At 37.9% G+C, this 72089-nt stretch overlaps 2 protein-coding genes across 2 annotated transcripts; one reads left to right on the top strand and one right to left on the bottom strand.

Annotated features, from left to right (window-relative positions):
• The first annotated feature begins 19693 nt into the window (after window positions 1-19693).
• On the top strand, window positions 19694-22182 carry LOC133822458 (uncharacterized). Its single transcript, XM_062254799.1, has 2 exons — window positions 19694-20519; window positions 21370-22182. The coding sequence occupies exons 1-2, from the start codon at window positions 20141-20143 to the stop codon at window positions 21384-21386; spliced, it is 396 nt and encodes a 131-aa protein (XP_062110783.1). The 5' UTR covers window positions 19694-20140; the 3' UTR covers window positions 21387-22182.
• Window positions 22183-32697: 10515 nt separating this feature from the next.
• LOC133822460 (uncharacterized) lies at window positions 32698-33228 on the bottom strand. Its single transcript, XM_062254801.1, has one exon. It carries the CDS (start codon window positions 32997-32999, stop codon window positions 32790-32792), a length of 210 nt encoding a protein of 69 aa, XP_062110785.1. The 5' UTR covers window positions 33000-33228; the 3' UTR covers window positions 32698-32789.
• Between the last annotated feature and the right edge of the window lie 38861 nt (window positions 33229-72089).

Raw genomic sequence — 72089 nt, forward strand, 5'->3', positions numbered from 1 at the left:
TAGTAACTTCATCCACAGTGGTAATACGAACATCATGGGCTATTTTAGGTTGTAGCCCTTGGAGAAACCTCTCCCTCCTGGTCCCATCAGTGGACACCAATTCCATTGTAAACTTGGCTAGTCTTTAAAACTTTAAGGCATACTCAATCACTGACAGACTTCCCTGAAGTAATCTGCTGAACTCTTCAGCTTTTGCAGCCCTGATGGCATCATTGTAGGACTTTTCATTGAACAGAGTTTGAAACTCTTTCCAACTCAGGGCATTTAAATTTCTGGTCTGGGATATCACTTCCCACCAAATTCGGGCATCCTCCTGAAACATGTATGTGGCACAAGCCACCCTCTCATTACCAGACACCCTCATCAAGTCAAGGATGGTGGTAACCATGCTCATCCACTGCTTAGCTTTAGCTAGATCTGCACTACCCTCAAAGATTGAAGGGTGTTGTTTCCTGAACCTTTCATAATGAGGTTCCCATTTACTTTCAGCCTCTGGCAACTGCTCAACTGTTGGCACCGCTAAAGATTGTGCCTCTGGTAGAATGTTCCTTGCAACAACCTGTTGTTGTCTTAGGAGGAAAATTTCTTCTTCCTACCTCATAACTCTAGCTTGTAAATCAACAAACAACTGCTGCCAATTATCAAGAGCTGGCTGAGGGATCTGACTCTGGTCATTTTCCTAACCCTGTCTATCATTCTAGCCCTGATCTTCCTGGCCAGCTGAGGAGCCTTCCTGGCTTGGAAGCATACTATCAACTTATACCTTGCTGCAAAAGTCAATATGGCCAGTTAGGTAGTGATAACTAAACCTCTTGCCACCTCACGGTCCAAGATCAAGCAGATATTCATCCATGTGCCACAATCATATCAATAAACATGTTGATTCATGATTATAACATCTCGCATTTAGCACTTAAAAATTAACAATTTACTATTAATGATGCTAATAAGCATGTTCTTGCATTATTAGTGTTAATAAGCACGTTCTTGCTTATCATGCAACAGTCAAGGCCCAGCCTTATTAATGTTTCATATGCATGCAGGTAAAACATTTATATTGTATTTAAGCAGTTAAGCACATAACCACATATGTAGTTACCAAACCATGAGTCGAGCTTGTCTTCAGTGACGAGTGTACATGCCCAGCCAATCTACAGGATCCTTGAACCTTGGCACGCTCAAATACCAAGTTGTAACCAAATGGCTACTCCAAGGCCATTACTTAGGACTTTAAATAGTGCTTAACTCGCTAAACGAGTCATTAGGTTATAAACGTGCATCTAGGTGTTATTATTAGGCCAGGGTGAAAATCTTGATCAAAATGAATGGATATATTTTATTTAAAACGTTAAACTGTACATGGGCCCATAAAAGTGTTTGCAAAGTTATTTACAATCCAAAATGGTCATTACAGTATAAAAGTTACAACCCGTAGACCTAAGCGGCAAAAATAGGTCTAAACCCTAGTTCCCCTGAGAAACACCTTGGCCATGGTGGTCAAGTGATCGCATATGTACACATCGCCACCTAAGATATCCACTCAAGGTTGGGCGAGCTTTTCTTTCCCTTTACCTGCACCACATAGCACCCGTGAGCCAAGGCTCAGCAAGAAAACTCATTACAGCATGTATGCAATATAAATAAATCATTCTGGATAGGTGACTAATGAGTCACACTCTGGATAGGTGACTAATGAGTCATTCTCTGGATAGGTGACTAATGAGTCACACTCTGGATAGGTGACTAATGAGTCACTCTCTGAGGCTTTGAACCCTAAGTCATGTGACACTTCAGTCACTTGGCCTTTTTACCCTGGATCTAAGTAACTAGCCTTTAGACTAGACTAGCACTTTGTTTTTCTTTGACATATAGGTCAATCAAGCATTTAATGCTCATGTTCATTAGATCGAATCATTTCAGCCTGCATTAAACACATTAATTTTGCTCTTGACTCATAAGCCAATACCATACAACCAATGCTCAGTACTACTGTCAATCATGACTGATAAGTCAAGACTTCATGACCAGTACTAACACCAATGTCATACCTGACTAATAAGTCAGTGCCATTCACAAATAAGCAAAGCTGCTAGGCATTTACAATGCAATCAATGTCCATATATAGAGCACTCAACATGCCTCATCAATAACCATGCTTGTCTCATACTAGGTGCAGTTTTCTTACCTCTGGTTCGAGTGTGAAATAATAAAAGAACGACCCTTGAGAACGATCGGTCCTTAAGTCCCTTAGCAGTACCCTAATCATAACCAAGTATGAAATTCCATTAATAAAATAAATAATAAATGGTTCATGGTCTAAAACCCTCCTCTTGGGAACTCGAATCCTACTAAAACAATTAGTAGATTCGATTACAAGCTTAGAGAAATGAAAACCCAAGCCTAAAACTCTTGAAAACCCATACTAGCACAAAAGGGAGGGGCGGGCTATGACTTATCCCGTGTCTGGGGTGCCAGGGGCGGGCTGCGACTTGACCCAGAGGGTCGCGGCGTGCCTGCTAGACAGCAACTAGGGGAGGCTCTAGAATGGGTTCAAGTCGCGACTTGCAAGAACTCGGTTGCAACTTGACCCTACGAACCTAGATCCCCTACATATTTCTCAATTTAAACCTCAATCAAACCTTCATCAAACCATCCCAAAATCACAATAAAACATTTATACAACATCACCACTAGTTTAACAACAAAACCCAAGCCTTAAATCACCAAGAACATCCCCACATATCCAATTATCCAATCAAACTACCAAGCATTCAACCAAACTAAAAATAGAGTAAAAACTCAGAATTCAAGCTAAAGAACCTTACCTCAATCACGAATTAAACCCCTTCCAGTAGCAGCAATTCAACCCTAAAATCTCAAGCCTTAATTCCCAAATTGAATCCTCAAGTTTAGCTTCAAAATTCCAACCCGATAGAGAGAGATGATCGGGAGTGAGAGAGATAGAAAGAAACTATTTTTTGGCTGCCTAATTCCTTCTACAACCTACTTAGCTTAAGCATATCCCATGGTCAAAATACCAAAATGCCCCTAGGGCCATTTAAAACCTCTTAAGGCTAGCAAGGGTAAAACTATCATTTCCCATCTATCTCGTTAATCATAATTAATGACCTCCAATTCCCGTTACTCCCAATTTCCTCAAATAATTATTAAATCATATCCCATTACCTGCTCATTCCCAATAATGTACTAAGCATCAAATTACCCCTAGACTCACCACGAGCCTGGTAATTAATCTAGTTATGACGAACCACTAACTTGCATTCTAGGATCGTCTCATGCCGAATAGCTCAAACATATCCACATAATAATGTGGTCTCACCCATAAATCACAAACATGCACATAAATATACAATTATGCCCTCAACTGGCCAAAATTATGAAAATACCCTTCTGATAAGAAGTGGGCCCACATGCATGCAATTATCATCATATAATAATATAATTTACATAATCGTGCATTTAATCACATAATTGCATATTAAATCAATTATGGTCCTCCCAGCCCCCTAATCCAGGCATAATCCACATTAGGGAAATTGGGACATTACAGAAAGGCCGGTGGCGAGTGGGACCTAGGAGCTTCGTGATGTACTCATGGGGACCATATAGTCGAGGATTGATCAACGGGCCTATTTTTATTTAAACATGTTTTATTTTAAAAGTTTTATTTAATGTTACTCATTTTAGTATTGTAACGCCCTACTTCCTTATAGTCGTTACTAAGTTTGTTAAAAATGTGCCATTAGCTCGCTAATCGAGGTTTTAGGTTAAAAGTGTACCTAAACTGGTATAAAAGTCATTTTAAGGCATTTAATATAAAAAAAAACGTGGTCATTCATTGAAATCATAGATAATTATACATTTGGGATCCCAAAATACTGTTTAGAAAATACATTACGTCTCAAAATACATTTAAGGTCGACCTAAGCGACAAATCAACCAAATACATTACATCTTCCCAAATAACCCTGGCCGTGACAGCTAGGTAGGCCAAACATGTACCCGTCGCTCCACGCTCTTCGTTCTCATGGTTGGTCGACCTTTCCCTTGCCCTTACATGCACCATAGAGCACCCGTGAGTCGAAGCCCAGTAAGAAAACTCAACACAAAACAAATAGCATATGCATATCTATTAATAGCATATAACAAAGCAGCAAACAGGCTAAACGCATAGCAGCCATGTCGTCCCAGGCGCTTTACTAGGCCCTAGGTTCGCGGTCTTCACCGAGAGGATGTCTCTAGCATCCTAAGAGGGTCTTGCCCTAATGGCCTGCACTCCGCGTGCTCAACGCCGATCCCGGCCCCTTGCCGTACTTGGCTTCCTACTGTTCTCGGCCTTCGCTGTTCCCGGCCTTCGCTGTTCCTGGCCTTCGCCGTTCACTCACAAAAATATGCATCACATAACATAATAACAACATATATTCAACATATACTAAACTTAAACACTAGGGCTATGCCCTGCAATTCAATCAATAGAGACACGCCCCACAATACAAACAATAGGGCCACACCCTGTTCTATGGGTACAATAGTTTTCTTACCTGTGTCCCAAGCTATCTAAGCAACACAATCCTGAGCATAGCCTTCTAATCCGAGCCTCGTTGACAACCTAGTCACAACTCATTCATAATAACCATCCATCAAGTTTTAATCATTAAATAACTTCATAATATAAATCTAGCCTCCAGAACCTTGGATTCTACCAAACTGGGTAGTAGAAACCTTCCCGGGCCTTAACATTTGTGGTCCCGAGCTAAAAACCTTCAAACATCCTATATTCTGCTTTCGAGCTGCGGCCCAGCCCCCCTTAAGGGTCGTGGCGCACTCAAGTCAGAGGAAAATACCCCTCTTTGTTGGGGAACACGGGCCGCAGTGTTATACCTTGTGCCATGGCGATTGGACAACTTTCTGAGGTCCCCTGACCTAAATGTTCAAGCGGGCCGCGACGCCTGATGAAAAGGGTCGCGGCTCGAGTCTCAAAACCCAAAAATCTCATGCAATTTTACGAGCTAACTTCCCTAAAAATCATTCTAAACACACCCCAAAGTCAGAGTTGAGTCCCATAATCATTCTACTACACCTTAAGCAGTGCTAGTACCTAAGAAACTAACTAACTCACCCCGATTCAAACCAAATTAAATCTTAAGTTCAAAAGTCAACTAAGTTCATTCTCAACAAAATTGATCCTCAAAACATGTAAGTAACCTTACCTTAATGAAGATTTCGAGCTTAGTCCAGCTCTCCAGCACCCTAAGCTTATCTTCCCCAAGTTCCAAGCTTTAGTTTCTGAATTTCTCCTCCAAAATTCCAAAGATCAACTAAGTCCTCAAGAGGATGAGAGAGAGAGTCGAGAGAGATAATGAGAGAGAGTTTATGTCTTGTTTTTTTCAATTCTAGAAGTGTGTCCTTTCTTCCTGATCAGTTAAGCCTACCCTCAGCCACCTAAGTCCCTAAAATACCCAAAATACACTTAAGTCCCTTCTTAAACCCGTTAATGCCACCAAGGGCAATTTCATCATTAGCCATGTCCCGCTAATTCCTCGAGTGTTCCTATAAATTCTTGTTTAATCCTGACATATCCAAATCATAGCTAAATTATTACCCATTACTCGATAAATCTCGAACACATATAACATTCCCAAAATACCGCTAGGCTCCTCCCAAGCCAAGTATTTGACCTCGTTGTGACTATTTAGCTAAACTGCTCCTTAGGACCATCTTGGATTGTGCATCACCAATATATCACCACTCATGCGTCGTATCAATCATAATATACACAAATATTGCATTTCTGCCCTCAACGGGCTAAAATTACAAATATGCCCCTAATAACCAAATGGGGCCCACATGCATATTTAATTCACCTAAACATGTATTTCTAATCACATAATCATCAAATTCACACATTAACGTAATTAAATCAATTATTTCCCTCCCGGCACGCTAATGAAGGTCCTAAGCCTTATTAGTAGATTTGGGATGCTACAAGTATGTTAAAGACAATTATTTTATTTTTGTAAAACCATGGATCCATTTATTTATTTTAGTTTTCATTCAATAAAAGAGAAATGTTTATCTTTATGATCGAACGCTGTGTTCTCGATAATTTATGAGAAATTAGGGTTTTACAAGTGGTATCAGAGCCGCAGCTATATTGGAACTGAATGTTCCCATGAAATACACACGACAGCTACAAAGGACCAACTCGTTACCAAGTAAGTATACACATTTTAAAAAAAATATGTTTGTAATGATTTTCTTGTGTTATTTTTAGAATTTAGCTCAATGGACTCAAGTGTGGTTAGAAAAGTTAAAGCTATGAGAAGAATATCAAACCCTGATATGAGAATGAGTTCGAGAGAGTGTTACTAAGAATCAACCGAATTCACAAGGAAATAGAAAAGATTATCGATAGTCATACAACCCTTTTAAAATCACATGAGAAGTTCATAGTTCTCATGCACTCAGTCAAACTATCGTTAGTAGAATTAATCTTAAGGATAGCATGGAATGAAATTTTATTTGATAATGATGTACCTATTGAAGATAAATATGACATATTTATGGATAGGTTTGCACGAAATTTTAAAATATTAGAGGATATTGTATTACCAAATGGAAAAAAAAAGGAGAAATGGTTCATCAGTTATCAAAAAACCTTAGGGAATGATTTCTTAATCAAGTTCCTTTTACTTCAAGGTTTATCTACACTCAAGAGGATTATGAGGATGAAACGCCCTGCTAATTAGGGTCTTTTACCATGTATGTTTAAAATTAGTGCTGGACTCGCTAAACGAGTCATTTGAACTAAAACATTTGATTAAGCCACTAAGGGTTCAGGTATTAAAAATTTGGGTCAAGAATTAAATATTTTCATTAAAAGAAAACTCTAGCATTTACATGGGATCCCAACATACAAGTTTAAGAGTTCGTTACAATCAAGAGATTACAAAATAAGTCGGCCTAAGCGGCAAAACAGGGTCTGACCCTAGCTCCCCTGTGATATCTCGATCGTGGCGGTCTAGCGGACTGCATATGTACACATCACCGCTATCTCTCTCCAACTCATGGTTGGCCAAGCTTCTCCTTACCCTTACCTGCACCACAAAGCACCTGTGACCAAAAAGACGTGGCAAGAAAACATATTCAAACAATTCACAGAGTATAACAGCGTGCTTAGCAGTAATAATTGGAATCAAGCATAAAAATTGTACAGATAAGTGGCCATAGGGTCACACAAGTGCGTGTCGCACTCCCACTTATTCATATGGCATCTGAGCCAGTCAAGTGCATAGGGCACTTCCGGGGTGGCCTAGCCATAGCAACCTGCGCTTAACGCGCATAGTGCCGATTACGGCTTATATGCCAAACCTTATGGATCCTCAACTTATAATTCAAGCCTTGGGAACCCTCGACTTATAAGCCAAGCCCCTTTTTAACCAAACATTCCCTTGACTAATAGGTCAAGCTTTAATGAAATGCAACAGGCAGATTCTTGGCTCATAAACTGAGCTTCCAAGCCATAACAAACATCCATATAATACATTCATTATACATGCAAGGACAATGCATTACAATACACTAAAGAAGATACACATAGGAATAATTATAATCATGCTCACTAGCTAGGCCCGAGCCCTAATCAAATTTACATTTAGCAAATGAGCCCAATCCCAATCATATTACATTATTAACTGGGCCAAGCCCCAAACATGCATCTCACATATCGGGTGCAGCTTTCTTACCTTTGTCCCAAGTACAGGCTACCAATGATTGACCCCCGAGCACGATCCCGTTCCAAGCCCTTAGCGGTAACCTAGTCACAACAACAATATAGGATCATGTCAATAACGAGTGAATAAAGGCCTCTGGACCAAGTCCTAGCCTCTGGGATGTTGAATTCTACTAAACCAGGTAGTAAGATCGATCCCGAGCCCTTAGGGTTGAGTTCCCGCAATCCAAAACTATCTCAGGGCTCAAAATCACTTAAGCACTGCGACCCCAAGCACCTGTGTTGCAGCCCGCCCAAGTCAGATGCTTCAACCTCCTTTTCACTGAACATGCACTGCGGCACTGCTAACTGGCACCGCGGCACGCCATCACATCAGAGCCCTTCCCTAGCCCCTCGGTTCAAGAAGGTTGTGGCACCCTAAGAACAGGGTCGCGGCCCGAACCTTCGAACCCAGAATTCTTGGATTTTCCTTAAGCCAAACCCAATCAAACCTAGAACCTCAATTCAATTCCCCTAACAAGTTCAACATTTTCGCAGCAACAAAACCCAACTCAAAACTTGATGGAAAACTCACCAAAACCCGAAATCCAACAAAGCCTAAAATTATAGAAAAGCTTCAACCACATGAAATTAAACGAAAAACTAGAACGAGTTCTTACCTCCAATGGCTGGATTATGGTCCCAAGTTGCTCCTAGCTCAATCCTAGACACCAAACCTTCAATTCCCAAGCTTTGTTTCCTCAAAACCTCAAATTTCTCAAGTCACCAAGGAGAGAGAGAGAGAGAGAGAGAGAGAGTGAGAGCTTCCTTTGCTTTCTAAGTGTTTCTTTTATTTTCTCTACAACTTCCCAAGCTAGCTAAGTCAAGCCAAGGCCTACCAAAAGACCTAAATGCCCTTAAACCTAATTTTCCTCTCCAATGCTCACAAGGGCTGTAACACCTTGGTTACCCCAAAACAATTACGGTGAACCGGAAATTTGACCCGCTACCCGAGTCCTTTGGTTAAAAACGTGCTTCTAAGTGTTATTAATAGGCTAAGGTGGAAAAAACAATAAAAAGGAAAGGATATATTTTATTAAGTACATAAAACTGTTCATAGGCCCATAAAAACATTTACAAGTTATTTACAACTCAAAATGGTTATTATTGTTTCATGGCCCACTTCAAGAGTCTTCCTGATGACTCAGGTTTTTGCAACACTTGCCGCAAAGGGTGGTTGGTCAGAACCCTTATGGCATGGGCCTGGAAATAAGGCCTAAGCTTCTAGGACGCGATCAGTAGGAAAAATGTAAACTTTTCGATTAGTGATATTGTGATTCTGCACCCAATAACCTTTTGCTTACGTAATAGACCAGGATCTGGGCCTTCCCGTCTTCTTGTACTAGCGCGGCACTGACGGCGTGTTCGGTCATGGACAAATAGAGGTACAACGGTTCTCCCTCCACCGGTTTTGCCAATATTGGTGATCGGGCCAGATGTTCCTTCAGTCTTTGGAAAGCCTCTTCGCACTCAGCTGGCCATTCGAACCTTTGGCTTCCCCAAAGGACATTGAAGAACGGGATGCACTTTTCCGTGGCGGCCTTTGAGACAAAACGACTCAAAGCGGTTATCCACCCAGTCAGGCTCTGAACATCTTTGTGCTTCTGGGGTGAGGGCATCTCAACCAGTGCCTTGATTTTGTCCGGATTGGCTTCTATTCCTCGGTAGCTTACTATGAACCCTAGGAACTTCCCGGATGCTACGCTGAATGTGCATTTTTTAGGATTCAACTTCATTCCATACCTTCAAATGATCGCGAAGGCTTCGGCCAGATCGTCAGAATGTTCGCTGGCGGAATTGGACTTGACCAGCATGTCGTCGATGTATACCTCCATGTTCCGTCCCAGCTGGGCCCGGAACATTTTGTTGACTAGCCGCTGATAGGTGGCTCCGACATTTTTAAGTCCGAAAGGCATGACGATGTAGCAGTACACCCCCTTGTCGATTTGCAAAACGGGTATGTTCCTGGTCCGCTACATGCATAGAGATCTTATTGTAGCCTGAGTAGGCATCCATGAAACTCAAGATCTCATACCCAGACATTGCGTCCACCATCTGATCGATTCGAGGGAGCGGGAAGCAATCTTTGGGGCAAGCTTTGTTGAGATCCGTGAAGTCGATGCATGTCCTCCAGGTCTCGTTTGGCTTTGGCACCAGCACTGAGTTAGCTAGCTAAACGGGATACAAAGCTTCTCGAATGAAGTTAATCGAGTATAACTTCTCAACTTCCAGCTTGAGGGCTTCCACCCTTTCTTCCCCTAGGGGTCTTCATTTCTGCCGGACCGAGGTCGCATCCTTGTCGATATTCAAAGTGTGGCAGATGATATTGTGGTCAATCCTGGTCATATCCGAATGAGACCAGGACAAGATGTCCTGGTTCTCCTTCACTCGGGCGATGATGGGGGTCCGGACCTCTGCCTTCAGGTTCCTCCTGACTTGGATTACCTTGGTCGGGTCAGTGTCACTGATGCACACCTCTTCAATCTCCTCCATGGGTTCCAGTACGCAGTCCTCCCCTATCCGTGGGTCCAGCTCGTCCTCTTCTCGGACAATCCGTCTTGCCGGGGGAGGGGTGGGACTGGATCAGTGATTTCCCCAAGAGGTTCTTCACGGACCATGTAAACGGGTCGGGCAGATACATGGTAACATTTCCGTGCGCTCTTCTAATCTCCTCGGACTGTTCCCACTCCTTCGTTATCGCAGGGGAATTTCATGCATAGGTGGCAGATGGAGGTGATTGCCCCGAATTCAACCAATGTGGGGCGACCGAAAATGATGTTGTAAGCGGTGGGAAGTCCACCACCAAGAATGTAAAAAATTTGAACGAGTTTTGCATCTCGTTCCCCAGTGTTACGGGAAATTGGATTTTTCCCATCGGGAGTATTGAGTCCCCATTGAAGCCGTAGATCTGGATTGGGCACGAGGCTAGATCTGCCTCGGTCAAGCCAATTGCGATGAAGGTAGGTTTGAACAAGATGTTGATGGAGCTTCCGTCGTCCATCAGCACTCTGGACACCATCTTGTTGGCGATTTGGGCATGAATGACCAGAGGGTCATAATGCGGGAAATGGACGTTGCGGGCGTCGTCTTCCATGAAGGTGATAGAGAGGTTCATCAGCTTCGGGCGTTGAGCCGATGCTTGGACCAGGGCACATACCTCTTGTTCGTGGTCAAGTTCACTGAGGTAACGCTTTTGATCATTCCGGGACAGTCCTCCCAGATGGGGCCCGCCCGAGATGGTGGCTACGTGACCATCCACTCGTGGGGGTGTGGTCCTGGCCGGGTAAGGCATTCCGGGTCTGAGCGCCTGCACGGCGGGCCCCCCCCTGAGGGGCCTGCGATCCTAGGCCTTTTGCGTATCATCACTGGGGAGGTGGGTACGCTCCAGGTGCGCCCGGGATCGTGGACTGTCCGGGGACTGCTGATAATCCCGGAACTCCCACGGGCATCCTGATCCACTGGTGAAGATGTCCTAGCTTGATCAAATTTTTGATCTCGTCCTTTAGCTACCGGCATTCTTCAGTTGTGTGGCCCGCCTCCTTATGGTACGCACACCTTTTGCTGGAATCCCTTGGGTTTTTTCCTCCTTTGAACATGGGGGCTAGTCTCCAGTAATGAACCGTCCTTTCTGTGGCCAGGTAGATATTTTCCCTAGTATCCACTAGGTTGGTGTACTCTGAATACTGGGGCTCGTAGCCCCTCTTGCCCTTCTTAGATGGTTCAGACTGATTTGGTTCCATCTTGGATCTCTTTCCCCGGGAGGGATTCACACTTGCCTTTGTTCCCCCCATCTGGGACGGTTGGGCCCCGCCGGGAGCAGCACTGTACCCGACTGGCGCACTTCCGTATCCAGGCAAAGCGGTAGTCTGGGCCGGGGCATAGCCCAAAGACGCAGGGCCATAGACCGTAGGCGCGACAAAGGTTATTCCAGGCGCGGCCGCCAATCTCGGCGCTATTGGGGGAGTCAGGTACTGCTGGGCTAGATACTGTGCCCCGCCGGGATACTGTGCCCCGTATCCCGGAAAGGTTTGGGCATTTGGCTGAGGTGCCGGCTGCCATCCAAATGCCTGGATTTGGGCCTCCTCCTAGTTGATAAAGCCTTGGGTGCTTCTTATGAATTCCTCGAGGGTGGGTGGCCACCTTGCTGCGCTGCATGTCATCTCAGAGGGGAGAGCCGGCCCGGATTCCAGATTTTAGGGCCACCAGGCGCTACCCATTGTCCACCTTGGTTTTGGAGGCTTCCTCTGTAAAACGTTTGATGTAAGCCCCCAACGTCTCCATGAAGAGCTGCTTGATGTTGGCGAGGGCACTGATCTGCATGTCCATCCTCATGGCGGCCACGAACTGTTTGTGGAAAGCCGACTGCAGTCCGGACCAGGATTGGATGGATCCCGACTTGAGCCTCTTCCACCATTCCTCAGCAGGTCCGCCTGGAGTAATAAAAAAATAGAGACACTTGCCGTTGTCGCAGACGTGGGCTACGATCATTAACCGATTGTAGCGCGACAGATGGTCTCTGGGGTCGGTGTTCCCAGTGTAGGTGGGCAGGCTCGGCATCTTGAATCCTTTGGGGAGCACCACGTCCAGGATGTGCTTGGCGCAGCGCTCCATTTCTTCCTCGTCGGAATCAGTGTCTGCTCCCTCCTGCTTGTGGACCAGGCAGTCTGTGACTTTCTTTAAGGCGGCCAGCTGTCCCATGAACTGTTTGGTCGTACCATCTTCCAGGGGAACTCTCTCGTTCCTTCCGTCGTTGAGATTGTTTCTCAAATCGCCATCTCGGGGACGAATCTTTTCTTTGCGGGCCCGTTCCTTTCGAGCGTTCAGCCCGTCGCGCAGGTCTACTCGGGATGTATCGTCCCCGGAGCTAAGGGTGTTCGGTTCGTCATCATGCTGGCACCCCCAGTGGCCCTTACTCATGGAAGTGCTTGGGTGGAAAGACTGTTATCGCCAAGTCCACCCTGGGGCGGGCCGGGGCCTGGTACCCTGCAGGCGCGTCCCTCGCAGATTGATTGGGTGGCCATGTCCTGGGACGGGGCGCACCTTCTCTTTCCTAGGGAGTTTTCGGGGGCGGGTCTCGGTTTTCTAGAAGGGAGGGACTTCCCTCTAGGGGTTTTCCCTGGCCTTTTCTTTCTCTCGGGCCGGGTTAACCGGGCCCTACTCGGGAGCTTGTCCCGGGGCAGGAATCGGCCTCACATTTTCGAGCGCGCTATTCCTAGCCTGCGGAGCGGCCGGTTCCGTTCCTAGAGGCGGAAAAACTAGAGGACTATCCGCAAAACCTTGGGCGGCTATGAAATCTTGCAGGGCCTGGAGGGACTCTTGCATCCATTGAGTGGCTTCCTTTTGTTCGGCAATCCTGGCCTCTTGGTCCAGGACTTACTATCTTAGTTTGGTCATCTCCGGGTCCTCCTGGTCGGGGTCTACTTCTTCTGGGATCGCAGGATCCTCAGCTTCGAGATTGTGGTATTCTCCCTCATTTCCCTCTTCCTCATAGTAATCTTCCTCATACTCTTCCCCACCTTCATCGTTCTGTGACTCATCAAGCTGGGACATGTGATGAGGTGTGTCCTCATGTTGGCTCTGAGGAAGAGGTTGGCTAGGCAGTGGCTCTCCATTGCCTTGTTCTTGGTTAGTGGGGTCGAAAGTGGTGTATCTCGTGTTCACCATTATTATAGAAGTTCAAGATCAACTCAAGCTTTCTCAGGCTCTCAATGAAAGCACCAAAATGTTTACCGAGTTTTTCAGAAACTAGAATTATAAAAGATTAAAGAGCTTAAAAGAAATGATTTAAGAGAAGTAAACAAGGTTTTTACGTGGTTGGGGCGTTAATGAGTCTTAGTCCACGAGACAGTTGTATTAGAGCATAGAGAGCTTTTGACAATGGAGTTTTCTGCAAGTTTTAGCAGAGTAACTGCTTACAACAAAAATCTAGGATCCCCTCCTCAGTGCACCACTATTCATATTTATAGGCGCATAAGTGCACTGGGCTTGGGCCGGGCTGGTCCGGCCCAATAAGGGTGTAAATACCATTAGCTTATTTGATGGGAGCCCAATACAAAGGATTGAAATATGAAACATACATTAATCGAAGCCCATTGGGCCAGCCCAAACAAGATCTTATTCTAAGACATGAGACAAACTGGTGTTTCAGTCTGGGTGTTATGGGCTACGAGGAAGATTTGGGGGACAAGATCGGTCAGAGTAATGGCGGTGCAGTTCTGAACCAACGACGTACAATCCTGAGGTATCGGGGACACTTTATCACGCCAAACTCGGCCAACCAATCCAGATCCGTTTACCAAAGTCCCCTTCCGTTCACCAAGGTCCGGGTTCGTTTACCAGGACCTGGGTTTATCCTTAGAGGTCCCGACCCAATCTCGAATTTGGGAGCCCGCGAACTCCTTTCCCGTACCTCAGAGGACATCCCGGTATGCGGTCCCGGGTTTATACAACCTACCCCGATGATGGTCCCGGGTCACTTTCCTTGATGTCCTCTGGGCCTTGCCAGAGACTTGGGTAGCCAATATCCGTTCTCCCTTTGCCTAATGGGCCCAGTTTGGGCCTTAACTCCCAGGAAAGCGGCCCATGGACTTAGAGTGTGTGACGCCCCACGTCACTATGGCTGCTTTCTGGAATGACGACTGGCCCTACAAACCAACACGAGTCTTTTCAGCATGCTTTGTCCTCACTCACATGCTTCCTAGGAAAACTTCCCAGGAGGTCACCTATCCCTAGATTACCCCAGGTCAAGCACGCTTAACTTTGGAGTTCTAAAGTGATGGGCTACCGAAAAGAAGATGCATCTTGTTGATATAGGTAATACCCATCAATCCATTTAAGCCCTCTTCAACTGTGTAGTCCCATACCTACACAGTCTTAGAATCATCACACTTGACCTTCCCCAGGCGGTGTGGGATTGCACAGCTTACCCGGTCTTTCCCCTTACGGATCACGGGATTCTGACTGTCACAGTGTGGACCCGTACATTTTGGAAGAAACGGGGATAACAATGACCTATGACCTATTATTATGACTTATGACTTATGACCTATGACTTATGACTATGAACTATGATTTAGATTGTGATTCATGATTATGACTTAGGCTATGTTATGACCTAGGGTTTTATGATGTTGTATTATTAGTATAAATAAGTTCTATTATGACTCTTGTGAAATTTATGATATGTTTGACTATATGATTATATGACTGACTCTTGTTTGTATTTTCCTTATTGGACTTAGAAGCTCACCCCTTATGATGTTGTTGATTCAGGAAATTAAGTATAGAAAGACTGGTGGCGAGTGAGACTTAAGAGCTTCTTGATGTACTCGTGGGGGCCATATAGTTGAGGATTGATCAAGCGAGCATATTTTTATTTAAGCATGTTTTATTTAATGTTGCTCATTTTAGTATGTTAAAGACAATTATTTTATTTTTGTAAAATCATGGATCCATTTATTTATTATAGTTTCATTCAATAAAAGAGCAATGTTTATGCTTATGATCCAACGCTATGTTCTCGATAATTTATAAGAAATTAGGACGTTACAGACATGCATTTTGCCTCACCAGTAGAAGCGTCTCTGATTTTGGGGTGGAAAATTATAATTCATTTTTTTATCTGATGGTGTATATTGACATTCTACTAGTTTTTGAAAAATTTCGAATAATTTACGTTACCAAAAACAAACTTCAAACTAACTTGTTTCTTATTTTCGGTACTGTAAATTATTTAGAATTTCCTAAAAATTTGTGGAAGATTCTAAATAACTACATTGTACACCATTATATAAAAAAAATTAGGATTGTAATTTATCCATGTACTGAAAACACTAAACCAAATTGTTTTGAAGTCTTTTTCGGCATCGAAAATTATTCATAATTTCTTGAAAATTGGTGGGATGCCTACTATAACTATAGTGTACACCGTTATATAAAAAATTTTGATTATAATTTCTTCACATACCAAAAAACAAAAGTGCTCCTACTGATGGGGATAAAAACCATACCCCTACCAAAGAATTTTCCTGTATCTCTTCTATATAAAAAGTGTATAGATAACAAAAATTATTGGTTTTAACGGTTTTTTTGTTAACTTTAACAGAATATTACAAATATTTAACGGAATATACTTTTAAAAGTTATTAAAAATAGATATTTATTAATTATATTAATATAAATTCAAATATTATAAAATATCATTATTATAATAATATTTATAGTTTCTACCTTTTTGGACCATGTGTTTTGACAAATTATTTTTTGGACCATATGTTTTGTAAAATAGTTAAAATAGAACCCTAAACTCAATTTTGATAAAGAAAAAATTGAATATAACAACATAGTTTTTAAGTAGAATGATTTTATTTTTGTTCTGAATTGTTAGTTTGGTAAATTATTTGTGAGTTTAGTTGATAAAACATTGACCAAAATCGGGTTTAGGATTCTATTTTAACCATTTTACAAAACATAGGGTCCAAAAAGTAATTTGTCAAAACACAGGTTCCAAACAAGTAATGAGACAAAACACGGGTCCAAAAAGGTATAAACTCTAATATTTAATACATATTCTTAATTTTTATTATTTATTTTATAAAAAAAACATATTTTTTTATTAATTAATGTAACTTAACTAAATATATATTCATATTAAATAACAACATTATAAATACATTATATATAGGTATCGTGTGTGTACAAATAGTATGACTATGTAACTACATAAGAAATTAAAATAACATTTATCTTCTATCAATAATAAATAAGTTTTTTCTCCAATTATAAATATGTGATTTGAATAATATCATAAATGTTTAGTGTAATTTATGATCTAAAATGTTATCATATATTATTTTATTTTTGAAAAAAACTATAAACAATGTTTAGATTTAATTTTTCTTTTAATATGTTTATCTCATTCTTTTATATATATATATATATATAATCTTGTTATTTATTTAAAATTTATATGACAATCATAAAAAATTAATAATTTTTTAAAATAAAACTAAACAAATATGCATTGTGCTTAGTATATTAAAAAAAACCTTACAAATCATGTACTTTAGCAGCTTGCCTCACCAACTCCTCGTTTCCCTGTGTAGCCTCGGCCAGCTGCTCACGCAATCTGCGATTTTCTAATTCCATGATCGGTATGTATCTTTCATAATTATAAAGAATTATAATATAAGTCTGCATCAGGCCTGGGGGTCTGAGCAGGTCGTCCCCTAGAGGCCGATGATGCACTCTTCTCATCAGGGCTCTGATCCACCACGGGTTGCTTTCCAGGGCTCCGAGGGTGGTTCTTAGCCTGAGGAGTATGCTCCTCGAGGATTTGAGGTAATGGTCGCCCACTAGTTTCGGGGATTTTCAAGGCGGCCATTGTTATTATGCAGAAGATTTTTACTAAATAATATAATTAATTGTTTAATGATCTCAACGAAAGTACCAAACTGTTGACACCGTTTTTCGTCAACTTAATTATTTAGAGCACTAAACAATGATTTAGAGAAAATAGAAGAAGTCGGGGAATTTTAACGTGATTCAGTAGTTAAAATCTATCTACGTCTATGCGTCACTATTATTAAGAACACTCTCTCAAAGCTTCGGCTGAAAATAATTTGGAAGAGTCCCTTCTCAGTACAAATTTGTGTCTCCTTACAAATGACCTAGTCCATACTATTTATAGAGCTGATTGTAGGAATATCTTCCCCCCAATTCAGGGAAGTTAGAATCAAATGTTTAAATTCAAAATAAATATCCCAATTAACAATACAAATCAAATGCATTAATTAAGTGACAATCCCATAAAAGTAGGGTGTCGTTACACGGTGTTGACCAATCCCAAAGAAATAGGGATTTTCCAACAATTCTCCCGTGTGATAAACATGCCATTGAGCTCGATCGTCGCCTTAACGTGCTTTCGAGACCAACCAAACTTCGAACGGATCATTCCAACTGTTGCCTCCTCCTCTTTCGCCGAGTCGGCTGAACTCACTCCTCGAAGAAGGTAAGAATGTTCGAGCCTGTAGTCCATGCTCGAACGTTGATAACAAATCTGGAACTATTTGTCAATTTACACGAGTGTACTGCTAACACCTATTATTTACGAGCTTGCTCTTTTCGAGCCTACATTTCGAGACTATTTATTTAATCTCGAAATTTGAGTGTAACGATAAATGTGTGATTTAAATAATATCATAAATGTTTAGTGTAATTTATTATCTAAATTATATCATATAATTTTTTATTTTTGAAAAAACTATAAACAATATTTATGTTTAATTTTTCTTTTAATGTGTTTATATTATTCTTTTATATATATAATATTATTTATTTATTTAAAATTTATATAAAAATCATAAAAATTTAATGAATATATTTAATAATTTTTTTTAAATAAAACTAAACAAATTAACATTGCACTTAATATATTAAAAAAACCTTAAAAAATCGTGTAAAAATATCCCCATTTATATTCTCATCAACATGTTGAGTTATTTGCAATGAAATTGACAATTGTGGTCATAAATCGCGTGGTGTGTCCACCACTTGTTCATTAAATGTGATTTGTAGACTTTGAATATAATTTGATGATATTATTTTAACGATTTAACGGAAAAAAAAAACCTATATCAAATGAGACCGTCCGTAGTCTACTATAAGCTAATCAAACTAAATTATAAGAGCAACTCTTGCGGAATGCCAAATTGTGATATAATATTAAAATATAACTCATTTTAAAAAAAAAAAATTGTTTTATTGGTATGTTAAAAGTTGTGCAAAATTTGATATAGGTTAAAAATTAGGCCAAATTTGATACATAATATAGCATGGTGTATATTTTGCATCACCATAAATGTTATACTTTTTTATTTACTTTTATGACATTTTTATTATTTTAGTATTATTTTTATCTATTTGCATTAAATGCTATAATTTCTACTTTATTTTTTTATTATTATCGTATACTTTCAATAATAAAATATAAAGAAAATTATTACTTTTTGTATATTTTCAATAAATATCAAATTAAGATTAATAAAATATTAAATTTTATAACAGTTTTTACAATTGTTTATTGAAACTTAATGCTAAAAATTGTGTTAAATATATAATATATTTACTTTTTGAATATAGCACAATATGTGCATCTTCCATTAGAGATGGGCTAAGGAATTAAATCCAACTTTAGAAATTTTGTTAAAAAAAATCCTACGTTAGAAATAACTTTTTTAAGTAAATACTCATTTGATATGTCGTGTTTTATTAAAATACATACTTGATATCCTATCTTTTAAAAAAGAATAATAATTTGGTAGCCTGTAATTTAAAATTGTACAATGTTAATTTCCTGAACTCAAATTTTATTAATAAAATTTTATCAGTACGACTAACTATTATGAAATTATATGAGTTTTAAATTCAAATTTAATTATTTAATTATATAATTAAGAGTAATTTGGTCATCATTATAAAATTTTATTGTTTAAATTTTAGTCTAATATAAAATATATATAATTTTAAATGACAAGTAGCTCACAAACATTATTCAAAATATAAAATAACAAATCTTTATTTCGAGAGTAACAAAGTTTATAATTTAAAAAAAAAGTTATCTATTTATTGAATGGATTCACCAACTATAATTGGTTATCCAGCAGTCATACCAAGACTATCCTAAATAGATTTTTTGTTTAAATACGCAGTCACACGCTCGTATTCTCTTTTTTTTTTTAATTTGACGCGCCTAGCGATGGTTAAGTGTAGAAGATAAGGTAAACACGTCACGCATGGGCCCACGTTATCACCACCCATTTTACAATCCACCTCAAGTCTCCATCGCGTGTACTTCAACGCGCACCTTTTCTTATTCGTGGGGTCCCACTTTTCAATCATAGAAACGCAACTCCAAGCTCCCAATCTCCCCCAAACGCTTTTTTATCCATTTTTCCTAATCCTTAGTCTGCTTTTTCTCTTAATCCAAACACTCAAACAGAAAAGAAAAGAAAATAAAGGAAAATTACGTGTGGTGCTTTTTTCGAATTCCACCGCCGCGTCCTATTTCTCTATCCATAGTCTGGACAAGAATTTTTCCCGAGAAACAAACAAAACTGCCCTATTGGAAGTCTCCACTTGTGTTCTGCGAAAAATAGATGTTCAGAAAAAATTCTCTCCAATCGACCTATAACGCAGTTGGATAGAGTTTCCCAGTTTTATCCATTTGCCTCGGTTACAACAAAACATTTAATTTATTTTATTTTATTTGTATCTAGAAATAATTTCCTGATTAGGAGAAAGGTTTTCCTCCTGATATTCAATATTCTTGGTGAAAAGGAACCAAACAAAATGATGAGAAGGCAACAAGATCAGCAGTCGAGGGTTTTGTATGAGCTTTCAACCTTAGTTCTCAACATCCTTCGATCTCCTCCATCGCCGATTCCGTTTCCCGATCAGTCACCGGAGATGCCTTCGGCACGGAGGTCGTCGTCGTCCGCGGCGTCGCAGATCACGCCGGCGGGATTCGCTTCGCTACTATTGGGGATTTCTCTGGCTCTGATGCTTTGTGGATCGGTAACTTTCTTTATCGGATTCATATTGATGCCTTGGGTTCTTGGATTGGTGATGGTGTTCTACGTGGCTGGGATTGTTTCGACCCTCTCCATGTTGGGTCGCTCCATTTTTTGTTACGCCACGGGACCTCCTCAGCCCCGGAAGGACATTCCTGGTTAGTTCATATCTCCTTTGACTTTAATCAAAACCTCACGTTTTGATCGCAACGTTCTCGCCTGGAATTTATGTTTAATTTCTTTTGAGAATTGATAATTATTGCTATAAAGTGATTGTTGTTGCTATTATTATTATTATTTTGTTTGATTCCTTTATATTCTTAATTGACCAAATGAATATGATTTTGTTGATTCATCTAAAGGGCTTTGGAATAGAAGAAAATCCTCTGATTATGAACTGAGTTGCCCTTGTATTGTATAATAACTCTGTTCTGTCATTTGTCTTTATCTGGGCATGTTTAAGAATTACAGCGGAACTTAAATATCTTAGAATTTATGTGCATGATCCGTTGTTGAATAAAATTAAATATCCTTACTTTCCATGAAAAAACAGAAAACAGGGATTGTAATTTTAAGGCATGGCTATTGGTCGGGTTGGGTTTTGGTCATGATGGTTTCTATAACTGGTCTGATTGGTCAAAGGCCTAATCAAGATTGAGTTGCCCGAGTTGCTCTGGGAACTGGAAAAGCTCATTTAAGAGCAGCTAATCAAATAAATTTATCATCAATAGCTCGAATGATTTAATCCAGAAACACATTTATCCATGCTCTTCAGTTGTTATCTCTGTTTTGCTTCCGGTTTTGATCATTTGTAACCTAAGAAAATGAACTTAGAAATCTGTTTTGGGCTGTCCATTGGTTTTACTTTAGCTAATACTACTTACTGACAAGCTTTCATTATTTTTTTAATAATTGCTCAATGCCAACCACTTTAAGCTATCTGTAACTGCAATTCATTGTCTCTTCTTACAATTTTTCTTATTGTTTATTTATTTATCATCAATGCAGCATGGAAAGTATTGTGAAGAGGATGAGGCGAGTCAGAGGGGGAGTTAAATGCTTCGTTAAAGACAGAGCAGCACACAATGTTGTTGTCATTGATTGATTGGCTGTTGCTGCATCTAGATTCTGATGCGAAGTGAAGTTTATAGAATCTTCTTTAAGAACTGTGGATAACCAGTCTTCAAATCAAATTTTACTGAACTATGTGGATACGGCTTCTTTTGTCAAGTTCAAATAGCAAATCAATGGAAGTTTTTTATTTACTACCACTGCCCAATATGAGAAGATGGGATATGGTCTTTTTCTTCTCATACTTACTAATTATCTCTCAAGTTTTTTTATATTATTATTATTACTGTACTTTGAATCTGTAAATTTACATTATTATAGGCACTATTGTTTCTGAATGAGGTCAAAAAGTGGAATCATCTGCATCTCGAAATAGTAACCCTTAAAATGTTATATTAGTCATGTTACCTTGTTCTGTTCTGAATATTTATGTGTCTGTGTGTGTATGTGGGGCGTGAGATGGGAGTGGCAGACAAAGCTCCTTCAACCTGGTCTGCAGTTCCAATCAATGTCAACTGGGTCAGATTTAGATTGAGATAAAGATGAAGGAAAAAGCAATTGCTACTATGTAGTCACTTCCTGTATTTCAACTGTTATTGCTTTAACTTGTTGCATAGCTCGATGAGATGGACATGGCTTGATGCATAGTTGAAAGGTCAACTTACTTATTAAACCACATCAACTTCTTGTTTTTCATGACACAATTTTCACGCGCGAATCCTTATAAACTTCTTCCTTATCATTTAGTTATTCATTTTTGTCGCCTTTCCCTAGTTTCTTTTGGTCCACCTCAGCCCTATTTGTTAGCATGGTTTCGAGATATTTGAGTCTTTTGACCAAAGTTATCCGAATCTTGGGGGAAACACAAAGAGAAAGACAAGTTATTAAAGTTATTTGAGCCTTGGGGGCAACGCAATTAAAATTAATTCAAGCATGGACGTATATGATAAATTAACAATGAAACTCATTTATGTTATTGCGTGACCTTTAATAGTTTTCAAGTTATATATTTATATCATATACATGGACTTTCCCTATTCTTTATTTGTTTCACAAATCAAAATGTGCTAATTAATTTAAAATGTGAGTTCGTATTTAGCACAAGCAATTTTTGAAAAATAAATGGCTTAATATATTACTTTTATTACTATTATATAAAAACTTAAAAGAAATCAAACATAATTGAAATTAAATAACTTTATTAAGTTTGTACTAGATATGAGCGACATTTTAAGTTAGTTATGCACGCATTTTGATTTGCGAGATGGACAAATGGTTTAAGAGCATCTCCAACCTTGACACTTTATTTGGTGTCACACCAACATCAAATTTGGTGTCAAAAACTATTTTCACTCCAATCACAACACTAAAAACTACACACAAAAAAATATTCTTTATTATTATATTATTTTTTTAAATAAATTGAATATTATTTTTATTATTATATTAATTTATCAAAATCATCACAATTATTATATCTAATTAATATTTTAAATAAAACTACTCATTAATTACATGACAATAATACTATTTAAATTATAATTAAAAAAAATAATTTGTGGTATATACAATTTAATTTCTACCTAATAAACTAAATTCTAAATTATATATAATAATATAAATATATATATAAATAATAATATAAATATATATAATAATAATTAAATATAATAAAATAATGAAAGAAAAAAAAGAAAAAAAAAAAAGAAGTATGCCGTGTGCTACAGTACACGGCATATATGTTGTGTACTGTAGCCAAGACAACAAATTTGATATATCTATGCTGCTTCATTGGAGATCCTCCTACTGCATATATGCCATTTTAGTGACACATTGGAGAAGCCCTAAATCCCACTTATATCCCCAATTTTTGTGTGGATAGGAAAGTACAAAATTAAATGCAGGAAGAAAAGAATAAAATATAGGAGTTATAAGAAAGAATATAACTTTTTAATATTTGTGCAACTAAAACTCAGTTTTAGGTCACTTTTTCATTCATGGGTTAGTTTCTTTATGTTTGTTTATGGTATGTTGTGGATTCTATGTGCTTATCCCAAGTAAAAACAAAAAAAAAACAAAAAAAAATAAAGTATTAAATAAAGTATTCTATGCTAATGCTATGCCCACATATGGACACTACACGAGATAAAATGCACCTAAATATTACACATTGATGTATTGATGATTCTTTCAAGCCAACATTTGTCTTAACTAAAATTCATTGTTGTGAAAAGTGTTTTAATGTGTATAAATAATGAAATTTCATTTTTAGTAATTACCAAATTAATTAAGCCAAGTAAATTAATTAAAGTGCGGAATGGTAATTAACTGTTTACACAGATTACAATTCTGTCAGGACAGAAACCAAACTTGTCACGACAGAAACTGAACACAATAAAAAGACAGTGCAAAACAATAAAGAACACAGCGAATTTTTACAAGGTTCAGAAACTTTTTCGGATAACCTACTCCTTGGGGCCACGCCCAGAGAATAAAACCAATTAATAAAGAATCACAAGTACAAAAACATTGACTTAAACAAAACAAGACTCCCTCTTGAGATTTGCCGCAACTTGTTGTACTTCTCTTCACTAATCTGATCTTGATTGAAACGCTCAACCACTTGAACTCCCTTCAATAGTCAGCGAGTGCTTGCATCCTCCCGACGCAAGGCTTGTAAAAAATCTTCTCCCGAAGACTACAAATGATGTGTTCAAATTACAATGTGTATTCACTCATGAACATGGTATAAGCTCACCACTAAAATCTAGACACACATAATTCTACAAGATCACGTGAATACTTATGATCTTGAATACAAAGAGAAACTCTCACAAATATTACAATAAAGCTCACGAATAATGCACCAAAGAGTTCACTTTTCTCACTGCCTTTAGAGCCCTATTTATAGAGTCTTTTTCGTGCTCACAAAGGCAGAGAAAGAATTCTTCTAATAAAGGCAAGAATCACAGAAGATATTCTTGATTGTCAAAGAGTTGCCTTATTTAGAAGATGCTGATCCGACAGATGCGATATCGGTGGGGACAGCTCAGACCTGTGTCGGATCAAAACAAGCTCAAAAAGGAAACAATAATTAATGATATTAAGAACCAGTTTCCTGATTGTAATCCTTGAGCTGCACGAAAATACATCAGCAAATAATCCAAAAATAACTTTGGGTAAGTACAGAATATTTGCAATAAACTTTTGTTTCCTTTATAAAACAAAATGAGACAATATATGCTAAATAAGGAAGTATATTATTGACCAAAAAACACACAAAAGGAAAGAGGGTTTCCGAAAATTGAAATAAAGGAAATCAAATATTTCCAAACAAATCCGAACAATATAATAAAGGAAAAACATCTATTTTTCGAAAAGTATAATAAAAAGAAAAAAAATATTTCCGAAAATTATAATAAATGGAAAACAAATATTTCCGAAAATTATAATAAAAGGAAACAATTAAATCAACCAATTTCTCTTTTAAGAAAAAAAGATATTTCTATAAAAATGCCAATTATAGGATTTACAATCTCCCCCTTTGGCAATTTTATAGACAAGGAATATCTATTTTTAAAAGATCCCTGTAAAACACAAGTAAGTGCTTCAAATCATAAGAGTCACAAAATAATCAAGAAATAATCAAAAAATGACTCCCCCTGCGAAAGATAACCAAAGCACAGTTAACAAAGGAAACCAAAAATAACCAGCAGGTTAACATAATCAAAGTACGAAAAATAGAGTCACTCTCTCCCCCTCATTGTCTGAAAAAATGCCAAAGAACAAGTAAATGAAACCAAAAGAAAGACACATGAAGTGTTCTTTTACAAGTAACAAAAGAAAAAAATAGATCAAAGGTACTGAGAACATCATGGGGCAGGAGAGCTGGATGCATTAAGAGAGGCCAATGAAGCAAGAATTTGGCGCTGAGTTGCCTCCATGAGAGTGAACCGGACAGAAAGACTGGTAATTCCTGTCTGGACAGCACCAAGATCAGTCGGGACAGCAGGAGGGTCAGTCACAACATTGCCAGAAGCAGGACTAGCCAGATTAATTCCTTTGACTTTTCGAGCGGTGGACGGAGCATGATCATCTTTGACAGTATAGGTGGGACCAACCAAAGGAGAAGTCAAGGTCTCATGAGACTTCTTCAAGGGACGTTGAGAGTCCAAAAGCTTGTAAATGACCTGAGGAAACATCAAGTGTTGCCCCTTACGTTTGGCACCACTTAGAGACATGATTTGGTAAAAAATAATAGCTCCAAGATCTATGGCGACTCCAGTCCCAATTTTGAACAACAGGAAGGCCATATCTTGAGTGATGGTGGAGGAATGTGTGGTAGGCATCCAATTAAACATAGCAAATTTGAAAAGAGCACCATAGAAATGAGTGAGATCGGTGACTCGAAGAGAGGTGCTTGGTTCCCACACCATAGCCTGACCAACCAGTTCAGACAAAACTTGATCCTTTGCAAATTCAATAGAATCATCAATCTCCACAGGGACGAGATTGAGAGCCTTAGCAATTTCGGACGGGCTAAAATTATACCAATGACCCCTAACATAAACTTTATGGAACATGAAAGAAGATTGGTCTAATAACTCATCATTCAAATTTGCATAAAATTCTTTAACAACCCGAGGCACAAACCCATCAAACCCAGACAAGGATCGCAACCACCCTTTTTCCTCTAAAGTAAGGAATACCCCAAAAACATGATGAGGAGCAAAAAGAAAATTTCGCTCACTAATAAAATGGCGATGGTCATAGAATTGCATGTTCTTCTCATTATCATTAAAACAGAATGTAAGAGAGTGGGCTTTGAAAGAACCTGAGTTACGGGCAGGAGCACCTTTTTGCTGCGCAAGTTTGGATGACAATTCAAGAAATGCCAATGGAGTGGTGCCTTTTGGGTCCGATGCAACTGGAGAGACTTCAGATGGGTCTTCTTCAGAGTCAGTCTCCTCAGCCAAATCATCAAGTGGAACTTCAGGATTGGGCTCGGTCAAAGAAGGGTCCAACTCAGGCTGAGAGTCTTCCGTCTCGGGTGAGACATCCTCCGATGAGGTGCATGGGGGAGGATTGATTTTGGCCTTTAATTTAAAACGAGATAAAGGAGATGAATCAGAGATGGAGCTGGTACCTTTAGATTTAGCCACTTTGGCCTTTTTCCCTTTCTTTGACCCAACAGCTTTGGACTTACGTTTGCCCTTTGCCTTGGGTGTCAACACATCAGGTGATAGTGAGGATTCAGAGTCATGATCAGATGGAGCAGATACATCTTCAGTGGAAATTGATTTGGACTGACTAGTTCCCAAGGCCGGTTTGGCTTTTATTTGACCTTCGAGAGAGGCGAGTGAAACCGCCGAGGCAGGAATTTGCTCAGCATCCAAATTCGGGAACGTAACTCCTTTGCTAGAAGCACCAAGAACAGATGAACTGATAGGACCCGAAAGAGCAAGAACCTTCTTTCTTGCTGTGGTTTTAGAACGACGGCCTGGAGTAGGAGAGACAGCAGGAATTGATGCTGGGACCGAGGGAGTGGCAGTGGGAACAGATTCAGGAAGTGTCTCCTGCTGAGACTTCACGGACTTGGAAGAGGAACCACGGCCTCGAGTCTTCATGGCTGCTAAGAGAGAAACAAGTGAAACACACAAAGAAAGAAACCCTAAACACTTCGGTTATATGTGAGAGATTTAACAAGAAAACACTGATTATAAAACAACCAAAGGGACTCCGAATATATAAAGTATTTGGAACACAAATGAGGCAAGTTCAAGATTGGGTAACCAAAAATGGGTAACCGGATTTTTAGTGATAAATGCCAAAATATCTCCCTTTTTAAAACAAATTCTGTCACACCTCAAAATTGGAAACTTTTGAATATTTTTAGAATATATTGAGATAAAACAAATAAATTGCATAAATTAATTTTTCAAACCCCTTTTTTTTTTTAAGTACATGGTAGATAATAGATTTTATTTTTCAAAATTTTTATTATTTTTTAATACAAAATTGCCGAAAATAAAGTGTAAATTGCCATACCATATGTGTCCATGTAAATCCCAAGTCCTGTTCAGAAGAAACAAGATAACCATATTTTTCACAAATTAGAGAAATGAGTTATACTTCAAATACTAAGAGACCATAATTCGAAAAACATACCACACACAAAACATATTTGAGTCAATTCATTATATGTATGAGTCTTACAACCATCCTACACAGTCTAGAACAGGCATATGTGTGTGCAAGTGTAAGCAATTTGACGTTTCTTTTTGGCCTTTTAAAGCTAGGGTCAATGCCCATATTTGGCGATTTTTAGCCTTTTTCCAATTGTAACCATAATGGAGGCTATAACTCTTATATTGATGGTAGCCCTTTACGCTGGTAGAGTATCCTCCAATATAATTGCTAATTACCTGGTACCAACTTACTCAGTGTCGGCTTTCACACATCAGTATAGGTAGCTCTTTTCCAAAATGGAGCCTGAAAAAGAAACTGGATTAGGAATGCTCATACAAAGATAATGATTTGATCAAATATAAATTGGATGATCTATAATTTTTCAAATATGGTTTTGTATTCCAACAAAGTATATGACTTATAACGATCATTCTCTAAAATACAAAAAAAAAATATGCTCATCAAATTTCTTCCAATCAGGACAAGAGGTTTACAAAAACACATATGCAAGGCAAGATAATCAATTTATTGGCAATTTCAAATAAAACAAACCCCCAAGGACTTCCTGAGGGAATCAAATCTGACCGTGTCTAATGCTTTAGTAAAGATATCTGCAATTTGTTTGTTAGTCTCAACATATTCTAAAATCAATGTTTTGTTTTCAACAAGTTCCCTAATAAAATGATGACGAATGTCAATATGTTTGGTGCGAGAGTGCTGAACAGGATTTTTGGAGATATTAATAGCACTTGTATTATCACAAAAAATGGTTAAAGTTTTAACATCAAACCCATAGTCTGCCAACATTTGTTTCATCCACAAAAGTTGAGTACAACAGCTTCCAGCAGCAATGTACTCAGCTTCGGCTGTTGACAAGGAGATGGAGTTTTGTTTTTTACTATGCTAGGAGACCAAATTGTTTCCTAAGTAAAAACAACCACCACTTGTGCTTTTTCGATCATCAGTGTTTCCTGCCCAATCTGCATCACTATAACACACAAGGTTAGAATTTGTTTCTTTGGAGTACCAAATGCCTAAATCAAGAGTATTGTTGATGTAACGAATAATTCTTTTTACAGCAGTCACATGAGACTCCATGGGGTTCCCTTGGAAACGAGCACACACTCCAACACTGTAACTTATGTCAGGGCGACTTGCAGTTAAGTAAAGGAGACTCCCAATCATACTCCTGTAAAGAGTTGGATCAACTTTCTTCCCATTTTCATCTTTAGACAATTTGACCATGGTACCCATGGGAGTTTTAGCAGGTTTAGATGCATCGAGTCCAAATCTTTTCACAAGAATTCTTGCATACTTGCTTTGTGAAATGAAAATTCCTTCATCAGACTGCTTTACTTGAAGTCCTAGGAAGAAATTGAGTTCTCCTACCATGCTCATCTCAAACTCTTCCAACATTTGTTTCACAAATTCCTGCACTAGAGAATCATTAGTAGAACCGAACACTATATCATCAACATAGATTTGTGCTATCATAATATTTTCATCAACATTTTTTATAAACAGTGTTTTGTCTACTCCCCCCCTCTTGTATCCCTTTGAGACCAAAAATTGAGTTAGTCTCTCATACCAAGCCCGTGGGGCTTGTTTCATCCCATACAAAGCTTTTTTCAATTTAAAAACATGATTAGGATTGTAAGGATCCTCAAACCCTTTGGGCTGTTCCACATAAGCTTCCTCATTCAAAAGACCATTTAGAAATGCGGATTTTACATCCATTTGGAACAATTTAAAACCAAGAACACATGAAATAGCTAGTAATAATCTTATGGATTCAAGTCTTGCAACAGGGGCAAATGTCTCATCAAAATCAATTCCTTCAACTTGAGTGTACCCCTGTGCAACTAATCTAGCTTTATTTCTTATTATGGTCCCAAATTCATCAGTTTTGTTTTTAAATATCCACTTTGTACCTATAACATTGGTATGACTCGGTCTAGAGACAAGAATCCATACCTCATTCCTTGTGAATTGATCTAACTCTTCTTGCATAGCATTGATCCATGATTCATCATTTAAGGCCTCCTTCACCAACACCATTAAAAATGGCATGTAATGCTTTATTGTTGTAACTGGACAGTTTATCTTCAGCATCAGTCCATTCAAGTTCAGATTTTACCTTAGTTATATCATCGCTTTCTGCTGGAGGAGTCCAACCACTTAAAACAGCTCTCCAAGCCTTTTCATCTTGAGATTTGATAAAGGCTCTCATTCGAACTTTCCAATATGGATAGTTTGAATCGTTGAGTAAAGGGGGGCGAGTTATGGAACCTCCTTCTGTGAAAAAAGACATTGCAAGAACAAGAACAACAAACGGAATAAACCAAGATCACACTCAGAAATGAGTGACCCTCTCTGATACCAATTGAAATTCCGTTTTTAGTAATTACCAAATTAATTAAGCCAAGTAAATTAATTAAAGTGCGGAATGGTAATTAACTGTTTACACAGATTACAGTTCTGTCGGGACAGAAACCAAACTTGTCAGGACAGAAACTGAACACAATAAAAAGACAGTGCAAAACAATAAAGAACACAGCGAATTTTTACAAGGTTCATAAACCCTTTCGGATAACCTACTCCTTGGGGCCACGCCCAGAGAATAAAACCAATTAATAAAGAATCACAAGTACAAAAACATTGACTTAAACAAAACAAGACTCCCTCTTGAGATTTGCCGCAACTTGTTGTACTTCTCTTCACTAATCTGATCTTGATTGAAACGCTCAACCACTTGAACTCCCTTCAATGGTCAGCGAGTGCTTGCATCCTCCCGACGCAAGGCTTGTAAAAAATCTTCTCCCGAAGACTACAAATGCTGTGTTCAAATTACAATGTGTATTCACTCATGAACATGGTATAAGCTCACCACTAAAATCTAGACACACATAATTCTACAAGATCACGTGAATACTTATGATCTTGAATACAAAGAGAAACTCTCACACATATTACAATAAAGCTCACGAATAATGCACCAAAGAGTTCACTTTTCTCACTGCCTTTAGAGCCCTATTTATAGAGTCTTTTTCGTGCTCACAAAGGCAGAGAAAGAATTCTTCTAATAAAGGCAAGAATCACAGAAGATATTCTTGATTGTCAAAGAGTTGCCTTATTTAGAAGATGCTGATCCGACAGATGCGATATCGGTGGGGACAGCTCAGACCTGTGTCGGATCAAAACAAGCTCAAAAAGGAAACAATAATTAATGATATTAAGAACCAGTTTCCTGATTGTAATCCTTGAGCTGCACGAAAATACATCAGTAAATAATCCAAAAATAACTTTGGGTAAGTACAGAATATTTGCAATAAACTTTTGTTTCCTTTATAAAACAAAATGAGACAATATATGCTAAATAAGGAAGCATATTATTAACCAAAAAACACACAAAAGGAAAGAGGGTTTCCGAAAATTGAAATAAAGGAAACCAAATATTTCCAAACAAATCTGAACAATATAATAAAGGAAAAACATCTATTTTTTGAAAAGTATAATAAAAAGAAAACAAATATTTCTGAAAATTATAATAAATGGAAAACAAATATTTCCAAAAATTATAATAAAAAGAAACAATTAAATCAACCAATTTATCTTTTAAGAAAAAAAAGATATTTCTATAAAAATGTCAAGTATTTACAAATAATATTTAAAAAGTAGTGTCACAATATTTAAGACCATGTATAGTATTTAAAGCTATGTAATAATATTTAGGTGCTTTGGGTGCATATCATTATTTATTACTCGTACTTGTAATTTCAAAAAGGCACATGTAGTGTGTTCTTTTGTTGATATTAATTTACGAGATTTCACTTTCATCGGCATTTAATCCCACTCAAAAAGCTCATTTGGCTTGACACTCAACATTGTGGAAGAAAACAGCTCAACTCAGCTCCATAGATATCAGTGTCTGATAGTGCCTCCCTCACAGGCTATAATTAAATATAAGAATATAATAATGTGATTACAACTTGTAAAAAAAATTCAAACTAAAATTGATTGGGCTCACTTCTCTTCCTTTGACAAAAATATTAAAATGGGCCCAAATAATTTGTCTTTACTTTCTCAAATTTACACAACAAATAGCACCACTACTGATTATTACTACTACACAACAAACCCATACATGTTAACAAGAAACAAATATAGTTTCCAAAAAAAAAGTAAATAGACATTGTTCTTCCAAAGAATTTTTTTTAGAGTAAATAACATTTGGATCCCAAGTTTTACCACTTATATTACTTAAGTCCCAAATCTTTATTTTGTAGCAATTAGATCATCAACATTTACTTTTTAACTCATAAATCCCCAATATTATATTTTATTAAATAAATTATAATTTATAAAGGTAAAATAGAATTTTAACAACAAAAAAAACACAACAGCCATTTTTTTCTTTAAACCTTTTCTTTAATTATTACTAAATATATTATTTTGGTAATTGACCTAAATATTCTTTTGAAATATTAAGAAATAATAATTTTTTTTATATATTTTAAATTTTAAAATAATGAAATTTATTAAAGTTGTTTCTATCTATAATATCATTTTTTTTAATATATGTAGAAATAATTTTTAATAATTTATGATGTATTTAATAGATATATGTGTAGTGATAAAAATGATGTTATGGAACACCTATAATAAATTTAATGTTTTAATATAAATTTTTTTATTGAAAATAATAAAATAATTAATATATAAATGATATTAAATATTTTAGAAGTATAATAAAAAATAAATTTTTAATAGTTGTTAAGAATATTTAAGTCAATTTACTAAAATAATATATTTGGTATTAATTAATTTAGTTAAATAGAAAAGACAAAAAAAGATGCTATATTTCTTTTTATTACCCTTATAATTTTATAAGGTTTTATTTAATAAAGTATAACATTAGGGGACATATGTAAGTCAAAATATAAAAACTAACATCTAATTATTAAAAAAAAATTGGAGACTTAAGCAATACAAGTGGTAAAGTTTAGGACCCAAGTAGTAAAACTTAAGGACCCAACTAATATTTACCAAAAAAATATAAATTATCAACAACAGTAATAATAACAAAAGCAAACTCAACCCTTTATTAAAAACACATAACAAGTGTAAAAACAGTATTATTTTCTTAAGAGTAGAAGTAGATTTTATGATTATCCAGTGTTGATATGAACACCAATAGCGATGAGGCAAATGGTGATGAGACCAAAGAAGAGAACAGTATGAACTAGAATGGAAAGCCCACTTGTCTGCATGTTCCCAAACTCCACCACTCTATTTCTCCCTGGTAGCTGGAACAATAGCCCTGGGCTTAACAGCACAAACAACACCACTGCTATCACAACAGGTCCCCAATCAGCCATTTTCACTTAATTTTTCTCACTCTCTATATATATGTATGATATGATTTTGTGTTTATAATCAAAGGACTGTAACTCTCATATATATATATATATATATATGGTTTGAAGATGAAGCTTTAGTACTACTTATAAAAGAATTGTAGGTAAGTGAAGGAAGAAAGGAATAATATTAGAGAGAGTATCAAGTGAATGAGAAGAAAACTTAGTTGTAGTATAGCATATTATCAGTTTTGGTCTAAAAAGTAAATGTTAAAAATAAAATGAAATGTGTCAAAGTCGGTGAGATGTGCCTTCTGGAGAGATACCAAAGACTTGGAGATGGCAACGTGTCATCATCACAAGATAAGCTCTTCCAGCAAGCCATCGTTTCTTTTATGAAAAATGGTATTTTATTCTAAATACATCACTGTCTTCTTTTTTGGGCAGTGTTTGTTTGTGCCTAGTTTCTTCCCCAGGGCAAGGCTTTGTGTCAAAGTTGTATTCACTGATTAGATTAGTTTGCCAAATAAATAATATATTTGCTATAATTTTCCTACGCAGAGATAAATAATAAAATGAAATTAAAAAGAAAAGAAAGGAGTAGCACCACTTTTCAAAAAAAAAAAAAAAAACAGTAGCACCACGTACGTGGTTTATATAGCATCATATGTTCTTAGATAAAAAATAAAAAAAATAATAGTTCTTACATTTAATCATGATAAAGTTTATAATTAAAATTGAAATTTTTGGGATATTTTTTTAAAAAAATATCTAACTATTATAAAAATATCTGACTATTATAAAAATATCTTAGAAGTTAGAACATAAGTGTTCTCTTCATAATTTTATGACAATTTTACCCTAATTAATACATCTACATCTACATCTACATCTAAGGCAAATTAGACCCTGACTACAACACAATTAACTATTCTAATGACTTTGGATTGCTCTATAAAATCTTTAATATTTAGAACTTATTTGGCAACTTTATAGTTTTTAGTATGTTTTTAGGTATTTTAAAAAATATATATATATTTTGCAAAAGTTGTATCATGGGGTAATATCTTAGAACATAAGTGTTCTCTTCATAATTTTATGACAATGTTACCCTAATTAATACATCTACATCTACATCTAAGGCAAATTAGACCCTGACTACAACACAATTAACTATTCATGACTTTGGATTGCTCTATAAAATCTTTAATATTTAGAACTTATTTGGCAGCTTTATAGTTTTTAGTATGTTTTTAGGTATTTTAAAAAATATATATATATTGCAAAAATTGTATCATGGGGTAATTCAAAAAAAGTGTGCTCATGTGAAGTAATTATCTTAGAATACTATTTGGTTTCTTTTATGAATTTTTATATTTTAATAGAAATATTTCTTATATGGTTATACTATTAAGAATATTAATCATTATGGTGACAATTTGATAATAAATCATATGATTTAGCTACTTTATAAACAAAAAATATGTTGGGTAAGTTTTGTTTTCCAATTGATTCGATGATGATGCATTCAATAGTGTGGTATTATTTACATCTATGCATAATATATTGGGTAAATATTTATTTGGTATCATGTATTTTATCGAAATGCATACTTGATACCCTAGGTTTATAAAAATGATTATTTGGTATCAAATATTTTTATTTTTAATGGATTTATTTATTTTTATTTTCAATTACTTTTTCATTGATTAATTTATAAAATATTTTTTTTTGTTTTATTGATTCAATAAATATTTTTCAATCATTTTAAAAGAACAAAAAAAAAAAGATTAAATAAATCATTAAAATGAGGGCAATATGGTTATATATGAATTTGCATTAACCAGATTCTAATGGAGGATAACAAACTAGTACGAATTGCAAACAGAGGGTACCGAATGATTATTATTATAAACATAAGTTATCAAATCTGTATTTCGATAAAACACAAGGTACCGAATGAGTATTTACCCTAATATGTTTTGGCAATGTTTTGGTTTTTATGTATAATGAATGAGTTAGTCATTGAAACCAAATGATAAATTAATAATTAGCAACTATTTAGTAAATTGTAACTTTTTTTTCGTTGCTAAATTATGTTTAGTTACCATTTACCTATTAAGATGTTACAACAAAGTTCAATACAATATGATTTCACAATAATATATAATATAATGTATTTTTTCACTTATTTTATTTTATTTTATTAATATTGGGGGAGGAGGACCAACTTGGGGCCTCCTCTTTGTGTAGATAGATGTAGTATCACTAGGTTATATATGCCTATGACCACTTTTTTTTTTTTCACTTATTAGTTGTTAAATTATGATTTGGTTACCATTTATGTCTTAAAATATATACCATATTTTACTTTGATTCCAAACACTTCAAAATCCACAAAAGTTTTTTTGCTTTTCCAAGTGTCATTGTGGTAGACAAATATTGTGTTTGCATCCATTAAAATGTATGTAAGTCAAAATTGTATGTTTATTAAATAATAAGGAACTATATAATAACTTGATATTGTACTGGCAACTAATTTGTTACTAGAAATGAAGGTTGCAGGCTCTAAGAACATGTTGGTATCAATTTTTTTATTTGAGGTGAAATCAATTACAGAAACAAACAAAACACTAAGGAATAGAACAATCTTCAGCCAAAGCCGAAGATGCCACGGAGGGTATACCCTTTTACCAACAATCAGTTAGTTTCATCTTTATAGCATACTGAGTAATACTATGGGTCACACCATTTGAGGATCTTTGATTGAAGACAAAGCCATGAAAATCCATAGAGTTAGCTTCAGTGACAATTTCTTCCACCGGAATATCAAGATCCCCATTTGGTTCAACCATTCGATTGAGCATTTTAATGGCTACGCTTCAGTCAAACGAAATGAAAAATTGATTTATATTTAATCTTCCCGCCAGGTTGGCCTTTAGCTCAGCAGCTAAGGGTCTCAGATTTGCTGTCATGAATTTGCAGCTTGAAGCAATCACTTTGTGTAACGTTTCAATTTCCCTAATAAGACTTAGTGCTTTGATTAGGGGGCCAAAGTGGCAAAATTAATTTAATTGCATTATTAGGAGGACATTGATTTAAATGCATGCAATCACTTTATGTAACGTGATAATATGCATGACTATATGAATTATGTGAGTTATATTATAATATGACTGTATTTGCATGTTTAGGTGTATTAAGCATGCATGTAGGACCGTTTATTAGAAGGACATTTTTGTAATTTTGGCCCATTGATGGCATATTTGAATATATATGCGTATATGTTGAGACTACATTATTATGTGGATATATTTGGTTTGGTCGACACGAGACGATCCTAGGGAGCAAGTTAGCAGTTTAATCATAATGGGGTCAAATATCCGGCTTGGGGTGAGCCTAGGGGTATCTTGGTAATTTAGTACGTTACTGGGATTTATCGGGTAATGGGAAATTATCTAGTGATTATTTGAGGGTATTGGAGAAAACGGGAATTCGTGAGACATTTATTATGATTAACGGGAAAAAAATGGCAAATGACGAATTTGCCCTTGTGAGCATTAGAGAGTAGCTAGTGGGCTAAGGGGCATTTTGGACGTTTTATGTCTAAGGGTGGCTTAGTTAGCTGGGAACTTCTCAGAACAAAGGGGAAGGAATTAGAACATTTGGGAAATCAAATACTCAACTTTCTCTCTCTCTCCCCCCCCCCCCCCCCCCCTCTCTCTCTCTCTCTCTCTCTCTCTCTCTCATACCATTGGAGGACTTTGATTATTTTGAGAAGAAGGCTTGGGAATTGAAGCTAGGAAGTGATTAATAGCAGCACGGAGGCATGATTCTTCTTTGAGGTAAGGTTATGCTCTATTTTATGATAAATTACTGCAGTGGTTTAAGTTTTAGAAAAGTTTTAAGCTTTGGTTGGGTTTTGATTTGGGTTAGAGATTTGGGTTGGTTTTTGAGGTGTTTGTAGTGCTTATGATGTGTTGGTTAGAGTTTTAAACTCATTTGAGGCCTTGGTGCAAGTTTGGGGTGAGATTTTGGGAGTTGTGGCTCACATAAAATGGTGGAAAACCCCAGTTTTTCTAGGTTCGTGTAAGGGCGCAGCGACGTTATTCTTTTGAGCCGCGGCACTGGGATGTTTTAGGGCAGCGGGCCCTAGCTGGGTGTCGTGATGCTAGGCCATTTTCAGGGCCTTAATTTTTTAATTTTAGGGCATAGGCCTAGGAGCTCGGAGGACGATTTCACCACCTCGTGTGGGGGAATTTGGAGTCTCGAGAGCACAGGATTAGTCATGGGGTCCAATTATGGAATTGAATGGTGTTGACGGTAAGAACTCGTCAACAAAATATGGATGGAAAACTCAAAAACTTAAATCAGTATCTAATGAACACAAATGAGCTTATAGAAACTTGAAAGAAAACTACAAGTAAAAAATAGAAAGAAAACTCGTATATTGATCTTAGATTAATCTGATCTTACAAGAATTTTTCTAACCCCTTTGTTTGAGGGGTCAAGATCAATTTATATTGGAGCTCTAATGAATCATGATACATTGTGGTCCCAGGGAACCATATAGTACAAGGGTACATCGTCAGTGTGGTGGCACAGGTAGTAGTGGTGTAGAAGGTCATGGTGTCGGCTCTGGTTCATGGTCAGGGTCTGTGGGAATGCCTCCACTTTAGTACCTGAATGTGCCTCCACTACTTATTTAGTACGAATGTCAGAGATTGGCTGGTAAGGACCACACCAAGTACCTCACTCATACAACCATTACTTGTCTGGCATGGACACCATATCCGTGCTTTGTCTTCTTTTGGTTGATACGCATGTTTCGTACCCTTACGTGCTCCATGCGCCCCATAGATGTTTTCACCTTTTGAAGATGTGCCTATGCCTTAAGTCACTCTATATTCTGATATACACTTGCGAAGCGCAAGGGGCATATGTTGTGCGAGGCGTTGGTCAAGCGTGTGCCATGAAGACCTAGGCAGTTGGAGCCTCCGTGCGAGGCGCGGGGCGAGGTGGCCTCGTGGAAGCACAGGGAGAGATGGTCTCGCGGAGGCACGGGCATGATGGTATTGTGGAGGTGTGGGGCGAGATGAATTCGCATAGGCGCAAGGTGCGGGGGCCTCGTGGAGGTGTGGGCATGATGGCCTCGCGTAGGCGCGAGGCGCGAGGTGCGGGGGCCTCGCGGAGGCATGGACACGATGGCCTTGCGCAGGCGTGGGGCAAGACGGTCTCGCGTAGCTGTGAGGCGCAGGGGCCTCGCGGAGGCGTGGGGTGAGACGGCCTCGCATAGGCACGAGGAACGGGGGCCTCGCGGGGGGGGGGGGGGTGGGAATGATGGCCTCGTAGAGGCGTGGGGAGAGACAGTCTCGCGTAGGCGCGAGGCGCGGGGGCCTTACGGAGTCATGGGCACGATGGCCTCGCGGAGGCGCGGGGCGCGACGCGGCTGGGTGCACATGCATGAGATGGAGTGTCTCGCGAGAGGGGGGCCTCACGTGGCACACCTCCTGGGCGCGCAAGGCGCGAGACAGGGGTCTCGCGTGGCGCACTTACTGGGCATGCGAGGCACCAGGTTGAGATGTCGCGTGGGTAACGGGGCTTCGCTTGGCAAGGCTTCTCAATAGGCGTCTAGGGATGTAGGCACATGTATGTACTTAGGCATTTACGGGACCTTATCACGAGATTTGGGTCTTTAACAAGTATAGAGTTCTGAGCATCCACACTTGCCCCCCAGTCTAGGAGAGGACTTTTAGGTGCTCTGGTAGACTCTTCTCTATGATATCTTCAAAGCATAGGTGGTGCTTGTGGGTTTCCTTGCTTTGATTGTATATAAAACAGGTTTTGGAGGCGGTGATCCTCATGATCCCTTAAGACTGAATGTAAGCCTATCATTATGCTTCGCAGATCTCAAGGCAAGTGTCAAACCCCTTCTTTGATCATTGATCAAGCATCAGATTTGATGGCTAAGATGAGCATATGGTTCTTATAAATAGGCCTTCATATCTAGCCTATTATTTACACTTATCCCCTTAGCTTAGTGGTTTTGGAGTCTTTACTTCTTTCAAGAGGTGAGGGGTTCGATCCCCTAGAACCTCACTTTGGTTGTCCTTCCCTTTTATTATTTGAGTTCATTTATTTTATGCCAATATCCACACAGGTCCTTGGGGACTAAAACTCCTCTCTCCTCCATTTTTGTAGGCGTGAATCTTTGACCCTTCGCATTTGTTCGATCACGGCGGTGCTTTGGACCCTTGCCCTCTTTTTGACCGTGCCGGTACTTCGACCTACGGCCTTCCTTCAACCATGACCGCTGCCGATTTTTCTTACATAAGGTATACTTTCTTTCTTTCTTATTTCATTAGGTCCAAATTAGCACTACTCGGGATGGGTTGCCTGGGCCGGAGCTCGTTGTGAGTTGATCCATTTACATGCCCTTGTTTGTACCACGTAGTTGGTCATTTAGAGCACTCATGTCTAGAGGTTTTGAGCTCATTCCTTTGTGTTTTGTAGCAATCCCCTCATTTACACGTGCACCCTTATTACCTACAAGACGAGGTTCCATGGCATGTGAGGGATCGTCTGGTGCTCCTCCGGGGGTCGAGTTTGTAGACTTATCTTCAGACTCGGAGTACCCCGAAAACAACCATCATCAAGACTATGACACTTTGAGGCAGGTCCGTATACGTCACCTTGAGCATATGGCTGAACTTAGGTGTAAAATATGGATAGTGGAGAGTGAAATAGACTCAGTTTTGGGGGGTGATGGAGTTTCTTTCCCTTTTGACCTTAGTGACCACATAGCAAACCTTAGGGTGACCCTTTTGGATCTACAGATGGAGTTGGAGTTCATGGAGGGAAATCTCCTGCCTGAACCTCCTGCCCCGTTCTCCCCTTATGGTTGCCATGGGGCCATCCCGGGCTCCCCTCAACCCTTGTTTTCAATTAACCCTTGCTTAGCGCTTCCACACTCAGCGCCTCGATGGAAGACCCTTACTAGGAAGAAAAAATAGAGGGTAAAGTGCCCTGTTTCTACCTCACCTTTTTCCTTTGGTTTTGTAGATATGGCAAAGAGAGTGTGGCTGTAATGCCCCGATTTTCCTAATAAGGGTTAGGACCTTGATTAGGAGGTCAGGAGGGCCATAATTGAGTTATGATGCTATTTAATGATCATATGCATGTTTATGTGAATTATATTATTATATGATGGTAAATGCATGCATATGGGTGTATTTATGATTATGAGGGTATTTTGGTAATTTGGCCGCTGTGGGCGTAATTGTGTATTTTGGGTGCATGGTTGTGATTAATTAATATGGCCACATTATAAGGTGGATTGGTTCGAGCTATTCGGCATGAGACGATCATGAAATGTAAGTGTTTGGTCTAGTCATAACGGGTTTAAGTTCGGGGCTCGGGGTGAGTCTCGGGGTCATTTCGATGATTAGAACATTACTGGGAATTAAAGGGTAATGGGATATGATTTATTGGCATTTGAGAATATTAAGAATAGCAGGACTTTGAGGGTGTTAATATTAATTAATGAGTTAAGCAGGAAAGGACGGTTTTACCCTTGGGAAGGCTTTAGAAACTTTTAATGACCTAGGGGCATTTAGATCATTTGGTTTGGATTTATATTGACTTTTAAGGCTGTAGAAATTCAGAACAAAATAGAGCATCATCCTCATCTCCTTCTTTCTCTCCCGTACATGCTCTTCCCTTCATTTTTCCCTTGAATTTTGAGAACCCAAACTGAGGCAACAAGCTAGGAGATCAAAGGTGGGAGCTTAGGAACTTGATTCAAACATTGTAGGGGATTCAAAAGCAAGCTTAAGGTAAGTTCCAGCCATTAATTTTATGGTATCCTCTGTTTTGGGCTTTAGTTTTCAGCTTGTGAATTCTTTGTGGAAAGTTTGAATTAATGGAAGTTTTGATTGATGTTTAACTTGGGTTTTGATGAGGGTGAGTTGTAGATGATGTTTAGTGGTTGAATTGGGTGCTAGGTTGAGGTTTGGGACTGGTTTGAAGGATTGGTTTCAAAGAAAAACGCAGGGGAAGCAAGCTGGTGGTTTGCTGGTTTGCATAAAGGGCCGCGACCTGGCTATGGTGAGCTGCAGCCTGAGTGGATTTCTGGGGAGGCTTTGCCTCTGTCTGAGGGGCGAGCCACGGCACAGCTAGGGAGGGCCGCGACCCATAGAGGCAGTTTTGGCCAGAAATGGGTTTTTGACTTGGGGGTGCTAGCTTTAGGCCTCGGGGTCGATCCTACTACCCGGTTAAGTGTGGAATGATGTCCCAGAGGCTAGATATTGGTTTGGGAACCTATGTTGATCATTTTTATTGATGGTACCCTATATTTGGTTATGATTAGGTGACCGCTAAAGGACTAAAAGTTGATCGTTCTCAAGGGTCGCTCTTTTAATCATTCTAGCTCGAATCTGAGGTAAGAAAACTGCACCCTGTGTATATGTGGCATGCATGGCTATTCTTGATGCATGTTGGTTGATTATTAAACGTGACATGCATGGTTATTATTGGTGCATGTTGGATTGTTAAATATAATGCATATGATGCATGAGGAACATGTGATTAGGACATGCTTTATATACTATGTATGATATCGTTCAGAGCTTGAGCCTCTGTGTTCGTGCATGGTCCTAATTGTACCTGTACTAGTTAAGTAAGCATGCTGAATACCTTGTATATGGATATTGGACATGTGATATATGTTTGGTGGCATGGCTTACTTGTGTATGGCACTAACTTATTAGTCAGATTCGGCAATGGTGTTAGATCCATCTGTGAAGCTGTGATTTATTAGTCAAGTTCACAATGAGTTGAACACTGGTCGTGCTTACTGACCTAAGAGTCAGAGATGGCATAGCGTCATGAACGCCGAGCCAAATGAAGACTAGATCTAATCGATATCAACAAGAATGACTCATATGGGGTATTAACGCTGGACCGACCCTAAGGTCGATGAACTTATAAGCGCTTGTCTGGTCTAAGACTAGTTATTCAGAGCCAGGGCATATGGCCCTGGTGATTGTTTGTCACATGGCTAGGGAACGTTGTTCCATAGTTACGACTCTAGAGTCGGGAGGTAGGTTATGTCGGTGACTAATCTCCAAGCACATATCCTGTTAAGCTAGTGAGATGTTCACTTATTTGTTAAGCCCTGGTGATCCTATCGTCACATGGCTAAGGGTGCTATTCCCATATTAGTGACTTTTGATATCTGTTAAGCCTTGGTGATCCTATCATCACAGGGCTAAAGGGTGTTGTCCCCATATTTTTGAATTTTGTGATAGTCACCTATTTGTGTTGGACTGTTGGTCCTGAATAATGAATACAATCATTGTTGATATTATATCATGTTATATTGTGTTTTCTTGCTGGGCTTCAGCTCACGGGTGCTGTGTGGTGCAGGTAAAGGAAAAAGAAAGCTGGACCATCCTTGAGTTGGAGAACTTAGGTGATGACGTGTACATATGCAGCTGCTTGTCCGCCACGGCCGAGGTTTTAAGAGGAACTAGGGTTAAACCCTGTTTTGCCGCATAGAACGGCCTGATGTAAATATTTTCTTGTAATAGACTCTGAAAATATAATTTTGGGATCCCAGCATATATATTAAACGTTCTAATGAAATGTTACATCTTATCCAAAAATTTTAATCCCTAAACCGCTAATCACACTTAGTTACACGATTTTGGCCAAATGACTCGATTAGCGAGTTTAGCACTGTTTACAAGGTACACCGTAACGGTCCCTGGAGTTGGGGCGTTACAGTGGCGGCAGGTGGCTTCCGAGACGCAAGATTCTGGTCCTTTATTGGCGTCTTCTAGTGTCCAATGTGTCAGAGAATCAGTTGTTGGAGCTATCTGCCAAATATCGCATTGTCAAGGAATACAAGTTGTATGTTCCTTCCAATAACTGTTGGGCCGATAATCCCCCCCAGGGGTGCGTGGCCATGAGCGAGCATATATTGAAAGAAGGTGAGACCATTCCTTTGCACCCGTTTTTCTCCATGATGCTTAATCACTTTGACCTTGCTCCGCTCCAGCTGGTGCCTAACAGTTGGCTGACCTTAAGTTGCCTATACAGGGCATTTACTAAGCTCAACCAACGCGCTCCTACGGCTCGAGAGGTGCATTTTATGTATAACCTCATGCCAACCCCTAAATCCAAAGGTTTTTATTTCTTACAGAAGGCCAATTACCAGGTTTCCCTCATAGAGGGTTCTGTATCAAACCCTGGGTCCTGGAAGCATGAATTTTTCTTCATAAAAGGTCCTCTTTTCGTACGTGAACGCTTTCGCTTGTCCCCAAGTAAGTACTTCAAGCTTGTCTTCCTTTTACTTTGAATTGGTTATTTTGGAGCTTATGCTTATATCGGTAATTATGATGATTGTGCAGAGGAGTTTGGTGACCTTGACATTTCTCGGTCGGAGGCAGCGCCAGTGGACAAACTCCTCGATGCCGACCCCACCAAGAAAATGGTTGCCCGCCTCTTCACCGTAGCAAACCTGAGCCGCCACAACTTATCTGTGGTATCGGATCCTGATGCGTTGTGGCACGTTTCTGAGCGAAGGAAGAAGGCGCCTTTAGTTGAGCATCACTCTGACGGGGACGACGTGGAGTGGGTGCCCGAGGAAGTTTCCCCAGAACCCAGATGACCACGCCGATCATCTTCGTCTCCCAGGGGGTGCCCTCCTTTGGTCCTTATGGACCGCGACATGGCCTCTCACTCCCACGGCCCGTAGGCCATGCCTGGGTGCTTCGTTTGTTCCTTTTCTGAGGAATACGATACTTTTCCTCATGCTCCCCTCAATCCTGATCCATTAGGGGCTCATTTTCCCGGTGTTCCTGCACCCCCTCCTCCTTCGATGAGCGGGTCATCTGTCCCTGCTCAGCTGGATGCCCCTGACTCAGAGGGGGCATGCTGGGTTGGTCGTATGGTGACCTCTTGTGGGTAACAGTATACCCGGGTCGTCGAGGGTCTTCCTGAAACTGATTGGAGAAGTCTCGGGAATTTTTCCATGTCAGAGCTTGGGGAGACTCTTGTGCGCTCCACAACTTGGGTGAGTTCATGCGTCTTACATTGGCCTTACTTTTTTTTTATTCTTTATTCGCTCATCATCATTTTTTTTTTATATACACGAGTTCTTTTTTTTTCTTTTCTGTGCAGGCTTCTTTGGTGGCCCAATGCTTCGCCGACTCGACGCAGGACCTCTCCTTGTCGAATGCCGAAAGTGACCGTCTAATGGTCAAGGTTCAGGAGCTCGAGAGGGAACTCACTGATACCAAGCTTAAGCTTGAGAAGGCCCTGGTGAAGGCCTCTTCATCGTCGAAAAAGAAGAAGAGGGTGAATGTCAAGGCCATGATGCTGCAAGAGAAGGTTGCTCGCCTAAAGGCCGATCTTGGGGGAGTAGAAGCTAAGGTCACAATGTTGCAGGAGAGGGTTACTTTCCTAGAGGCGAATTTGGCTGAAATCGAGTACAAATCCATAGAGTGCACCTTCTATGGAATGTGGAGGCAAAATCCTAACTTCGATTTCTCCTCCTTTGGTAAGCACGCCGTCGCCAGGGTGGCTGAGTGGAATGCTCGCGGCGGGAGGCCCTGAGATTCTTCTTCTGCGATATTATCATTTAATTCAATTTGGTTGTATGGTCACTTGATCCTATCATTCATTTTTTTTATTTTGTTGGAACTTTTATAAGTCCTGCTACATTATCGCGACTCCTTTTTTCTGTATATATATATATGCGATTAATTTCTTTTGTTCCTCTATGTTTAAGGTTCTTTTGTGCCCGCAAAAAGGGGTTCGATAGGTCTTTTTTTATATACTTTTTTCTTTATCATGCTTGAGGTCCTTTGGAGCCCACACAAATGGGTTCAATAGGTCTCTCTTTGGTGCACCTTGATTTTATTTATAACGATATGTTGACCCTTTGGGTTCTAGCCATTCTTTTATATACTTTTGTACGCGTTTATTATTTCTTGCGAGAAGCGACCTTCTCGTCATTATGCATAGTACTATTTTTGCAAGGGTCTCTTTTAGGACCCTTTTTGGCTAGATGGCTTGGTGGCCGCTCTAGACTTATGGATAGATGCTCTTCCTGAGGCCTTTCCTCTCGTGGAGGTATCAGCCTTTACTAGGAGGCTACTAGGAAGCTCTTCCTAAGGTCTTTCCTCTCGTGGAGGTTTCAGCCTTTATTAGGAGGCTCTTCCTGTAGGACCTTTTGACCCTCTTGATGTTCACAAGGGTAGCTAATCCTTGTGAACTCGAGAGATGCCTTACACGGTTTTCTTCCTTATTTTTTTATAAGGGTCTCTTTTAAGCCCCTTTCTGGATGTGTACTCTGCCCCCCAAGTGGTTGGCGAGATTTATCTCGTCGGGCACTTTGATCATTTTGCTTATGCACTTTGTTAACTCCAATTGGTGATTGGTACACAAGAGTTAGTTACGTGCTTGTGACATGCCAATAAGAAACATATTCATTAAAAATAAGGAGAATACATAGATATTTGTGGTGACAATGTTCTTACTACCTATCAGGGCCTCTGAGTTACCCCTCAATTCATATATGTTGGGGGGCTAACTATGGTGACCCTTTTGATTCATCATACTAAAAGTGGAGCTTTACCCGATGAACCCGCTCGGGCGCGTATGCACAACTATCGCTTCTGATCTCCTCAGTAACTTCGGGGTTGACCTCTCTCGGGTTTGTGCTCCCATGCACTACCATTGCCATAAGTTCTGGTGGTCTCATGGCTATGCGAAGGGAAATGTTATAACATTCCCTCGCTTATTTCGATTCCCATTTCACGTTCGCTACACCCCCAGGAGTTGGGAATTTTATGGTAAAGTGGTATACCGAGGTTATCGCCTTCAATCCTCTCAGGGAGGGTCTCCCTAATACTGTGTTGAAGGTCGAGGAACATCACACTACGACAAAGTTTGTCATTACAGTGGTCTGTCTGGGCAGCTCTCCCACGATGAGGGCTAATTCGATTGTGGCCAGGGGTTGTATCGAGTCTTCTGTAAACCTATACAGGGAGGTGTTACAGGGCTTTAGGTTCCTAATGCGCAGTCTCATTTTCTCTAAGGTCGAGCGATATAGGATGTCTATGGAGCTTCCATTGTCCACCAGGACCCGATGTACCCTCATGTTAGAAAGTTGAACAGTCAACACCAAGGGGTCATTTTGAGGGAAATGCACACCCCGTGCGTCCTCTTCGTTGAATGTTGTTGAATCGTTCTCCCCCTTAAAGATCTTTGGGGGGCATTGTTCCAAACTTAAGACGCATGGAGGCGGACTTCGCTTGGCTTCCCTGGCATACTTATCTCGCGAGGTCCTTGATTCGCCTTTGAACCTTGGCCCTCCGATGATGGTCCTAACTTCTCCTTGCACCTTTGGGGCTTCATCTCGTGCCCGAGGTGAGGGTACTCCTTCTTTCGGTCTTTGGTTTTCTTTGCGGACATATCTACCCAAGTGTCCCCTACGTATAAGCTCTTTGATTTCCATCTTCGAATGAGTGCACTCTGCAGTGGCGTGCCCGATGTCTTTATGATAATGACAGTAATTTCCAGGATCTCTTTTTGACCGATCCCTTTTCATTGGTGGGGGTCTCTTGAAGGGGACTTGATTCTCGTTTGCCACGAAGATATGTTCTCTAGTATGTGTTAGGTCTATGTAGAAAGTGTGGGATGTTTGCTTGGGGCTACCTCCGTGCCTGTGCTTTCCTCTGGTGGTCATCTCTTGGCCCCTCGTACACTCTTTTCTTCTTCGCATCATTCGAACCTTCGGGGGCTGAATGCTTGACAAGTGATGCCTTCAGGTTCTCATGGTCGTCTTCGACACGAATGTACTTTTGGGCTCGTTTGTAGAAATCATCTAAGTCAGTGACCTCCCTCTTTAGCATGTTATCCCACAACTTACTACCCAGGCGCACACCAGCTGTAATGGCCATTTTTAGCTCCCCACTGGTCAGGCATCCATCTTTGGCTGCCTCTATATTGAACCTATTGATGTAGCTCTTCAGGCCCTCTTCTTCTCCTTGTTTCACATTAGCGAGGTTGGTGCCAGGCATGGTGTAATCACGCACAGTGTGATGTTGCTGGAGAAATTCGGTAGAAAATTGTTGCCAAGACCTGAAGGACCCTGGTCGGAGGCTCTTAAACCATTTGTACACAGGTCCCTTTAGCGTGACAGCGAAGCAGTGGCATCTCGCCCTGCTACTAATTCCTCTTAATTTCATCAGGTCGTTGAAGGCGTCCAGATGGTATTTGGGATCTGTATTTCCTTCATAAGGGGTCATGTGAGGCTCTTTGAAGTTGTTTGGGAGCCGGACAGCTTGGATTTCCTTTATGAAGGGTGACTCGTAATCAAACTCGTCGTCAATGACTTGCCCTTCGGATGCGGTGATTATTTTGCTCCGTAGGCTCCTCATTTTTGTGTCTAGGTCTTGTCTCCTTTTGTTCAAGGAGTCTCTCAGAGTGGACATGTTGGCTTTTCCCTTCCCTTTGTCTTCTTGGGGAGCTACAGGAGGTGTAGTCCTCTCATACATCCTTTTCTTATTGAGCTCCTCCCTTTAAGTCCGAGGGTGTCTTCCTTGAAGTGACTTCGACCTCGTTATGAGGGTCAGCCTTGTTCTCCCAGTCGGGCCTCTGGGGTGGCTTAGATTGCCTGGGGTGTTCATGCTGCCTCACCCGAGGGGTATTGCTAGTGGAGAGCCGAGTCCTCCCGCCATCCACCGGGACTGTTGTTTCCGCCCCCTCTTGGCCTTTCTCCCTTCGCCTAGGAAGAGACACGCTCGATTTCCCTTGCAACATGCCATTCAATACCTCTTGCATATTCTCTAAGGTGGTTTCTAGCCTTTGGTTCTTCCAGTGTAATTTGTGTATCTCCTCTTCGTATGGCATATTTGAATATATATGTGTATATGTTGAGACCACATTATTATGTGGATATATTTGGGTTGTTTAACATGAGACGATCCTAGGGAGCAAGTTAGCGGTTTAATCATAACGGGGTCAAATATCCGGCTTGGGGTGGGCCTAGAGGTGTCTTGGTAATTTAGTACGTTACCGGGATTTATCGGGTAATGGGAAATTATCTAGTGATTATTTGAGGGTATTGGAGAAAACGGGAATTCGTGAGACATTTATTATGATTAACGGGAAAAGATGGCAAATGACGAATTTGCCCTTGTGAGCATTAGAGAGTAGCTAGTGGGCTAAGGGGCATTTTGGACGTTTTATGTCTAAGGGTGGCTTAGTTAGCTGGGAACTTCTCAGAACAAAGGGGAGGGAATTAGAACATTTGGGAAATCAAATACTCAACTTTCTCTCTCTCTCTCTCTCCCTCTCTCTCTCTCTCATACCATTGGAGGACTTTGATTATTTTGAGAAGAAGGCTTGGGAATTGAAGCTAGGAAGTTATTAATAGCAGCAATGGGGCATGATTCTTCTTTGAGGTAAGGTTATGCTCTATTTTATGATAAATTACTCTAATGGTTTAAGTTTTAGAAAAGTTTTAAGCTTTGGTTGGGTTTTGATTTGGGTTGGTTTTTGAGGTGTTTGTAGTGCTTATGATGTGTTGGTTAGAGTTTTAAACTCATTTGAGACCCTGGTGCAAGTTTGGGGTGAGATTTTGGGAGTTGTGGCTCGCATAAAATGGTGGAAAAACCCAGTTTTTCTGGGTTCGCGTAAGGGCGCAGCGGCCTTATTCTTTTGAGCCGCGGCACTGGGATGTTCTAGGGCAGGGGGCCTGGCTAGGTGCCGCGACCCTAGGCCATTTTCAGGGCCTTAATTTTGTAATTTTAGGGCATAGGCCTAGGAGCTCGGAGGACAATTTCACCACCTCGTGTGGGGGAATTTGGAGTCTCGAGAGCACAGGATTAGTCCTGGGGTCCAATTATGGAATCGAATGGTGTTGACGGTAAGAAATCGTCAACAAAATATGGATGGAAAACTCAAAAACTTAAATCAGTATCTAATGAACACAAATGAGCTTATAGAAACTTGAAGGAAAACTACAAGTTAAAAATAGAAAGAAAACTCGTATATTGATCTTAGATTAATCTGATCTTACAAGAATTTTTCCAACCCCTTTGTTTAAGGGGTCAGGATCAATTTATAGTGGAGCTCTAATGAATCATGATACATTGTGGTCCCGGGGGACCATATAGTACAAGGGTACATCGTTAGTGTGGTGGCAAAGGTAGTAGTGGTGTAGCGGTCATGGTGCGGCTCTGGTTCATGGTCAGGGTCTGTGGGAATGCCTCCACTACTTATTTAGTACGAGTGTCAGAGATTGGCTGGTAAGGACCACACCAGGTACCTCACTTGTACAACCACTATTTGTTTGGCATGGACACCATATCCGTGCTTTGTCTTCTTTTGGTTGATACACATGTTTCGTACCCTTACGTGCTCCACGCGCCCCATAGAGGTTTTCACCTTTTCAAGATGTGCCTATGCCTCAAGCCACTCTATATTTTACTAAGCATCAGACTACTTGTGGCCTTCGTGGATATACACTTGCGAAGTGCAAGGGGCGTATGTCGTGCGAGGCGTTGCTCAGGCGTGTGCCATGAAGACCTAGGCAGCTGCAGCCTCCGTACGAAGCGTGAGGCGAGGTGGCCTCGCAAAAGCATAGGCAGAGACGTTCTCCTGGAGGCATGGGCACGATGGTCTCGCTGAGGCGTGGGGCGAGATGATCTTGAGTAGGCGCGAGGCGCGGGGTCCTCACGGAGGCATGGGCACGATGGCCTCGCAGAGGTGTGGGCAAGATGGCCTCGCGGAGGCGTGGGGAGAGACAGTCTCGCAGAGGCGCGAGGCCAGGGGCCTCGCAGAGGCATGGGCATGATGGCCTCGTGGAGGCGTGGGCATGATTTCCTCGCGGAGGCTTGGGGCGAGACGGTCTCGCGCAGGCTCGAGGCGTGGGGGCCTCGCGGAGGCATGGGCATGATGGACTCGCAAAGGCGTGGGCATGATGGCCTCGCGGAGGCATGGGCAGGATGGCCTCGCGGGGGTGTGGGCATGATGGCCTCGCGGAGGCGTAGGGTGAGACGGTCTCGCGTAGTCACAAGGCGCGGGGGCCTTGCAGAGGCATGGGTACGGCGGCCTCATAAAGGCATGAACATGATGGCCTCGCGGAGGCGTGGGGCGCGCCGCAACTGGGTGCACATGCGTGAGATGGAGTGTCTCGCAAGACAGGAGCCTCGCGTGGCACACCTCTTGGGCGCGCAAGGCGCGAGACGAGGTTCTCGCGTGGCGCACCTGTTGGGCACGCAAGGCACCAAGTTGAGATGTCGCTTGGGCAACATGGCTTTGCTTGGCAAGGCTTCTCAATACGCATCTAGGGATGTAGGCATAGGTATGTACTTAGGCGTTTACGGGACCGTAGCATGAGATTTGGCTCTTTAACAAGTATGGAGTTCTGAGCATACACAAATGGTAATGAGAACATTATTTGTGGGTTGTGAATAGGTCACCATTAGGGCTCGGGAGAGGATTGTTCTCAGGGGTCGTGCTTGCTTGCTTATTTTCTAGCTCTTGGACCAAAGGTAAGAAAACTGTACCCAATACGTGATGTTAATGATTAGGGCTTGGCCTGATTGTGAGATATAATTATGGTTAGGGCTCGGGCCCCTGTTAATTTGCATGATTATGATTATGCCCGTGATTGTTTAATTAAGCATGTGTTTAATGCTCTGTATTTGTATAACTGTTAAATGGTGTATGCTTATTTGCATTATCTGATTGAAAAGCATTGACTTATTAGTCAAGGGCGACAATAGCGCGCTGAGCGCTGGTCATTATGGTTAGGCCTAATCAGGACCGCATCATACGCTTGTCCGACCCAATGGTCGTGGAAAATTCAAAGCGCCAAGTACGCTGGGCCAGCTCCCAGGCTGGTTATATAGAGGATAGGGCAATGGGCCATGGGGTGATTTATTAGTCTCATATCCTAGGGCTGGGCCTCAGTATGATTCATTAATCATTTATTTAGGGCAACGGGCCCCGGTGTGACGCTGCAGTCACTTATCTTAATAGAATTTATGCATGAGTAGGGTTATTACTGCTAGGCATGCTTATTATGATTCTGTAAAATGTTATTAACTACTTATGAGCATGTTTAAGTTTTCTTGCTTAGCCTTGGCTCAAGGGTACTATGTGGTGCCGTTAAGGGGAAAGGGAAGCTAGACCAGCCATGAGTTGGAGAGCTTTGGTGGCGACGTGTACATATGCGACTGCTCGACCACCACGGTCAGGGCTTCTTAGAGGAACTAGAGTCCAACCCTATTTTTCCGCTTAGGTTGGTTGTTTTTTACTTTTGAGTTGTAACTACCCTTTTGGAACTGTAAACGACTTTGAAAATGTTTATTTTGGGATCCCATGTACGAACTTAATGTTTTAATAAAATGATTGTTCCTTTCATCCAAAAAATTTAACCCTATGTCGTTAACCACGTTTAGTTATACATTTATGACCAAATGACTCGTTTAGCAATTTTAACATTATTTAAACACACAGTGTAACAATCTTGGCTATCCAGGGCGTTACACTTTGCCTTTCCAGTCTCGCACCACTGTGCCTGCACCACAGCAACCTACTTTCTCCCCAACAGATGCGTCGACATTAATCTTGAGATAACATCTTTCTAGAGGTGGTTTAGTGACCTTCTCCTTTATTTTTTGATTAACCTGCTGAAACTCACAAAGATAATCTGATGCCTAACATAAAATTGCATCCGGGTTATGGGCAGCATTCCCCAGTACCTCAAGGTTCCTGCAATACCAAGATTTCCATAACATAGTGTAACGCCCTCCTAATCCAGGACAGTTACACTATGTATTAAAATTAGTGCTTAGCTCGCTAAATGATTCATTTGGACTGAAAACGTGTAATTGAAACTAAAACAAGGTTTAGGTACTAAAATTTTTGGTCAAAAGTAAACTATTCCATTAAAAGAGTTTGAGTTCGATACATAGGATCCCAAAAGAGTTTAAAACTGTTACATATTCAAAATGAATACAAAATTTGACCTAAGTGGCAAAATCAAGGTCCAACCCTAGTTCCGACATATATACTCAGTCGTGACGATCGAGTAGGCTGCATATGTACACCTCGCCCCTGAAGCTCTCCAACTCACGATTGGTTTAGCTTGTCCTTTCCTTTACTTGCACCATGTAGCACCCGTGAGACAAGGCCTAGCAAGAAAAACATATCATGCTCATAAGCAGTAAATCATCAGATTACAGAATCATAATTAGCATGCCTAGCAGTAATAACCCTACTCGTGCATGCATTCAATCCGGATAAGTGACTATAGAGCCATACTAGAGCCCATTGCCCTATTCCATGTATAACCAGCCTTAGGGCTGCCCAAGCGTACTTGGCACTTTATATTTCAGGCGGCCATAGGGCCGTTCAAGCATATATCACGCTTTCGGGTAGGCCTAATCTTATTAGCCCGCGTTTAGAATGCTATTGTCGCCCTCGACTTATAAGTTGAGCTTTTCTATTATATAAAATAGATAAACCCTCGACTAATAAGTCGAGCTTTTCAATCAGATATAACAGATAACCCTTGACTTATAAGTCAGGCTTTTCAATCAGATATAATAGATATACATTCATCATTTAATACAGACACGCACAACATAGTCAAACATGTTTAATAAAACATACTAAGCATGGTTATAACCATGTTCGATAACCGGGCTAAGCCTTAATCATAGACCGGGTGTAGTTTTCTTACCTCGGGTCCTTAACGAGACATGTATAGCAACCCCAATCATGGTCCTTTCATCCCGAGCCTAACGGTATAGCCTAGTCACAACCAAAACAAGGTACAACTATCAAGAAATGAATCTATAAATGCTTCTGGTCCGATCCTTAGCCTTCAGGACCTTGAATTCTACTAAACCGGGCGGTATTATCATTCTCAGGCCCTTAGATTTGGGTACCCATAACCTAAAACCTAAATTTTGACTTTTCCCCAATTTGAGTCGCGACATACCCCTAAAAGGGTCTCGGCGCTCAACTAGGCAGAGAGTCCCAAGCTCAAAATTGTTGGACACTCGCCGCAGTGCAACCCGCCTAGCGGCGCAGCGCTAAGGCGGTTCGAGGCACCACCTGAGCCACTGAATTCATGAGCGTCGTGGTGCCCCAACAATAGCGCCGCGGTGCAACCTCGTGAACCCAGATTTCCAGTGATTTTAAGAATCTCCAATCTTTCCGAAACCGTCCCAAAACACAATCTTAACCAATTTCGACTACATAAATGGTCTCAGCAACTTAGAAACATAATAACCCAGTTTAAAACTCAATCAAAAGTCCATTAAAACTCATAATTCAATACAACTTCAAAAACCAAAACTTAAAAGTCAAAGACTTGAATTTACCTCTATTAAAATCAGATGTTTCCCTAAGCTTATATGCTTCCAATCTTTCCCTAGAATCTCCTAAATCCCTTAACAAACTTGCTCCCAAGCTTTAGAACAAAAAACCCCCAAGAAGTTTGCTTCAAAGTGCAAGGAAACTTAGAGAGTGAGAGGGAGTACGTGAGGAGAGAGAGAGAGAGACTTCACAATCTTATGAGTTAATAAACTCAGTCAATTAGCATATATTCAAATGTCCAAATGACCAAAATACCCCCACCCACCTAAATCCCTCTCAAAGCCCCCCAAGGGCAAAAACACCATTTTGACTTTCAATCCTGTATTAGTCATAACTCCCAGATAATTCCGCCAAGCCCAGAATATCGTTATTTTCCCCAAATTATGGCTCATACTACAATGAGTCTCGGTAACTCACCGAATTACCAAAATACCCCTTGGCTCGCCCCGAGTCAGGTATAAATCCCCGTTGTGACTAAACCACTGTCTTGCTCAAAAGGACCGACTCCTGCCGAATATCCAAAATATATCCACATAATAATGTGGTCTCAATCATATAATCACAATTATACCCTCAGTCAAAATTACAATTATGCCCCTTTAAATAAAAGCGGGTCTGTTTCACACATTTAATACATCTAAACATGCTTAATTAGTCATATCATAATATAACTCATGAAATTCACACAATCACATAGATATCCAATTAAATCACATAATAATCAAGTAATGCCCTCATTGACTCCTAATCAAGGCACTAAGCCTTATTAGGAACTTTAGGACGTTACACATAGTGACAAAGAAGTGAAATTTATCCTCTGGAATCCTTTTTGCAATATCACTGAGAAAAGAGATAGGGTCCTCTTCGCAATCCTTCTGAATGCAGCGTTTGAAGTTTGAACCTACTGTGATGCCATATTCTTTTTTTTTTTTATCTTGGGCAGCTCCACAAAGCATGAAATTGATTTAGAAAAATACATGTTACGAAACATAATTCTTATTTATTACAAATAGCCCACGATTGGTATGCCATATTATATAGTATTGTATAGGATTGCATTGAAGAGTATTATTTTTATACAACACTATATTTGGTATTCACTTGTATTAAATTATATTATGTTTGGTAAGTAATTGAATTATATTGTATTAATTAAAACTAAATAAAATAATTATTTTTCAACGATATCATAGGTAATACTACCCCGACCCCAACCCCTGGCCTCGGCCTTGGAGCTCGGCCCGCAACCTCGACCTTGACCCCTGACCCCGATCTCGAACCCCGCAAACAAACACGACCCTAACCCCGACACCTACCCTCGACCCTAGCCGCAGCCCTAAACTCCGACCCTGGACCCCCGAACTCGGCCCCAGCCCCTGACCCTAACCTTGGCCCCGGTCCCACCCTGGCCTCGGCCCTGACCCTAACCTCGGGCCCTGGCCCTGGCCCAGAGCCCAACCCCCGACCTTGACCCTGGCCTTGGCCCAGACCTCGACCCCCGATCTTGACCCTGGCCCCAGACCCCGACCCTAGACCTTGGCCCCAACCCCTATAACCCCGACCCCATCCTTGGCCCCGGACCCTGACTCGAACCCTAATCCTGGCCCTCGGCGTTAGACCCTGATCCCGGACCCCAGCCCTGAACCCCAACCCTTGACCTCGACCCCTAACCCAGACCTGGACCTTACCACAATACAACTTAATATAAAAAAATATTACAATACGAGCTAACACATACAATTTTTTATGTATTAAATAATACGGTTGGTATTGTATTAAAGTGTGTGATTGTAATAATTAATACAATACAAAATTCATTCCAAACATAGTATTTCTCTAATTTAATACAATATGACCTCCTTATACGACATGCCAAACGTGACCATAATGTCACAATAACAAAGAACTATCAACAAATTTATTTATATAGTACATTAAATAATATTAACATCAACTAGTTAGCAACCACATCGAATATTGCATGAAAATGTTGAAAGTAATAACACAATGATTTATCAGCAAGCATTACCTTTAAGCAACACATCAGTTACTTTTATAATATAAAGATGTTGAGCATATTATTATGCAACAATAATCATTTAGCAACCAAATGGTTTTTTACTAACAATAAATCGAGTAAATATATAGATTTTGGTTATGCGGAAACCAAGAAGTATTACCTTGTTTGCCATACCATTTTGATTAATTATTTAAAATTATTATAACACCTTTACAGTATAATATACTAAATTAAGTCTTAAACAAGTTTAAAAATATTGTAAATTGTGTATGTAACTAAACAATGTCCTAATGAATCATATGAAGTTACAGAAGTGTATATTACAATCGGTTTGCTTATCTTGTTACAAAAGTGATTATTGTAAGAGTGATAATCTGTATCCTCAACTCAAATGGTTTTTGACCTTTTGATTTGTAAAACCTAATCTTTCGTAGCAAACAAAGAAACAAGTACAAAAGATGATTTCCTTATTAGGGTATTGATTGGTAGTCGAAGAATCTGGGCAACATCAAGAACACTTGTGGATAGCAAAATTGTGCCACAGCAAAATTGTGCCACATGACTTCAATGGGGCTTTTCAGACCTCTAATTGTGTGCAAATAATAAAAAAAAAAAACACGGCGGGATGGTCTATCTTTTCAAACTAATTTAGGTCTTTTTTCTGGTAAGTTGTTAAGTAGTTGATTTTAATAGTTATGGTATAATATTTCCATTTTCGTTTATCAACGAATTAACTTGATTGAAGACAAAATTAATATTGATTTTTTTTTATACAATGGGAATTGAACTACTGTTCCTTCTCTACACACTCACACACCCAACTATCTGGGCTAGCCCAAAGGGGTACCAAATTAATATTAATTGAATATACTTATTGCATATTTATTTTAATTTGTTGTTATAAATGGATTGAAATATCCTTGCCACATATATGTATTATTATAATAATAATGGTAAATATTTATTTGGTACCCTGTGTTTTATCAAAATACAAATTTGATACTCTCTATTTCTGATAATTATCAATCGATACCCTCTGTTCGCAAAACTACATAGTTTGGTACCTCATGTTACGCCCAAATTTCGAGAATGAATAAATAAGTCTCAAAATGTAGGCTCGAAAAGAGTAAGCTCGAAAACGACAAGTGTTGGCTGTACACTTGTATATTTTGATAAGGTTTCAGGCATGTTCAATTATTAACACCCGAGCATGAGTTATATTGTTCGAGCTTAAGTTGTAGGCTCGAAAGCACTGATCTTCTCTGAAGGGTGAGTTCGATGAAACCACTAGATGAGGAGGAGGTTGACTGGAATGACGAGCTCAAAGTCTGGATCGGTCTCGAAAGCGCGTCAACTTTACGATCGAGCTCAGGAACGCATTTTCCACGCTGCAACTGCTAGGAAATTTATATTCTTTAGGGATTTGTTGCTATGAGATATTAAATCCTAAATATCATGGGATATTGTTTAATTAATGTATTTATTTGCATTTATTCAATAATTTGAATGATGGTTGATAACTTCCCAAAATAAGGGGAAGATATTCTGTCAACTAGGCCTATAAATAGCATGGAGAATTTCATTTATACTCACGCACAAAATTGTACTAAGAATACTCTGCCAAATTGCTTCCTGAAAAAGCTTTGAGAGAGTATCAAGATCAATAATACTCACTCGTGGACTAGGCAGATTTTAAATGCTAAACCACGTTAAAAGCTCTTGTGTTCTTTTATTTTTTTTTCTTAAATATTATTTAGTACTCTTCATAATTAAATTGACGAAAAATGGCGTCAACAACCCATTGTGTTTAAAATTTTAATATTCCAAAATTACCCTTCATTTTAGTGATTTAATTGATTTTCAATTATTTTTAAATGATTTAAATATATTTTCAGAATTCATAAAATAAAATAAATGTTTAATTAAAATTTTAAAATATTTAATTAACTAAAAACAAAAAAATGGAATAAAAAAAATTAAAAACTAATTAAAATCTTATTAATTATCTTTAAATAAATCTAATTTTTAATTTAATTAATAAAAAAACTCATATTTCACCTAATCTTACCCTCACCATCTCAGTTTCTACCCTCCCAATCTCACCCTCATTTTAGTGATTTGTTTGATTTTCAATTTTTTTAAATGATTTAAATATATTTTTCACAATTCATAAAATAAAACAAATGTTTAATTAAAACTTCAAAATAATTTTAATAAACAATTTAAAAAAAAATTATTTAACTAAAATAAAAAAAAATGGACTTAAAAAATTAAAATCTTATTAATTAACTTTAAATAAACCTAAATTTTAATTTAATTAATGAAAAAATCTATTTTTCACCCAATCTTACCCTCTCCATCTGAGTTCCCCAGCCTCCCAATCTCACATACTTTTTTTTGTTGCAAAGTTTGATTGATTTGTTAATTAAATTAAAATTTAGGTATATTTAAAGTTAATTAATAAGATTTTAATTTTTAATTTCATTTTATTAATTAATTAAATTTTATTTTAAAAATAATTTTGTTTATTAAAATTATTTTAAAGTTTTAATTAAACATTTATTTTATTTTAAAATTTCCAAAAATATATTTAAATCCTTTAAAAATAATAATAAAACAATTGAAAATAAAATAAATCATTAAAATAAGGGGTAATATGTGAATATTAAAAATTTAAACGCACGAAGGGTACCAAACTATGTAGATTTTCCAAACAGAGGCTATCGATTGATAATTATCAGAAACAGAGGGTATCAAATTTGTATTTCGATAAAACAGAAGGTATCAAATGAACATTTACACTACAAGAAAAAGAGCCTACAGTGACGACGTCGTCGCTGTAGATCAAGAAATCGTCGCTGAAGGCATACAGCGACGACATATTGTTGCCAAAACGGCGTCGCTGTAGGTCTGTATGTGTAGCAATCTACGGCGATGACAAAACACAGTTGTCGCAGTAGTATTTTACTACAGCGACGACATGTCGGTCGCAGTAGCAAATCCTTTTTTTCCGTTGGACTGGGATATTGCGACGATATGTCGTCGCTGTTGGTGGTTTCAAATTTTGAAAATTTGAATTTAAAAAACTTCTATAACGACGACATGTGGTCGCTGTAGGTCTGTCGACCGCTCTATCAACAATGACGACATGTCGTCGCTGTAGAGTGCGTTGGTTTATATGCCTTCAGCGACGACATGGCGTTGTTGTAGTGTCACGGAAACTCTGATTTTTTTATTCAGCGTTCACCTACGGCGGCGACATGTCGTTGCTGTAGGTATACAATTTTAAAAAATATATATTTAATTAATTATATTGATTAAAATTTATTTCATAAAATATTAAATATTAATTAAATAAATAAAAACAACTTATTTAATTAAATAATAAAACCAATTTATTAATTAAATATTAAAAACTAATTTATTAATTAAATAATAAAACCAATTTAACAATATCCATAGTCTCCAAAATGTAAGATAACAAAACATAAGTAGTATTGTCTCCAAAATAAAAAAAAACAACACAAAATATTAATAATTTAAAAATAGTAATTTAATAAAACTAAATGTCATCAAAATCAATTCTAAAGTCATTATCGTCAGGCTGTTGTGGTGGCTGTGGTGGTTGTGGCTGCTGTGGTTGTTGTGGTGAAAGCTTGCCATCATGGACTGTATCATGTTCATGTCCAAGTTGACAGGCTGAAATTGTGGAAGTTGGATGCTCGGATTTGTTGTTTGCAAATATTGTTGCATTTGCTGGAAGTTGTTGTTCTGGGTCATAAAGGCCTATCTGAAGTGTTGAATCATGGACTGGAAAGTCTCAGGTGGTATCGTCGGAGGGCCAACTGTGGTGGACGGAAACGGTGATGCTTCTGATTGTGAAGAGGATTCGGTGGCGCTTGAGGCAAATGAACTAGTGCCCTTCAACTTTCGTCCAATACATCAGTTGTCGCCACGACGTTGACCAAGTACCTTTGAGACGACTTGTGTCTCATTGATAGTGGCACTTCCTGCTTCAGATTGAGATTGAGATTGAGATTGTATCTGTACTTCTTGCTGCAAGGCATCCTGCAGTTTAGAAACAAGACAATTAATACATAATATAATTGAATAATATACATATATACAAAACTTAGAAAGTTACTTACATATACATCCTTAGCATTCGTATTCACCCATCCTCGTGTCAGATGATTGTGCATGTCATGGAAGGTATCGATAATGCTGGGCAGTACCTTGGTCTGAAGATTCATCTTTAGAAAACAAAATTTATCAAAATCTCAGTTAAATATTGAAATTATTATTAAGACAACTTAAAATATTTCAAATTATTTATATATTTTTATTTACCTTCTTAAATCGAGCAGAAGCATAAGAAGTCGATCCATGGAGACTTGGATACTTCTGTTTTACTCTGTTGGCAACATTTGCCTTTAAACGTGCCATGAACTATGGAGTGGTGAAAATTTCAACCAACTTCTGCCAACTCTCGTTGTCAATGTCCTCTGGTGGATTATTTATGGCTGTCCTGATATCATCATACCCTCCATGTTCATCGAAGTGTCTTTTCTTGCGACCTTTTCTATCCTTGTAGCGATCCTGAAACTCTCGCTCAATCCCAGTCTCTATCAGTCGCCACTCAGGGAGAGCTTTGGGAAGAATGAAAAATTCCTTTAAAAAAATTGTGAGATTTTTTAAATTATAAAAAAAAAACATTACATGTGAATAAGTAGATAAATTTACCTCAAGTTTTTGCATTAATGCAATCTTGTGCTCATCCGGAACACTTTGCCGCAAGTCATAATATAACAGGACATGGTGACCAATAAGGTTGCCAATAAGTCTCGTGAACAACGTTCCAATATCACGAACTGCTTTGTAGGTTCCCTCCTTCAGATCAAATTGTAGAGTCAACAGACCTTTATTGTCGTTGACGAGCTGCTACAGATTTTTGGATCGAGACTGTCCTCTTCTTTTTGCGACAGCCGTTGCATATGTTAATTAAACAATACAATTAAATTGAATAAAATAATAACAATTTGTCATTTATTGATAAAAGATAGACTAATTATAGTATATTACCTGTCTCACAGGAAATAGGAACTTGGGTGGGATCTGGAGGAGGAGGAGGAGGATCCGCTCCATCACTGCCATGAGAACAAGCAACAGTAGCAGACATATCTTTGTAGTTTAAATAATTATAAACTTAAACTCAGTTATAGTTGGAGGTTAATTACATAACTTAAATAATTTTGGTAATGCAGTTGAAACTATTGAAAAATAAACATTGTTGAGAAAAGTCATATATTGATTGAAAAGTCATCAAATTAAAATATACACATTTGTTGACCCTCGTTTTGGTCAACGATATGGAGTCAGATAAACGACAGGAAAATAGTACAAAGCTTGAGAAAACAATCTAATGGAAAGTAAAGAACACAAGGAATTATAGTGGTTCGGCCCCAGTGATTGGTAATGACCTACGTCCACTTGATACTATTATTAATATTGAGCTTCAAAGGTGTGATCAAAGAACTAGGGTTCCTGAGTTTCACAGACCTTAGAAGGAGAAAATAATACAAACGATGGATAATAGTAATGTAATTCGGAAAAAGATCAAAAGATCCCCCCTTGAGCTATTTCTTGTATATTTATAGGCTCAATGAGGGTTACATGAGTCAATTAGTCATATCTTTCCTTAATAGACAGATCTTCAGGTTATAATGAAGAGATATTCTCGGATATCATTACAACTATACAGATTTATTCATAAATAAATGGAGTATACGACCAGGCTAGTCGTATATAAAACTTGAACTTCGCATATGGAAATATCTCTGGTCGATAGGCGAGCAGCATCTCTGCCACATGTCGGCCACGTGTCGAAAATTCTTGCCACGTCATCAACAACTATTTTTTGGATAAACAACATTAAACATACAAATATGAATATGCATAAGAAAATATTATTCCTCATCAATGTCGATTCCTACATCATCATCTGTACTTTCTAAATCATCTTCACTAATTTCGTCATCATCATCGTCATTGATGAAATCATCATCCACATCCGGAACAGATCGAGACGTTTCCCTAATTATGCTGGTGTGACCAGGTCGATCCAAATGCATAATCTCCAACTCTCTTAATTCCACAGTGAGTACAAAATTTAATGAAGTGATATCATGTACGACATCAACCTCGTTATCATCATCGATACTTGGATGATCCCAGATCTTTTGATGATTAACTTCTTTCACTACCTTCCAATTTTTGTTTCTTGAAGGATCTTCCAAGTAAAAAACTTGTTCTACTTAAGTGGCGAGAATAAACTGATTGTTCTTGTACTATTCATAATTAATCATGATACTAGTTATGTTATTCTCAGTCACATTTCGACCCTTTCTTGCATCGGTGTTGAACCATTTGCATCGAAACAATACTACCGAGTAACCATGGGAATAGCATAACTCTACAATCTCCTCAAGTTGGCCATAGAAAGTGAAACCATCGGTTCCTGGCATTGAAACTCCACTATTTTGAGTGGTATGTCTTTCATCACGACTATGGACCAAAAGCTTCACACTGTTAACAATGTAAGCCGTGTAGGAGTATACATTCTGATTGGACCCATTTGCTAAAGCAAAAAATTCATCAGTACACTCAGTTGATTGTACTTGCCGTAAACGACCCATCTATAGAGTATGCCACAAAAAAGAAAACACAATGAGATAATATTAATCGATACGAATTTAGTAAGAATTCTATAGTTTCGATTCGTCTACCATAGGCCTAAAAAAGATATCCATGTCATTCCCAAGTGATTGGACCGAGAATCAATAAAGTCAGCATGAATGATGACTCTTTCATGCACAACCAAGGAGGCATAATGTACGTGCAGAATATTACCGGCCACATGCTGTAAGACAGACTCATGTTACCAAATGGATTAAAACCATCAGCAGCCAAACCCAATCAAGCGTTTCTGGGTTCTTTGGAAAAATCAGGATATCTAGAATTAAATTGTTTCCAAGCACCCCCCATATACAAGATGGTGCATCACACCATCTTCTTTCGACCGTCCCGTACTATGCCAGGTCATATCATTTGTTGTATGCCTTGAACCATAAAGACGCTTCAGCCTAGGAGTCAAAGGGAAGTACCACAACACTTTGTGGGCGACTTTTTTCCCCTTTGTGTCTTTGTCAACTCATCGGCTCTCACCACATACAGGACAACTTTGTTTTTGGGAATTCTCCTTCCAGAACAAACAACAGTCGTACTTACAAGCATGGATTGATTGATAACCTAACCTTAACTTCCTCATTTTTTTCTTAGACCACAGAATGAAGTCGGAATCTTATTCTCCTTCGGGAATGCAAATTTCATAAACTTCAAAAGTTCATCAAATGAACTATTTGTCCATTTATTCATAACCTTCATGTGCATCATCTTCGCCAAGAAGTTCAAGGAAGACAACCATGTACAATCAGGGTATAACTCAGCTTCGACCTCTTGAAACAAGTCATCAAATTGATTCTCCGCACAATTGCCACCACCAATTGAAAGTCCTTCATTTACGCCTTCTTCATTAGTGTCTTGTTCACCAATAACATCATTGATGATGTCAATCATCTCATCAGTCATTGAAGCTCCGTCATCCACTACTTGAGGCATATCAACTTCACCGTGGTAGGTCCACTTCACCTATCGCTGCAGAAACCCATATCTGTGTATGTGAGCCTCCACCACATCCAGTTTCTGATTCAGCATACTGACACACTGAACGCATGGGCATCTAACTTCTCCCGAAGCATTCACATGATTATTGGTCATTTGTATAAATTCTTGAAGACCATTCCGAAACTCATCAGAGTTACGTCGTCTATTAGTTATCAAACTCTTGTCAATCGTCATAACTGATTCAAGTGGAAAATAAATTATCACAATGTGATAATCATAAAAACCTACCTTTATTTGGTTATAAATTTTTTTATCACCAAAGCACTAATTGTTTTAATTAACTTATGATATCTTATTGAATTTTATGAATACATTAATAAATTTTATGAATATATTATCAAATTTTAAAATTACTTTGTTAAAATTTTTATTTCTTATTTTTAATTATATATTTATTAATTTACTATTTAATATTATTATTTTAATTTACGCTTTATAATTTTTTAATTAATTGATTTAAAATTTACAATCATAAAAATTTTAATAAAACTAATTTTAAAATTATATTGTTAAAATTTGTACTTTTTATTTTTAAGTATATATTTTTAATTTTCTATTTAATATTATTATTTTAATTTACACTTTATAATTTTTTAATAAATTGATTTAAAATTTACAATCATAAAAATTCTAATAACATTAATTTTAAAACTACATTGTTAAACTTTGTTCTTTATATTTTTAATTATATATTTATACTTTTCTATTTAATATTATTATTTTGATTTACACTTTATAATTTTTTAATTAATTGATTTAAAATTTATAATCATATAAATTCTAAGAACACTAATTTTAAAAATACTTTGTAACGATTGAAAATTCTATAGAAATTTTGGCAGCATAACAGTTGTAATCTAGCCTACCCAAAATTTAAAATCTGCATAAATACATATAAATCAGATCAAGAACATACATAAATTTAATACAATCTTTACTTCACAAATAAACAACAAAAACATATAAATTCAAAATATATTATTTAACCTAACATATATGTAATTCAAAACACTAATTTTATTTAACCTAACATTTATATACAATTCAAAATAAAAAATTAATTTAACATACCTATTTTTCATACAATAAAATTAATATCAAATTCACAATAAAATTAACAAAACATACAAATTTATTTTAAAAACTACTAGAACTTAATTTAATTTAAAAATTATCTACACACTATTAATCACAAAACAAAAAAAATATTAAAAATTAAAAACAATCCCCAAAATCTTGAGAGGATAATCTGAAAATACTCCAATACAAAAAAACAACAAAAACATTAAAAAATATTTATCAATTAATATACTAAACAATAAAAAAAATACAAACAATACCCAAAGGCTCGGGATAATAACAATGATTTGGGCAAAGACTTTAGATGCTCCAATACAATTTGGAAAAAGAATTAGATAATTTAACAAACTCATAAAAAAATACACAAAAAAAAAAATCATAAAAAAAACTAAATTTAAAAGAAAAAACTAAAGCATTCAGATTTAATAATACTAACCTTAACAAAAAGGGGCCAAAAATGGCTCTAGGCGACGCTGTGCGGCGAAGAAAACCAGGGAAAAGGTTCTTTGTGTTTAGAAAATTGCAACAAAAATGAAGAAGAAAGCCTTTGCTTGGGGGTTTTATCGCCGATACCTATAGCGACGACATGTCATCGCTATAGGTAATAACATATCGTCGTAGAGGTTCAACGCACCGTTTCACTCAAACGGTGAGACCCTACAGCGACGACATGTGTTGTCGCTGTAGGATAGTGAATAATACACGAATCCCCCCGTGTGCTACATGTCTACTCTACATCGACGATATGTCGTCGCTATAGGCAGTGAAATTTGACTTAAATTTTTTGGCGGTTCACGTTCCCACGTTTTTTTTGACCCTATAGCAACGACATGTCGTCGCTGTAGAGTACAAAGTAACTGATCAGTGGAAATATTGAATTCTACATCCCTCTTTTTTTTTTCTTTCTTACGAATACCCTACAATGACAACACGTCGTCGCTGTATAGTATGTTCCTACCTCGTGTTCCCTCCTAATTCCTGATACCCTACAACATCGTCGTTGTAGGGTATCAGGAATTTGGAGGGTAAGGTCGTGTTTTGTTGACGATCCTATAGTGACGACATGCCGTCGCTGTAGCTTATTTTTTAATAAATTAAGAGAAAATAAATTTTCGTGGATTTTGCCTACATACAACGATGATTTTAGAGTCGTCGCAATAGATGTCATCGCTGTAGAGTCTTTTTCTTGTAGTGTTACCATAATAATAATTGTATACATATATATATATATAAATCCCTTATATGATATAGTAAAGGCCAAAGCCCCAAAACAAAGAGTGTGAGTCCAATAAAATGTCACATAATAATGAGAAGTTTACATAAATATAGTAAAAATTAAGTTAGTTTCTATTTTTATGGACGAAAAAGAAATGCCACAAAATATGGTAAGTTTTACAAAAAAAAAATAATTTAAAATATGACAATTCTGTAAAATATAAAAAATTGATTACCATAAACCAAATAACAAAAAGTCCATACAATCGTTTCTTCTTTCTCCATCTATTCCTCTCTCATCCCCCATATTGTTACATCTTCACTACAAGAAAAAGCCTCTATAACGACAACAAAACTCAGTCTTCGCAGTAGGAAATCCTTTTTTTGTTGGACTGGGATATTGCGACGACATATCGTTGCTGTAGGTGGTTGCAAAATTTGAATTTCAAAAACTCTTACAGTGACCATATGTCGTCGTTGTAGGTGTGTCGACCGCCCACATCTACTACGATGAAATGTGGTCATTGTAGAGTGTGTGAGTTTATATGCATTCAGCGACGACATGTCATCGCCATAGGGTCACGAAATCTCAGATTTTCGTGTTCAGCGAGCACCCTACTGCGACAACATGTCGTCGCTGTAAGTATATAATATTTTTTTTTAAAAATTAATTAATTATATTAATTAAAATTTCTTTAATAAAACCAATTTATTAATTAATATAATAAAAACCAATTTAAAATTAGTACAATCTCCAAAATGTAAAAAACAAAACATAAGTAGTATAGTCTCCAAAATAGAAAAAAAACAACACAAAATATTAATAAGTTCAAAATAATAATATAACCAAACTAAATGTCATCTAAATAAATTCCAAAGTCATCATCATCATCAGGTTGTTGTGGTGGCTATGGTGCTTGTGGCTGCTGTGGTTGAAAGTTCGCCATCATGGAGTGTATCATATTAATGTCCAAGTTGATAGGCTGAAATTGTGGAGCTTGGATGTTCGGATTTGTAGCTTGCATAAATTGTTGCATTTGGTGGAAGTTGTTGTTCTGGGTCATAATGGCTTGACCGAAGTGTTGAACCATGGACCGGAAAACCTCAGCTGGTACCATTGGATGGCCGATTGTGGTGAACGGAAATGGTAATACCTCTGATGGTGGGCCCGACATGAATGAGTGTCTTCGTTGCATGAAGGACATGCCATATATCATTGACCACTCCAACCAGACAAACTACTACGAGTCGAAAAATCATTGATAGTCCATAATAGTGTTGTACGCATTCTGAATACACTGTTTGTTGTAGCGTCTCTGGTTTGAACTCCTTCATCCCCCAACTCCTTCAATTCGTCTACCACAGGCCTGAAAAAGACATCCATGTCCTTCCCAGGTGATTTCGTACCGGGAATCAATAAGGTCAGCATGAATGATGACTCTTTCATGCACAACCAAGGAGGCATATTGTACGTGCAGAATATTACCGACCACATACTGTAAGATAGACTCATGTTACCAAATGGATTAAAACCATTAGCAGTCAAACCCAATCGAATGTTTCTGGGTTCTTTGGAAAAATTTGGATATCTGGAATCAAATTGTTTCCAAGCACCCCCATCAACAGGATGGTGCATCACACCATCTTCTTTCGATCGTCCCGTACCATGCTAGGTCATATCAATTGTAGTATGCCTTGAACCATAAAGACGCTTCAGCCTAGGAGCCAAAGGGAAGTACTGCAACACTTTGTGGGCGACTTTTTTCCCCTTTGGGACTTTGTCAACCCATCGACTCTCACCACATATAGGACAACTCTGTTTTTGGGAATTTTCCTTCCAGAACAAACAACAGCCGTACTTGCAAGCATGAATTGATTGATAACCTAACCCTAACTTCCTCATATTTTTTCTTAGACTTATAAAATGAAGTCTGAATCTTATTCTCCTTCGGGAATGCCAATTTCATAAACTTCAAAAGTTAATCAAATGAACTATTTGTCCATTTATTCATAACCTTCATGTGCATCATCTTCACCAAGAAGTTCAAGGAAGACAACCAGGGTATATCTCAACTTAGACCTCTTGACACACGCCATCAAATTGATTATCTGTACTATTGCCACCACCAATTGAAATTCCTCCATTTACGCCTTCTTCATTAGTGTCTTGTTCACCAATAACATCATTGACGATGTCAATCATCTCATTAGTCACTGGAGCCCCATCGTCCACTACTGGAGGCATATCAACTTCACCGTGGTATGTCCACTTCATGTATCGCTACAGAAATCCATGTATCTGTATGTGAGCCTCTACCACATCCAGATTCTGATTCAACATATTGACACACTGAACGCATGTGCATTTGACTTCTCTCGAAGCACTCACATGATTCTTGACCATTTGTATAAATGTTTGAAGACCATTCCAAAACTCATCAGAGTTACGTCGTCTATTATAGTTATCCAACTCTTGTTAATCGTCATAACTGATTCAAGTGGAAAATAAATTATCACAATGCGATAATCATAAAATACTACATTTATTTGCTAGTATTTTTTTTATTACCAAAACACTGATTTTTTTTAAGTAAATTATGAAATCTTATGAGTAAATTATTAAATTTTATGAATATATATTATTATTATTAGTTATGAATGTATTATAAAGTTTCATTATATAAACAAATATTTAATTATAATTATTATGATGTTCTTTAATAATTATCAAATTTTTATTATAATTTTCACTTTTTGTTTTTAAAAAATAACAATAAAATTTTATTATTTTAATTTAAACTTAATTTTAAGAGTAAAGCTAAGTTAATTACCTATTTTATCTACATATATTATCAAATTTTATGAATATATTATAAAATTAATTAAATAAAAAATTATTTAAGTATAAATTTATTTATTTACCATTAAAGATTATTATTTTAATTTCTACATATTTTATAAAAAAAATATTAATAAATTTTTATACTTGTAAAATTATTATTTTAATTTACACTTTACAATTTTTTTAATTAATTTTTATTAATTACTTTAAAATTTATTAATTAAAAAAATTTAATCACACTAATTTTAAAAATACTTTGTAATACTTAGTTTTTCTAAATCTAGTGAAATTTCGGCAGCATAACAACTGTAATCTAACCTATCCCAAAATTTAAAATTTGCATAAAAACATATAAACCAGTCCTAGAACATACATAAAATTTAATACAATAATTTAAATTCACAAATAAACAACAAAAACATATTATAAACATACTCCCAAATCAACATATTATTAATCTAACCTAACATATATATAATTCAAAAAATAAATTTTATTTAACCTAACATATATATACAATCAAAAAAAAAAAAATCTAACGTAACAATTTTTCATAACTTAATATCAAATTAAATATAAAATTAACAAACATACAAATTTAATTTAAAAACTATTTATGTATACAAATTAACTATCATTATTATGTATCAATACACTAATAATCACAAAACAAAATAAAAAATATTAAAAATTGGAAACAATACCCAAAAGCTAGAGATGATATCCAAAGACTCCAATGCAATCTGAAAAAATAAAAAAAAAACAACAAAAAATTTAACAAACACTTATCAATTAATATACTAATCAATCACAAAACAAAATAAAAATAAAAATTACAAACAATACCCAAATGCTCGGGATGATATCAATGAATTGGGCAAGGGCTCGGGATGCTCCAATATAATCTGAAAAAAAAATCAATAAAAAGTTTAACAAACCCATTACAATAACATACAAAATACACAAAAATAATCATAAAAAAAAAAAAGAAATTTAAAACAAATAAATAGATTATTAGGGTATACAACAACTTGTTGGGGCTTTATGCCCTAATTAAAACCCAAATTCTTTGTAATCTCATTTTATTATCAATAAAAGAATAGAAATCATTTTTTGACTTGGTCAATCACTTTGCTCATATGTGTTTATTTTCATGATTATTTGTTTAATATAAACTTCTATTAAATCTCGAGCATATATCTAATCTTATTTATAGTGACGTAATCACAGTGGAATATAATATATGATTATATGTTCAAAATAAGTTAGTCCTAAGATTAGTCAGTGCACAGGATTTACACTTGACTTGGAAATCTACGATATGATCTACTTACACATTACAGTGTCGTGTTCTTTCTAAAATATTAGCAAAGTAGATAAGATCGGATGTATTTGTTACATCGGACTGGACTGATATTGACAGTTGATAAGATAAGTAAACATACCGTTATTATCTATTCTAGTCATATCATATAGTTGACCATAGGTCAATTCAATCTCAATTCCGAGTGGTTAATATTCTAACTGATTGTATATTATTTGACTTGTTCGTTACCAGCTTACCCTACGGATCAGCCCACACTTACATCTTGGGAACTCGGTAGTATAATTGAGTGAGAGTGTTAATCATAGATATGAACATCTATAGCTTCTGATGAAGAAGTGAAAAGATGGTTTCCTTTTAATTTGGTTCAAGGTGTTAAATGATAGAGATCTCATTTCAGTAATTAAATTAGTTTACTAAAATATCACTTACAAGGAACTAAGTGTTTTAAGGATAAAATACAATGAAGGGTAAAACAATATTTTAGTCTTATCTCATTGTAGACCGTCTATAGAGGATTGAATGATAATTATGGTTGTAACAATGGATAATTAATAGCGTATCTATATTTGTTATAGAGCGTTCTATGAATTCAAGAGTGCAATTCCTAGTCTATAGTGGAGTTACAAGGAATTAATAAGTTAGTAAATTTATTTATTAGATTTATGATAACTTATTGGAACTTGATTTCATAGGCCCATGGTCCCCATTGTACCTTGGATAAAATCATCTAGACAGTCTCAATTAATTGATTTAATTATCAATTATAATTATCAAAGTTGATCAGGTCAATTTTGGATAGTTTTATAGAGTTATGTATTTTTTAGAAGAAAAGAGAAATTAGGGCAGATTTATTAATTAAGATAAATTGGTATCTAAATTAATAAATAAGTTTAAATCAAGGTTCAAATTATAAATAATTAATTTGATAAATGATTTAAACAATTATTTAATTAATTAAATCAATAGAAAATAATACAGGCCTTGATTTTAAGTCCAATGAGCTTATAATCAAATGAGAAATTTCACAAGTCTAAAGTCCATGATAATTTCGACCTAGGGCTTCAAATTGGCTATTATTTTATTGATTTTTTAAAATTAAATTGAAATTAAATTAAAGTCCATAATCAAATGAGAAATTTCACAAGCCTAAAGTCCATGATAATTTCGACCTAGGGCTTCAAATTGGCTATTATTTTATTGATTTTTTAAAATTAAATTAAATGGCCTAATTGAGTCTATAAAAGGAGTGATTAGAGAGAATTCAAAATAGAAGTTTAATCACTAGTTTTCTGATAGTTTTAGATTCTCTCTAAAGACAAGTCATTTTCTAAGCCTCTTTGTTATTTTCTCTTCTTCTCTCTGTATCTATCTCATGTGTTGAGAATTGCCCAAACTAGTCTAGGTGATTCTAAGGATACATTGGAAGACTATGAAGAAATTAGAAGAACGGTTCAGTTTCTTGATAATACTTTGCGACAGAAAGGATACAAGGGTTAGAGAAACTGAATGAATGACTCATTCATTCCGCTGTGTATACTGTAAGTATTCTTATCTTTGTTTCTCTTTGAATTCAAATTTAGAAACATGTTCTAGGTTATCTCATATTAATTTGTTTAATATTAGATCTACATGAAAATAAATAAAGATCCTATATAAATTTTCCCAACATAACTAACCTTAACAATGGAGGGAAAAAAATAGTGTCGGAAATCATTAGGCGGAGCTGCGCAGCGTTGGGCGGAGGAGAAAACGAAGAGAATCCGCTCTGTTTTCTAGAAAAACTGAAGCAAAATGAAGAAGAAAGGCTCTGCATGGGGGTTATATCGTTGTGACCTAGACGACATGTCGTCGCTATAGGTAATAAACAATCGTCATCGAGGTTGAACGCACTGTTTCACTCAAACGGTGAGACCTTACAGCGACGACATGTCGTCGCTATAGATAAAGGAATAGAATAGTACATGAATCGTTTCGTTTACTACACGTCCGTTGTATAGCGATGACAGTCATCACTATAGGCAGTGAAAATTTGACTGAAATTTTTGGCGACCCACTTTCCTACAAATTTTTTTTGACCTATACACTAAAAAATAATTTCACATTGGATTAAATAAGTATATAGCGACATCGCTATATGGAGTGAAAAGTCACAACTAACTCTTGGCAGTCAAGTTCCCTCCTTATACTATAGCGACGAAACGAAGATATTTCCCTCTTTTTTTCGACGAACACTCTATAGCGACGACATGTTGCCGTTGTAGGGTACTAGAAATTTGGAGGGCTTGGTTGTGTGTTGTTGACGACCCTACAACAACAACTTGTCGTTGATGTAGCTTATTGTTTTTAATAAATTAGAAAAATAATTTTTTTCGTGGATTTCGACTACATATAGCGACGACTTTGGAGCATCGCAATAGATGTCATCAGTGTAGAGTCTTTTTCTTGTAGTGTTCTTAGCCCCGGATGGTGACGACG

Source organism: Humulus lupulus, chromosome 3 (assembly GCF_963169125.1).
Source record: "Humulus lupulus chromosome 3, drHumLupu1.1, whole genome shotgun sequence".
Classification (NCBI taxonomy): Eukaryota; Viridiplantae; Streptophyta; class Magnoliopsida; order Rosales; family Cannabaceae; genus Humulus; species Humulus lupulus.

What these genes read in the sequence shown, in the direction of transcription:
- LOC133822458 (XM_062254799.1), top strand. Translation starts at nt 20,141, where the DNA reads ATGATGAGAAGGCAACAAGATCAGCAGTCGAGGGTTTTGTATGAGCTT.
- LOC133822460 (XM_062254801.1), bottom strand. Translation starts at nt 32,999, where the DNA reads ATGGCTGATTGGGGACCTGTTGTGATAGCAGTGGTGTTGTTTGTGCTG.